This window comes from Malania oleifera, chromosome 11 (assembly GCF_029873635.1).
Source record: "Malania oleifera isolate guangnan ecotype guangnan chromosome 11, ASM2987363v1, whole genome shotgun sequence".
In the NCBI taxonomy this organism is placed as follows: domain Eukaryota; kingdom Viridiplantae; phylum Streptophyta; class Magnoliopsida; order Santalales; family Ximeniaceae; genus Malania; species Malania oleifera.
In genome coordinates this window covers 52774570-52834683 of record NC_080427.1, presented here as the reverse complement: position 1 = coordinate 52834683, position 60114 = coordinate 52774570, and the positions used below count along the sequence as shown (strand labels likewise).

The 60114-nt window shown below is 36.2% G+C and overlaps 3 protein-coding genes across 3 annotated transcripts; 2 read left to right on the top strand and 1 right to left on the bottom strand.

Moving 5' to 3' along the window:
- Positions 1 to 11512: 11512 nt before the first annotated feature.
- Positions 11513 to 12007, bottom strand: LOC131167533 (uncharacterized). Its single transcript, XM_058126335.1, has one exon. The coding sequence runs from the start codon at positions 12005 to 12007 to the stop codon at positions 11513 to 11515; it is 495 nt and encodes a 164-aa protein (XP_057982318.1).
- Positions 12008 to 18582: 6575 nt separating this feature from the next.
- On the top strand, positions 18583 to 26448 carry LOC131143517 (probable inactive purple acid phosphatase 29). Its single transcript, XM_058091876.1, has 4 exons — positions 18583 to 19185; positions 19646 to 20040; positions 20300 to 20747; positions 25785 to 26448. Exons 1-4 carry the CDS (start codon positions 18870 to 18872, stop codon positions 25817 to 25819), a joined length of 1194 nt encoding a protein of 397 aa, XP_057947859.1. The 5' UTR covers positions 18583 to 18869; the 3' UTR covers positions 25820 to 26448.
- Positions 26449 to 28584: 2136 nt separating this feature from the next.
- Positions 28585 to 43962, top strand: LOC131143516 (protein ANTHESIS POMOTING FACTOR 1). Its single transcript, XM_058091875.1, has 10 exons — positions 28585 to 28845; positions 30046 to 30146; positions 37409 to 37518; positions 37618 to 37684; positions 38288 to 38387; positions 38666 to 38782; positions 38854 to 38991; positions 39162 to 39243; positions 42163 to 42212; positions 43613 to 43962. The coding sequence occupies exons 1-10, from the start codon at positions 28768 to 28770 to the stop codon at positions 43787 to 43789; spliced, it is 1020 nt and encodes a 339-aa protein (XP_057947858.1). The 5' UTR covers positions 28585 to 28767; the 3' UTR covers positions 43790 to 43962.
- Positions 43963 to 60114: the final 16152 nt, after the last annotated feature.

Genomic DNA, 60114 nt, shown 5'->3' with positions numbered 1-60114 from the left:
TCCTCAAGCTGTTGTTTCATGTATAAGGCTTGAGCACAGCAACTACCGGCTGCAATGTATTTAGCCTTGGTGGTTGAGAGAGCTACGGAGGTTTGCTTTTTGTAAAACTATGACACAAGTGAGTGTCCTAGGAAGTGGCATGTTCTACTAGTGCTTTTTCTATCAGTTTTGCAACCTCTATAGTCGGCGTCTGAGTAGTAGGTGAGATCAAAGGGAGCATTCTCAGGGTAAAAAAGTCTTAAGTCATATGTTTCTGCTAAGTACCTAAAAATTCTTTTGACGGCATGAAGATGAGATTTTTGGGACATGATTGAAATCTAACACATAAACAAACACTGAACATGATGTCAGGTATGCTAAAAGTGAGATATAAAAAACTACCAATGTAATGACCCTAAATTCCTTTAACATAAAATGTAACATAGTAAATGGAAAAGTCAACCCAAACCCGTGGATAACAGGGACACCTGTCAATCACAGCAGAGCCTAAACAGCAGTAGACATAAAACTAAATCATCCATCCATAAAAAGTAATACCAGAGTTTACTACAATATCATATAACTGTATTTATATACATCCCCATAAACATCAAAATAACTCTAGGATCACACACAAAATACTCCTGATCCTAGAACAAAATCTTATCCTCCCAACAGGGTAATATTGCTGACTTAACGGCGGCCACAACCCATTGGTCACTCAGGGTCTCCTAAAAAATTAATTAATGTTGGGGGTGAGACACATCTCAGTAAGGGAAAATAAACTAAATACAATTGTGTGGCTACATGAACATTTAATGAAATTATATATATACAGTACATTTCATATTTTCGTAAATGTTCGTCATATCATACTGAATAATCACATGCTTTCATATTTTCTAATAAGTCATATCATACATAAAACATATGTTATAACTGATAATACTGAAAACATACCCAAGATGAATAGCTAGCTAGTGTCATGTATTACCCCCCATGACGGGTTGTGCAGCCCGAAGGCGAGACCTGATAATGGCTGGCCGACCACTGTCAAATCAAATATGTCTGTAAGTACGATGAGCCCGCCACACCCTGGTCCGGACTACCAGGTGGACGTCCACACTCTACTGAAAGTCACATCGACTATCCATCTTCCACCCCCTCGTGGGGTGGTTAGCACTAATCTGAACATAGATATCTAATCTATACATAGTTAGGGTACCGAGCTCACGAACTAAACTAAACTAATATCCGGGTTCTGATAACATATAGTACATGATAATATAACATCTTTCATAATTACGGCTTCATGCCGAACATTTCAGAATTACGGCCTCGTGCCAAACATTTCATAATTATGGCCTCGTGCCGAACATATCATAATTACAACCTCGTACCGAACATTTCATACATATATATACAACCTCGCGCTGAAATCATACATACATACATCATTATGAAAATAATCATTTTATCATACAGTTATCAAAATCATAATGTACTGTGTACTTTCATAACTTCTCAAATCATACTGCATTTACATCATTATCATATCATAATATTTTTCCATGTAAAATAATATTCATGCCACATATTTGCTGTATAAAACTAGACATTGTATTCTGAAAAACATGATTTCTGGCGTCTCATACATATATACGTGTTTCAACATAATAATAGTATTTTTCTCAAACATGCATTAATTCCATAATATTCAAACATCATACATATTTTCAGGAAATCAGTTTTCTCATAAATAATAGTAATTTGCATGAAAAATAACTGCTTTAGTTTATTACCTTACTTGATTACTGAGAAAGCCCCTAAAATATCCTAGTCTAACCCCCATAAGATTTCCTGATCAATACCCTGAAATTGAAAACTTCCAGTATTAAACTTCAGTATTTCTACGTGTATATCATTTCCTATAACTGTCGTAAGACCAAATTTGACTTAAAAAGCCTTACCTCAACTCAGAGATGATTTCCAACTTACTTTCACCAACGATCCACTCTGGCAGATTTGGAGAAAACTTCCCCAGGAGCATCGTGGTGACTTCGGATTGTCGATCCGGCGTAAATCTGGCCCAAAAATGATGAGAGAGAGAGAGGAGAGGGTTTTCTTAAGGGTGAAGTTAAAAATTCATATTTTTGTTATTTATAGAACTGAATTCGTCGACGAATCCTTCAATAATTTCGTCGACGAATCCCCTGTTACTATTTCCATTTTTATTCGGGTTGTCACAACCAATCATTCCACGTAAAGCTTTTTGTCTACTTTTGTAACAACCTACTTAACTTCCACGTTTTTTTTTTATACTATGATATTCTATATGCTCTGATACCATATTGGGGGGTAAACCCAATCATTAGCCTAAGCAGCGAGAAACAAAAATCAAATAGACATAACCATATGTAAATATATATACAATACCAAAGTACTTACATGTTTCCCAAAATATACACATATATCTGTTTCCCAAAATACCCTCAACTACGCTGGGATATACAAAAATTCTCCACAAACATACTCACTATCCACATTCGTAGCAGCCTCTGCATCACCTGGCATCAGAGTGTATACTCATGCTGGGGCCACATTCCTCTGCTGGCCACCACGAAGCGCCTGATATCCTCCCTGAGCTGCCTGATGTCCTCCCTGATAGGGCTTGGGAGCTGGGACCTGATCCTGCTGGCCTAGGCATTCACATACCACGTGACCGGGTCTCCCAAAACCATAACATACACCTCTATCTACCCAGCACTCCCCCAAATGATGTCTCCCGCACGTCTGACACACTGGGTATGTGATGTCCTGCTTAATTTCCACATTTTTTTTATATATAATAAAATCAATAGCATAAATCCCAGCAGATCATAATCCACCAGAACCCGTAGGTACCAGGGATATATCAAAACATATAGCAAAAGCCTAAGCAGCAGGAAATATACAATCCTATACATCTCGTTATACCATACATCACAATATACCAGAGTTACTACAATCACTGTATTCATATATACACATCACTCAACCCAAAAAGAATATGTCTTAGCGCCATTTCCATAAAATACCTCTGACCCTATAAAAATACTCACCATTCTGGAAGGGCAGATCTATCGTACTAAATCAGCGGGGCTTTACCCGCTCTCCTATCCTATCAGGGGCTCCTCAAAAGTTTATAAAATTTAGGGGTGAGACACCTCTCAGTAAGGGAAATAAACTAATACCAGTGTGTGGCAACATGAGTATTTCGTGTTCTACATATACCATGCATAATATATTCATTAACTGTTTCATCAAATTTGGGAAAACATATATATATATATCAAATCATGGTAGAACATACTGCATTTTCATAAACAAATCTCATCTCATATAATAATAATAATATAAAACATTTCTGGTAGGTTAGCTGGTTGTTGTCATGTATTACCCTCATATGATTGGGTTGTGTGGCCCGAATGCGGGACCTAACAGTGGTTGGCCGACCATTACCAAGTCAGAAGTACAGTCTGTAAGTCCGATGGGTCTGCCTGACCTGGTCCGTACACCAGGGGCGCTCACATACTTCTTAAAAACCACATCGACCATCCAATCTCACACCACTCCGTACAGCAGCGTTAACACAAATATCATGATCACGAAGACCACAGACACATAGCAACAGTACTGTGAAAGTGCTAGCCTAGACCAAGCCAACCAGGTTCTGATACCATATAATATATACTGAAACTGTGATACATGGATATTTCATATCATTAATTACCAAATCAATCATTTCATTTAGCATATATATATATATACGTATGTCATGAAAATCATCGGCCCGTACACAACCTATACACTGGCAAATCATTTCCATAGCTCGGCCCATACGCTGGCAAAAAAATCCATAGCTCAACCCGTACGCTGGCAAAACATACACATAGCTCGGCCCGTATGCCGACAAATCATAGCACAGCCCGTACGCTGGCAGATCATACACATAGCACGGCCTGTACGCCGGCAAATATATAAAAATCTTGGCCCGTACGTTGGTTTTCCATTATAAAAATCTGTATCATAACCACATTTCCAGAAAACGGTATTTCATAACATTTATACTCATGCCACACTAACAGGTTTTTCACATATTCAACGTATCATCATTTTAAAAGTGTTTTCCCAAATATAAATCATATATATAAATATGTTTACTTTCCAGAAATCAAATGCTATATATATACATACATTTCCTCAAAAGAACTAGCTTAGTTTATCCCCTTACCTGATTCTTGAAACGCTCATAAGAATATCTATCCCGCACTCGTAGGGTTCCTAACTCAACACCCTAGAAACAACATTTCCCATAACTAAAGTTCAGTTTCAACACGTATAACACTTTCCTCAACTGCCAAAAACCCAAATATTAAGTAGAAAGTCTTACCCTGGATTTGGGATGAAATCTAACTTCGTTTCCCCGACGATCCGCTCTAGAAGACTTGTAAAGAACTTCGCTAGGAGCGTCATGGTAGCCTCAAATCTTTGATTCGGCGAGAAACAAACTCGAAAACGAAGAGAGAAGTGAGAGAGAGACGTAGAGAGAGAGAGAGAGGAGCGTTAAAATGTGTTAAAAATTGGATTTTTAGCTATTTATAGGACCAGATTCGTCGACGAGATACGTCACCTCGTTGACAAATCCTTCATTAAATTCGTCGACGAAACCTTGTATTCGTCGATGAAATTCAGAGCAACCAAAAACCTCGCTCGGTATTTTCTCTTCGATGAATCCTTGTATTCGTTGATGAATTTTCTGATGCACTCGTCGACGAATTCACTTTTGTCGACGAAATCGACAGCCTCCTTCTGTTCCTGTTTCCATTTTCTCTCCCTCTTATTGTTATAATACTATTATTTTTCGGGTCACTATAGGGTAAGTTGGTGTACCCTGGTTCCCACGAGGTCCTACCATCTGCCTCTGGTCCCCCCTATCGCGACCTCCTCTCCATGGACCCCTACGGGTGCCAGCCTGAAAACCCTGAGACGCAGGCCTCTCTGACTTTGAGCTGCTACACCCCTCTGAATGCCACTCTCGATAATTGCAGCTCTATCTACAACCTCTGTGAATGTCTAAGCCCTGAAACCAATCATCTGCTCAAACAAGTTCTGCCTTAATCCCTCTTCAAACTTTCTTCCCTTTTTCTCTTCATCAAATGCTAGATATGGAGCAAAACGCGACAACTCAATAAACCAAGTCGTGTACTGGGATACAGTCATCTGCCCCTATACCAAATGCCAAAACTCTACTGCCTTTGTGCTTCGAACGATAGCAGGGAAATACTGCTCGAAGAATAGTTCCTTGAATCAATCCCAAGTCACTAAAACTGAAACCAGCCTCAGCTCCTCTATCAGACGCGCTGATCTCCACCAACGCTTCGCCTCCCCTGTCAACTTAAATGCTGCAAATACTACTTTCTACTCATCCGCACAAGGAAGCATAGCCAGTGTCTCTTCGATGTCTTGGACCCAATTCTTAGCTACAATCAGGTCATCACCTCCAGCAAAAGATGGGAGCTTCACCCACATAAACTGCTCGATCGAACAGCCACGCTCCCTAGAGCTCCTGGCCATCTCAGCCATCACCTGCTGAGTGACACTGCGCGGTACAATATCTGTATCTCCTCCACCTATGCTGGAAGGTCCTGACCTATCATCCCCAACATTCGTGCCACTACTTCTTGGGTCCATCTTAAAAAAAAAAAAACACACTTAAGTACCTCATCTCCTACACTAACCTATCCTGTACCAACCTAAAATTAATTACCTTCCTTGACCTTAACTCAATATCCAGTTCCGTCACCTAGACACACGACCCGACAATAGTTTACTATGGTTTTTCTGAAATCGTTACCCCAGGAAAAACACAGAAACCACCATGGAAATCTTGCATCTAGATAACTAAACAAACCCCAAATCCTTTTTCCTATACTCTGGTATTGCTTCTGCTGCACTCTAAAGTCTACATAACCTAGCAACCTAGGCTCTGATACCAAACTGTAACGACCTACTTAATTTTCATGTTTTTTTATTTTTATTTTTATTTTTTTATACTATGATATTCTACATGCTTTGATACCATAATTTGGGGGGGGGGGTAAACCCAATCATTAGCCTAAGCAACGAGAAACAAAAATCAAATAGACATAACCATATGTAAATATATATACAATACTAGAGTACTAACATGTTTCCCAAAATATACACATATATTTGTTTCCCAAAATACCCTCAACTATACTGGGATATACAAAAAATTCTCCACAAACATACTCACTATCTACTGACAGGGCAGTACTATGGCCCCTTTATCTGCGAGCCTGTTCTGCTCGCCTACCTGGATCAGCTGAAAAATGAATCAACACTGGGATGAGCCAACACTCAGTAAGACGAAATATGCTATTACTAGTGTGTGGCAAATGAGCTAGAATATTATAAAAATCTATTTTCATATAATCATGTATAACTGAATATGTAAATATAGTACAAGTAATAAAATCCACCACCCTTTCCATGTTGCTTAACATAACAATATTGTAGGTTACTATTCAAAATACTTCTAGTGTACATAAGTATGTTCACTGTTTCTGTAAATCTGTATATACATAATAGTAACTGAAAACTTTCCCTATGGATAACTATGTGTCACGATTTAACCCCTTATGATAGGGTTGTGCGGCCCGTAGGCGGGATCTACACTAGTTGGCTAATCAGGGTAAATCACTATACTCCATCGGTCTGATCTGCCCACCTCAACCCATATCTGATGGGGAGCCCATCCACGTCAAGGGCCTAGGTGATCGACCTACTACCACGTATTATTTAAATAGGTGGTTGCACTCATAACATAAATCTCTGTAGCAACGGTACCGTGCTCTGTAACTGTATGGTCCAACAGGGTCTGATACTATATAATACATATATATATATATAACTATCTGATTTACCATGATTATGAAATAACTGTATAATAACCATGATACTGAATAAACTGTAACTGTAATCCATACATCATAGTACTGAGAACTGTATAATCATATCACTGAAAATTGCATAATCATAGTACTGAAATTCGTATAATCATGGCACTGAAATTCGTAAAATATATATTCATATTCTCAAGCCACACCATACTTTAATACATAATATTCATAATTTAATAAATTGTATAATATTTTAAAATTTCTTAGCATAATATATCTCTCTTACCTAACTACTGGAAAACCCCTATGGTATACTGGCCTAACACTCGTAGGGCCACCTACACAACACCCTAAAAACAACATTTTTCAGAAGAAAATATCAGTATTTCTTTACCTATATCATTTTCTATAACTGTCAAAAGGCCAAAAATTGACTAAAAAACCTTACCCTGAATTTGGGATGAAATCCAACTTCGTTTCACCAACGATCCGCTCTAGCAGACTTGCAGAGAACTTTGTTAGGAGTGTCATGGTGGCTTCGGATCGTTGATTCAGTGACTGGCGGGGCCGAAATAGAAGAGAGAAGGGAGAGAGACCGTAGGAGAGAGAGAGGAGAGAGAAAGAAGTGCTGCAATTGAATAAAAATCCGATTTTTCCCTATTTATAGAGTCAGATTCGTCGACGAAACTTACCCTTCATCGACGAAATTCAGAGTAGCCCAATCTTACACTTGGTATTTTCTCGTTGACGAAATGAAACCTCATCGATGAGATCCTGAAGACCTTCATCGACGAATCCCTGTATTCGTCGACGAAGCTTGGCGATTTCCTGAAATTATTATTATTATCTCTAAAGTGCGATGTCGTCGACGAACGTGGAGCGTTCATCGACGAAGTCTACAGCTTCCTTCTATTCATGTTTTCATTTTCCTTTCCCTCTTTATTATTAAAATACTATTTTTCTTCGGGTCACTACAACATTCTTCCCTTTTTCATCAGTGTCAAGTTTTGTTGTAATGCTCATAAGGGTTACTTTAGATTTTCCCATTTCAAGACCAAACTTCTTAAGCATGTCCTTACATATTTGGCTTGATTTATAAAGATTTCGTGTTTCATTTGTTTTATTTGTAACCCTAGGACGAAGTTTAATTCACCCATCATACTCATCTCAAAAGTTTTCTGCATGGTTTGGGCAAATTCTTGACACAAAGTCTCATTTGTAGCGCCAAAGATGATATCATCTACATAAATTTGTATAACTAGCATATCTTTTTCTTTATGTTTTAAGAATAATGTAGTGTCAAACTTACCTCTTGTGAACCCATCATCTAGGAGAATTTTGCTTAAACGTTCATGCCATGCTCTTAGTGCTTGCTTAAGTTTGTAAAGAGCTTTTGAGAGTTTGTATACATATTCGGAATATGTGTGGCTCTCGAATCCTAGAGGTTGCTTGACATAGACTTATTCATTTATGTATCCATTTAAAAATGCACTTTTACATCCATTTGAAATAATATAAAGTTTTTGTAGCAAGCAAAAGCAAGTAGCATCCTAATAGCTTCTAGTCTTGCTACATGGGCATAAGTTTCATCATAGTCAATACCCTCTTGTTGGTCATACCCTTGAGCCACTAATCTAACTTTGTTTCTAACAATATTGTCATCTTCATCTTCTTAGTCCTAAACACCCATTTTGTGCCTATTATTGTAGTATTTTTGGGTTTAGGAACTAAGTCTCATACTTTGTTTCTTTCAAATTGGTCTAGTTCTTCTTGCATGTCATTTATCCAGTTTTCATCATTTTCAACTTCCTCAAAGTTCTTTAGTTCTAGATGGGATATGAAATCTATATGATTACATCCACTTCTTAGATGAGATCTAGTGCTAACTCCTTGGGATGGACTACCTATGATAAGATCAATTGAGTGATTGTTGACAAATTTCCAACCTCTAGGTAGTCCATAATTTTCTTCTTTTGGTTTACTAGACTTTTGAGGAGATGATTCTTGATGATCAATTGTTGTGTCTTGACAGTTTCTACCTTGATCATTATTTATCTTAAGTTGCTCAAGTTCTCTTTCAATTCTAAAGGTAGTGACTTGATTATCTTCTTCCATGTCAACAGTTGTTTTGGATGTGTGAGGATCAGTTTCATCAAACACTACATGGGTTGATTCTTGAACAGTTTGAGTTCTTTTGTTGAACACCCTATACACTTTGCTATTTATGGCATATCCTATAAAGATTCCCTCATTAGATTTTGAATCAATTTTTTCCAAATGATCTCTATCATTTAATATGAAACATTTGCATCCAAAAACCTTAAAATGTGAAATGTTAGGTTTCCTACCCTTCCATATCTTGTATGGGGTTTTTCCTAACTTGGATCTAATTATGACACGATTACTAACATAGCAAGTTGTGCTAACGGCTTCGGCCCATAAATATTTTGGCAAATTATGTTCGTTGAGCATTGTCCTAGCCATTTCTTGGAGTGTTCGATTTTTTATTTCAACTACTCCGCTTTGTTGTGGAGTTTTTGGTGCGGAGAAGTTGTGTGAATAGCCATTTTTGTTACAAAAGTCTTTTAGTTTTTTGTTTCTAAATTCTCTTACTCTATCACTCCTAATGTGAACAATTGACATTCCCTTTTCATTTTGAATTTTTCCACAAAAATGGATGAAGGCATTACAAGTGTCACTTTTGTTTGCAAGAAAAATTACCCATGAGAAACTAGAGAAGTCATCAACTATAACAAAGGCATATAGTTTTTCACTAATACTAGCGATATCATTAGGACCAAACAAATCAAGATGGATTAACTCTAAGGGTCTTGAGGTGGATATCATTTTCTTGGTTTTGAAAGAAGATTTAACTTGTTTTCCATATTGACATGCATCACAAACTTTGTCTTTTACATAATTATCCTTTGGTAGGCCATTTACTAGTTCTTTAAATGATAGCCTATGTAGTAAATCCATGCTAGCATGACCTAATCTTCTATGCCATAACCAACAATTTTCATTAGTAGCTACTAAACATCTAATGTCACAAGTTTTAATGTCATCAAACTCAATTGTGTAGATGTTGAATTCACGTTTTCCTACAAGTATTTTTCCATTTAAATCATTTATCAAACATTGGGTGGATTGGAATGTAATGTTTAACCCTTTATCATATAACTGACTGACACTTAACAGGTTATGTTTAAGAGTATCTACAAGAGCAACATTTTCAATAGCCAAAGATGAATTACCTATTTTACATTTACCAATGATTCTTCCATTGGCATTGTCTCCAAAAGTCTCAAATCCTTCTTTTTTGTAGGTGAAAGAGAGGAATTTGCTTGCATCTCCCGTCATGTGTCTTGAGCATCCACTATCAAGAAACCATTTATTTCTTGTGGAGTTGGTCTTTAAGCATGCTTGCACACAACATTAAGTGATTTGTTTTGGTACCCACATTGTCTTGGGTCCTATGGGGTTAGTGTTCTTAATCACCCATTTGTATTTCATGTTTTTTTCTCTATTTCCCCTGAAGGGGCAAGTAAAGCGTATGTGACCTTTTCTTTCACAATATAAGCAAATTTTATTGAAATGTGAGGGATTTGGTTTAGGTGCAGGGATTTTCTTTGACACAGAGCTTCTTTTAGCACAAAGATTTGCAAAGCCTATTGATTCGGTTGACGATAAGTCGTATCCTAATCCTTCTTTGAAAATTCCAAATCTTTGGACTCCAAGTAGCCTATCAAAATTTTCAGTACCATTTGTAAATTTGTAAATTGTATTATTTTGATCTTCCACTTTCCTTTTGAAAAGACTCCATGTAATTTTTACATTCCTTAGTAAGCTTTTCATTTTCTAAACTAAGAGATGCATTTTTTTTCTTTTAAAGTATCATATGAGCAGATTTGTTTTTGCTTGCATATTGCATGAGTTTCTTCTAAAAGTTTGTTTTTCTTTTTAGCAGCTATCAATTCAATGTAGAGTTTCCTACAGTTTCCTTCTAATTCTTCATAAGATGGAAGATATTCATCATCAGAATTTACCTCACTTTGTTCATCCGCCATAAGACATAAGTTGGAAACTTCTTCTTTGGTTTTTTCGTCAGTTAAGGTTCCATCTAGTTCATCCCATTTGGTTGTGTTCATGGTTTTGAATTTCTTTTTATCTCCTTATTGATTGTTGCCTTTGTTTTTGAAGAGAGGACAGTCGGCCATGGGGTGCCCGATCTTTTTGCATTTGTAGCACCTTATGCTTGATTCTCCTTTCTCCTTTTGTTTGCCACATCGTTTGTTCATCAAAAATTTCTAATCTTCTAGTGAGGAGAGCGACTTCATCATCGTCGTCATTTTCTTCCTCTTCTACGACCTCTTCTTGCTTTCTAGCTTTTAGAGCAATTCCAGTAGCCTTCTTAGGTGCTTCAGCTTTTGCGGTAGCATTTTTTTTTTTATTTCATAGGTCATGAGAGACCCAAACAGCTCATCAAGAGTCACCTTTGACAGGTCCTTTGCTTCCTCAATCGTTGTGGACTTGGCGTGCCAGGATGCAAATAGAGAGCGAAGGACTTTCTACACATTATCTTCCATAGAGTATTCTCTACCAAAAGCTTTTAGTCCATTTGTGATATGTGTAAAATGAGTAAACAAAGCAGTAATTGTTTCACTCTCTTCCATTTTAAACATTTCATATTCTTGAACCAACATATAAATTTTCGATTTCTTTACCTGGGTCGTTCCTTCATACGTTACCTGAAGCTTTTCCCATATCTCCTTAGCCATGTTGCATCCACAGATTCGGTTGCACTCTTCATTGTTCATAGCACAATAAAGGAAGTTCTTAGTCTTAAAATTCAGTTGTGCCAGCTTTGCATCAACCTTGGGAAGTTTCCCAATTGGTATGTCATCGCCTTCCTCATTCTTTAAGGTGTAGTCTCCTTCGGTGATGACATTCCACGTTCGGTAGTCATAGGCATGGATGAGGATTGACATCCAATCTTTCCATGCCGGGTAGTTAGTTCCGCATAATTTGGGAGGATGGTCCATGGATTGACCTTGGGCAAACATGTCCGCTATATTGATCTTTGCGCCTAGGAGTTACTCCTAATATCTAGCGACTGGCACTCTGATACCACTTATTGGCCTGGATAAGCGTCTAAGGGGGGTGAATAGACGTTTTTCGCGGATATGCAAATTTTATACAAACACAAAAAATCTTGCCAAGAACAAGAGTATTATATCAAAATATAAAAATAAAACAAATGGCAATGGATGAGCAACACAAGAAAGAAGAGAGAAGAGAAGCTTAACACAGTGATGTTAATGTGGTTTGGCACCCCGCCTACGTCCACGCCTTGAGACCAACTCAAGGATTCCCCAAATCCACTATACGATCCTTCTTCCGGTGGAGAAGCCTATACAAACAGCTGCTTACAAAGAGCTTTTACAATGGTACTCACCTAGAGGCACCTTACAATAGCTCACAAAGAGCCTTACAATACAAGTAGTTGAAGAGCGGTAGATACAATCTTAAATGCTTCTCTTGAGTTGAATATCACAATGTAATCCTCACACTATATCCTTTTTTTCAATGGAGTGTAAACAAAAGCAAGAGCAAGAGGGCAAGTGGTTGCACAATGAAACCCTAGAGTAAATGCACAATGAATGATTTCAACCACTAATGAGCTTCACTACTTTGAAGTTAATGCAAGAGACCTATTTTAAACACCAAAGGGGCGAGCTGGGCGCTGGAGAGCCGTTGGGCATTTATTGATATGAGACAAAGTGAGAACTAATCGTTCTGGAGCATTAAATAAGGTATGCAGCCCGACATTCATCGACGAGGTCTCACCTTCATCGATGAGCTCTTCAGTTAATTCGTCGACGAAACCTTGTGTTCATCGACGAGTTATTGGTTCTGAATTTAGGTAGGTCTTGGTTTCTTTTCGTCGACGAGTACCCTGTGTATGTCAACAAAATGTGCACAGACTTCTTCACCGAATCCCCTGTATTCATCAACAAAGGTGCTCTGAACTTTTTAGGCACTCTCGGTATATTCTCATCGACGAGTACCCTGTGTACGTCAACGAGGATCTGTGTTGTTCTCGTCGATGAAGCCCTGGGTTCGTCGACGAGCCCCCTTCCACTATTTTAGAAAATATACTTTAACTAGGTTTATGTTTGAAGTAAAAAGGTCCTTATTTTTCAGAAGTGATCTCTGATCTACTTTAAGATGTCTTAGGTTTAACAAAACATGTTTGAGGGTTTTTAAACATCTTATGCAGTTTTTTTTGACTAGTTGTATGTGTGTGGGACTGTGCCTGTGTTCTAGTGATATGCATGTGATATGCCCATTTCTTGCTTGTTCTTTTGAGTCATATCATACACAAAGGATTATAGAAACATTTTCTCTAACTCTCACACTCAACTTAGAACATGTGCTTTCTATGTAGAGCCCATGAGTGCTTTGGTTTGAGTGGCCGAGTTCTGGTCATGTCACATGTTGCTTTTGGCGAGTTTGAAACTTGCTTGCTTTAGAGCCATTCTGTGCAACTGAGCTGGACTAGAGAAAAAGGTTAGTAACCTTAAAGAACTATGTTGACCTTATGGGTCACGCCCGGTTTTGATTATGACAAATACTCATTGTATCTAACGAGTGTTTGAGGTTTTGTGTAGGGACTAAAGGTGATAAGATAAAGATGTGCACAAAGCAAGAAAAGCTTGAAGACCAATTTATAATTCAGCATTGTAATATATATTTGTATTGGTCTGTAATAGTAAGTAGGTATTTGGTTTGTAATAAGCTCACACACATCACATGTATGATTTATTACGTAAGCTCAAACAAATTGTAAATGAGAAGGGACCTTAGAAAGACCTTAGGGTTTTCCTTTCGGTCGACGGAAGGTCGACTGAAACCGGACTTTTTTGGCTCTTCAAATTGGACCCCAAGTGCCCTTAGGACACTCACACTTTCACTTATGTTTGTTAGGCACTTGAATAGGGCTTGTTTGCTTCAATACGGGACCGAAATGCACACATGATGCACTTTCGGTCGATCAGCCAAGCCAGTTCATTTTGGCCTGGTCGACCGAGACACCCTGGGTCAAAGTTTGACCACCCGGTTGACCAGCAAAGGTAGTTCAAAAGGGCCTGGTCGACCGAAACTCCCTAGGGTCAAAAGTTTGACCAACTGGTCGACCGAAACTTATAGTTCAAAAGGCCCTGGTCGATCAAAACCGGTCTGGGTCAACTGTTGACTAAGGCCCTGGTTGACCGAGCCCTTACAATTCATTTGACCCCAGTCGACCGAACCACCTAGGAGTCAACATTTTGACCTCCCCGTCAACCGACCACTTTTGTACTCCAACTACCTGGTCAACCGAAGGGTCCTCAGGAGAATTCCCAGCGGTCTGGTCTACCGAACCAGGCAGTTCAAAATGCCCTGGTCGACCAAAACTCAGAAAATTGGGAAATCGCCCTCTCCTGGTCGACCAAGACCTCAGTTCAATATTCCCCTGGTCAATCGGACCATTTGAAACTTGGTCGACCAAAACATTTTTAGTCGACCGGACCTCTCGGGTTGCCCTGATTTTTACCGCAGTTAATAATTTTTAAACAGGGTTAAAATGCTCTAAACTTCATTAAACTTTTGTAATAATACCTAATAGGTCCCCAACGGTCATATTTTCTCCCATGTCTATATATATGAGTTAATTTGAGAAAATTAGGGCGATTAGCCACCTTGATTAGGGAAGAATTCTCTAAAAAATAGAAACCCTATACTACTCATTTTTCTTACTCAAATCACTCATACTTGCCTTCTATCATTGCCTACATCATTTGTAAGTGGATTGAGTGTGTTTAAATAGGTTTACTCTCCTTGTTCTATTTGCTTGGCACGATTTTATTAGAGAGCAAAACCTATGGATTCTTAGGGGACTTTGTTGATAAGTCTATCCTAAGAAGACCTTATTAGATCTTCTAAGCTTGTACCTTCATTGCAATATCTTGAGAAGATCGTATAGTATTTTGTTTGCAAAAACTTTTCAAAATCATCTTCAAATATCTAGTGTACTTTATATTGATAAATACATTTGAAGAGATATTTGTTTATGAGATAGTGGTTTTTGTTGCAATATTCTTTCACTCATATATTATTTGCTGAATACAAAGATTACGCATTTTTGCAAACTGAGCTTATACTTCATTTAATATTTACATGCTTGAGATATCTTGCTGATTGAAATACTGGAGACATGACATCTTTGTGTGAACTTATTTGTTGAATATCGTGCGAAACAAAGATTGCTTGTTTGCCACTCTCACGTACTCATTACACATATAGAAAATACCTTTGAGAGTTGAACCATTTAGACCACATTGAGCTTACATATTATTTCATATTGTGGTGTATGTCATTGCTCGCATTTGGGTACATATCTGCTTTACACGAAAGCTTATTCATTGTACCATTTGATTGTATTTTAAATACTGTTGTATTTCTAGGCACGGGCCTGAAGAGGGAGACTAGCCCTGGAATAGTCCCGGATTGGCTTAGACCTGGTTAGGAAAACTAGGTGCGTCGTCCTATTAAGGCGTGTAGGTTAAGGTCAGCCCCGCTAATTGACCTGATGTAGGTTGAGGTCAGCGCTGTGTTAATTTGACCTGGTTGTAAACGGTGTCACTCCACCCTTAAGTGAGCTTTTAGTGGAATCCTTTAGCTTGCGAGCTAAAGGCGGGGACATAGGCACAGTTGGCCGAACCCCGATAACATATCGTGTGTTCATTTATATTTTCGCACTTTATATTTACCGCACATGTATGTTATGGGTGAATGATGCGTATGACTTAATTTCCACATTATATTTATCTACGCATTTGGAAATTGAATAGACTGACCCTAGGTTGTGTATATACTGTTGTTGGATAGATTAACCTAGGAGAAAAAGTTTTAAATTCCAATTCACCTCCCTCTTGGGAATACACCAATTCTAACAAACTGCTAATGGGTTGTTGTCATCAAAATTCAGTTGGAATGAAAGACCCTTAACCACTTGGTCTAACAGGTACCGAAGATACTCATGTGCTGGATAGTGAAATGGAAAGTGAAAGAATGACAAAGATGAGTTGAAATGAGAAATGGAAGAACTAATGGAAAATGAGAAATAAAACATGAAGTTGAGAAATGAATTTGTGTGAGTTAATAATATAAATAATTGAGTCGAAGGTTGAGAAATGAATTTGTGTAAGTTAATAATATAAATAATTGAGTCGAAGTAAAACTCTTCGCTTGAGGGCTTATTAAGTAAGATGAGTGCTCTGATAAGTATCAGTTGTAGCCGAACCTAAGTTAATCGGGCAAGATTACAAACGATATCAGAACAGAGTATAAGTGTGTAATATTCCTTATTCTCAAGAACTTTGCTTGTAAACATGGGTTGCATGTGAATGGTTTTGAAAATGGAATTAAAAGCTTGTGAAAACTTGTGTTTTATATTTACATGATTATGAGCATATATCAATTTATTTTCTCAAATGATATGATGATTTATAAAAGTATAATATGATAAAATAAAACTCATACTGCCACACACTGTAAATAATTTATTCCGTCTTATTGAAATGTATTTCATCCAAATATCTAAATATTTCAGGAAACCAAGATAGACTAGGTGATAGAGTTTCGAGATAGTGGGGAGTTGGTACCCTGATATATAGGGTGAGTGTATGAACTAGGTAGGTGTAATTCCCCTAGTGTATTTTGTTTATTTTTTGGGATGTATTGAGATATGTATGTTAATTTGGTTGGGATAGCACTCTGGTATGTGTATTTGTTGTGATATGTAAATATTATGACTTCCGCTGTTAGGGTTGCATGTATGACTGTTTATTTGGTACACTCTTCGTGTTAGGTTATATGGAAATGGTAATAGAGTTATTGATGTGGTCGATGTGTGATGATTTATTTATTATTGATTAAAAAAATGGTATGAAAAATCGGGGTGTCATATGATCACCCAGGCTTAGTACAGCTTTCGGACCGAACAACCCGTACCATGAGGGAAGTAAATGGTGTTAGTCACAGGGAATGTCTTTTATGCATATCTGTAGATTTATGTAAACGATGTTACTATTTAATGAACCGTTTACACTATGGAAATGAAACTAGTATTTTCAATTGTATAAAGTGAGTACAAGGTAAAATAGCTAGTTTTTGTTAAATAAAGGATGGTTGTTTTCAGTAAACACTAAATTCATGTTGGTCACACATTGACTTTAACTTAGTATTCCTTATGGAGAAGTGTCTCACCCCAATATACAAATTATTTTTTCAGGAAACACCAGGGATCGTGTTTAGCAGGGCTAGAGGGGCCAAACTAGTTGTAAAGTCTATGTATGTAGTGTGTATGGACTGAGTTTTATTTTTGTACAGTATTATGAGTTGTAATATGGATATTTGGAGACATTTATATATAATAGTAATTAGAATTCTAGTAATATGTTTGGAGAATGTATCACTTATTTCTACTGCATTTATATTGAATATGGTATCAGGAATACATACGCCACTTAAGTAGGCACCTCGGGCCCCATGTGGCGGGTCAGGGCGTTACATCTTTATTTATTTTCTCGCATCTTTTATAACACAATCCTCCATTATTTCAAATTTCGTCATTATCTTCCTTAAATTTAGAGTTGCAAAATACACACACAATATTTGCCTATTATTAGTTCATATTTTATATAATAGAAATATTCTTAGAGTAATAAAACTTGATTTTAAAATATAATTGCTAGTTAATATATACTATTAATTAAGACACTATTTGATATCACGGTAAAAAATTTTAGAAACAAAAATAAAAAATCAAAACAAAAACAAAAAACTACAAATCAACTATTTGTTTGGTTAATATTTATAAAATTAAAATAAATTAAAAATGCTTGCTTTTGTCTTAAAATAATATTTCAAAAAAAAAAAATATTAAAAAAATATAATAAAAATAAAAATTATTATAATTATTTTACTTAAGTGTTGTACTTTTGAAATTTACTTTACAACTAATATTTTATTGGTCATGATAATTGAAAGATAGTACAAATTATTATTATCATTTTTTTGAAACTCATGTGTATTTTTATTTTAACTATATTTAAACTAATTTAATCATTTCATTTTAGTTTTAATTTAAAAGTGTACAAAAGTGAATGATTTAATCTAAAAGAATTATTTATATATATTAAAATTTCTATCAATAAGTTGTCAAAATAATTAAAAATCATAAAATTTAATTTTTAATTTTTTCACAAAAAATAGAAAATCAAATAAAAATAGAAAATCGAGAACATAAATAAATGAGTTTTTAAAATATATATTTTTTACCATATAGAAACAGAAAATAGAAAACATCTTAAACAAACACTTTTTCAAAATATATTTTTCTCTTTATATAGAAACAAAAAATAAAAAAATAACAACGGGTTTAAGAAAAAGATAGAGTTTTTAACACACATTTTTTCCTTAATGTTCCTAAAATACCCTTTTCTAATAAGTTTAAAACAAAAGTAGTTCCAAACAGGGCTTAATGGCTAGTAGTGATACAATTAAAATTGTTTTGTAAATAGAAAATAGTCAGAAGATAAATCTGAGGTAAGCTCAACGGACCCTCTTTGTTGCATTTCCTTCCCTTCCAAACTGTCAACGAAGGCTGACAGGAACACCATCACGATCCTAACAGTCAAACCCAGCTGCTTCCATCTCTAATCTCAATTATTTTACGTACCTATTCATGTCCGATGGTTGATTGATCTTTGGTGCATTTGTATTTTTCCCCAGTCGATGTGACAATCAACTCATCCACAGCTTAGCGAATTTTCAGAGCCGAGAAATCGCAGACAAAGAAGGAGAAGAAGAAGAACGACGACAATGGCGTTGTCGCCGAAGAATGGACCCCCATCTTCTTCTTTCTCTTCTTCAAACTTGGTGCTGGCATTGGCGGTGTTCCTTTCGCTCTGCCATGTTCCGACGTGCGCCGTCGCGGCGGAGCGGGAGTCGCTGCAGTTTGGGCGAGACGGGAAATTCAAAATATTGCAAGTGGCGGATATGCACTTTGCGGACGGAAAGACCACGCCTTGCTTGGATGTTCTTAAAACCCAATTCCCTTCCTGCTCCGACCTCAACACCTCCGCCTTCCTCGACCGTATGATTCTCGCCGAGAAACCCAATCTCATCGTTTTTACTGGTATATGTTCTCCTCTTTCCCTAGTTTAAGTTCGGTCTTTTAATTAATTAATTGTTTCCTCAGCTTTAGGCAGTTGACCATCTTAGATATGCAGATAGCATGTACTATTTTTCGTTTGCATTTTCAATTTGTTGGCAAATATGAAGAGGATGCCATTTAGATTAATCCATTTAAACATTGAGTTGTCTTTTGGAACATGGATTTGGGGCTTTTGAATTTGGAATTAAAATCCAGTGCAAGATCTTGTTGAATTTTGTCTCATTCCAAAATTCCCAATACAAGGCCGCAATTCCATATTAAGAAAAGGAAGAAGCTATTCTCATATGGATTCTGTTCCACTTTATTACTTCTCTGTGAAACTGAATTGCGGAAACTTATTCCCAGTGAGTATGCCTTTGAAAAATGAAAATAGTTTACACATTCCAGCTTACTTGTGCAAGAATTTACTGGTTGAACACAGGGGACAATATCTTTGGTTTTGATGCAACTGATGCGGTAAAATCTATGAATGCTGCATTTGCTCCGGCAATATCATCAAACATCCCATGGGCAGCTATCCTGGGAAACCATGACCAAGAATCCACACTATCGCGGGAAGATGTAATGAAACATATTACCAAGATGAAGAACACATTGTCCAAATTGAATCCTCCTGAGGTGCACATCATCGATGGTTTTGGGAACTATAACTTGGAGGTGGGTGGAGCTGAGGGCTCAGTGTTGCGAAATAAATCAGTTCTAAATCTCTACTTCCTTGATAGTGGAGATTACTCCACTGTTCCCTCCATTTCTGGTTATGGCTGGATCAAACCATCTCAGCAGCTTTGGTTTGAGCGCACTTCTATGAGGCTTCGGGTACTTGCTCTCAGTATATATATATATATGCTCTCAGTATTATTGCTCTTATTGCATTTCAATTCTATAGGATTTCAACAAAACTCACTATACAAGATGATAATTTAGTTAGGCCCTCTCTCTTTAATTGATTGTAGCTTATATTGTTTTTGCAATTCATTATAATGCAACCAGTTTCCACAGATTATGGAAATACTCAGCCAAAACTTTTTATTTGTGCCTCATTTGTTGATTTGGACCACTGCCCTTTTTATTGCAGAGAGAATATAAGAGGAAGCCAGAACCTCAAAAAGTTCCTGCACCTGGGCTTGTTTACTTTCACATCCCATTGCCTGAATATGCAAATTTTGATGCAACAAATTTCACGGGTGTTAAACAGGAAGGCATTAGCTCTCCTTCTGTAAACTCTGGTTTCTTCACAACCATGGTCTCAACAGGTGATGTGAAGGCTGTATTCACTGGCCATGATCACATAAATGATTTCTGTGGTGAGCTGACTGGAATAAAGCTTTGTTATGCTGGGGGTTTTGGATACCATGCTTATGGCAAGGCTGGATGGGCAAGGAGAGCAAGGGTGGTGGTAGCAAGCTTGGAGAAAACAGAGAATGGATGGGGAACGGTTAAGTCTATCAAGACCTGGAAACGTCTTGATGATGCAGACCTCACCACAATTGAAAGTCAAGTTCTCTGGAGCAAGAGAGTCTCCGGTAAGCTTCTATTGAATTTCCTTGGCTTGTCTTTGACATTCTCTTTAGGCTGTGCTAACAATGTTTTAAAAAGTGAAAGCATAATATGAGGCGTTTTAAGTTTTAACCCTCAAATGGTGAGGCATAAGCCCCAACCTCAGTATGAAGGCGATATTTGAAAAAAAAAAAAATCTTAAATTTGGAAAAAAAATTTATAACATGCGAACTACGTTTTGTTCTTTCTAAGCATATGAACTTACAATCATTCAAGCGAAAAATCATGCTAAGAGATAATCATAACATGGCAAAATTAAAAATGTGTTCATGATCCAAGATGCAATTTTCAATTCTTTTGAAAAGTTTAGGTTCAAGAGTTTTAGAGATTTACTCGGGTAGAGCATTCCTTCATCTGTTCTTACACATATTTGATTAAATTTTGCTAGCCTAGTTTAAAATCAAATTTGACTTTATATGCACAATCTCAAAATGCATAAGCCTCAACCAAAAAATAGCAAAGACGTACCTTCTTCACAAATGCATTGGCTTGCTATATTATGCACTTCCCTTTTGAGACTTTAGTATTATACCTCAGGGCATTCTAGGCACCCCTCATCTGGAAGTGACCCTTGATTGTGCCTTTTAAAAAATTAATCTTAATAAATTAGAACTACAAGCTTTTTATGCACAGTTGGATTGCTCAGGTTCATTTTTATTTTTATCCGTGGTGCATTAGATGTCCAGGTTGGAATATACACATTCTTGCTTCTTCTTTACCTAGGATGATATCTGGTGGATTACTTATGCTGGATCAGTATAACCTAGAACCCGGAATGTTCCAAGTTTATGGAACAGGAACAGGATTGCTGTACTAGCTGCATGAAACATGTTTTAAAATGTGGAATGCTAGGTGTATTCTTGTATAGATATAATGATATATTGATGAAAAATATTTAATGACACTAGTTTACTTTGGAGTGGATGTTGAGGTGTTTCTAAATTTATACAACATTTTCTCTTATAGAGTAGATTTTTTAATGACTGAAACCAGAATTATAATGCGACAATTCTTCACTTCTAATAAGAAAATATGTTACGAGAGAAATATTGAATTAAAACTTTGGGCTGTTAGATTTAGCATTCTAGAATGAAAATGTACCGTGTTACGGAACAATTGTACCAATTTGTGGTTGGATAGGGTGTTATTATGGTCTGGTAATCATGTGGTGGGTTATTGCTTGGCTGCACCCACTATAATCCCATAGCACAATATTTTGGTAATTGCACGCTCAGTCAATACTTACTAGCAGTAACTTGTGCCATGCATGGTTACACACACGCACACGCACGCACGCACGCACACGCACACACTATATGTATATATTAGATACTTGTTGTACACGCACACACTATGTACAACAAGAAATATAAATCAGATTATCTCTTTATTTACTAAAGACAACTTATTGTTTCCAAAAGTGAAAAATTTATGAATTACAATAAAAACAAAAATTTTATGGAAATCTCTGGGATTTCCTTTTTTTTTTTTCACTGAAAAAAATTATAATAAATATATGTTTATTTTATTCTTTAAAAATCTTATAAAAATAAAATAATAATGGATGATTGGTGGAAAGATGTGGAGGCTATTGAAAAAACCCTTTTAAAACAAAGTGTGTTATGTGATTGGTTCATGTTAGTTTCTTTAATTTTTCAATTCAAAATTACCAACATTAGGATTGAAATTTTGGAAACTAAAAAAGGCTTCATGTTATATATATATATATGTGTGTGTGTGTGTGTGTGTGTGTGTGTGTGTGTGTGTGTATATGTATGTATGTATATGTATACATATATAATTTGCAGTATGCACCACCATGTACCTAATATTAATGGAATTGATTGCATTTTTTGTATAATATCTATGTTAGCCACCTTGCAAATAACTAAATGACACATAATCTTTATTCTCATCAAGTTGGAACATGGCAAACATTATAGATGTTAATTCAACTCATATGTTAAACTTGTCTTCTTTTACAAATTTTAATTTTATTTATTTATTTATTTTATGATGCCTTTTTTAATGTTAAGCTAGACTACATTTTTGAGGTGTAACAAGAAGAAAAGAAAAAGAAAAAAAGGAAATGAAATCAGAGAGTTTTTTTATTTATTTTTTATTTTTTTATTTAAGTAAAAGAGGGCGGCACCTCCTTTCATAATTTTATTAATAACCCTCACTTATGGCGGAGGAATATTATGAAAACAAAAGGACACTTGGGGCTTACATAATAACCAAATATAAAACACTCATGCATCAAACCAAACGAAAAAAGAAAACAAACCTATACCAATACTAAAAGGAAACCAACTAAACATACCTCATATAAACCGTGCCTATCTTATCCAATCTATATAGACCTTTGATAACTCTAAGAAGTTGACTACTATTTGTAAACAAACTATTCCTCCCCATGGCACTGTGTCGAGCCAGCGCATCTACCACTTTATTCCCTTCTCTATAGAAATGATTTATAGAAAAATTTACTCCCTCCAATACACTAATAAGTTGCTCCCAAAAATCCCACAAATACCATACAGAACATTTACAGGATCTTATATAATTTACTATAATATTCGAATCACATTCAATGTCAATACTGGTATGGCCCAATTGTTTGCAAAATTTTATTCCTTCCATCACTGCTCTTAATTCAGCTTCATTATTAGAATAAGAACCAAAATATTTTGAAAAATAAAAAATAAAAGAAGCTGTACAGTCTCTAAGGATGCCATCACCACTCGCCGGCCCTGGGTTCCCCAAGCTGCTCCCATCCAAATTTAGTTTCAACCTCCCTTGTCTCGGTTTTAGCCATTTCACAACTTACATAGCTTTATTCTTTTTATTCACAATCTGCACCTTCAAATTCTGCAAGATCCGAACATTAGCATCATTTAAATGAGCCATAACTGTCATGTTCTCACTCAAAACCCCCACTCATTCTTAATGGACAGCCACATATCTGTACCACTCTCCAATTTTCCCTCCATTCTAGCCACACATCTCCTTCTCCACAACTTCCAAACTTCTAAATAAGAAATCAAACCCATTAATGTTTCCAATTGAGAGTATTTGGAAGCCCTATTAAACCACATTTGGACTCTTTCTTTCCAGCTTTGGTGTCTAAGGAACAGTATACCTACCTCCACCTAAACCTTCCTCCATACATAAGCAGCAAGATCTCCCTTATTTAAAACATGCTCCACATCTTCTGATTGCCTCATCTCACAATAATCACATGTCGAAGCAAGTGATACCCCCACCCTTCTTACCTTTTCATCAATGCTTAAGCACTCAAAAGCAACCTTCCACATACAGATAGTAATTTTCTTCGGTAACCATTTGTTCTAAACTCACTTTGCCCAATCAAACTTTGGAGCTCCAACTCTGATAGCATCTCATGCTGACTTTGTATTAAAGTAACCATTCTTTTCTGGGAGCCATAGCAGGATGTCCAAAGAGTTTCTAAATTTCCCAACTCTTTTCATCACTTCTTCCGCTTTATTAAAATCCAGAATCCTTTGCAAATTTTTCACATCCCACACATTATTAATAACCAAATCTTTTAATCTGATATGTGAATGTGCACCATCTAGAAATTCTAAAAGCAAAGGTCCCAAATCCAGAAACTTATCATACCACAATTTTACATCTCCTTCTCTAACATTCCACTTAGATTTACTTAACAATTTAGGCATACATTGCAGAATTTTCCTCCAAGAAGAAGAATCCAATTCATGTGGCCTGTAAAGAGCAATATGTCCTCCTTTAACATATTTAACTTTAAAAAATCTAGCTAATAAAGAATTTTGTGTTAATAATTGTCAACCAAACTTTATAAACAACGACCGTTGCACTTCCGAAATGTCCCTTGCTCCTATGCCCCTCTCCTTCATAGGAACACACAATTTCTTCAAAACCCTCCATTTCATTTTTTCTTTCCCATCCTTAAATCCTCAAAAAAAAGAGGCAAACATACCTTGTATCTTTTTTATCACCAGCTTCAGGGCATTTAGAACAGCTAACAGATGCAGTGATATGCTAAATCTGAGAGTTGAATCCTTGTTTCACATTTTTCTTGGAGATGGCCTAACTTTGCTGTATTGTGGTGTATTGGATTGAAATGGAACTCTAGGATGTTCAATGCGAGGTTGACATCTTCCAAATTGGTTTAGTGTAGGATTCTTTTCTTTTATGTTTTTTTGCATCTCTTCAGTGTGCTGCTTTTGAACTGTTTTGAAGAGTGAAGCTTGTTGACATGTAATAAGATTGGAAAGCTTAGCTACATTAGTTTTTTTTTTCCTTTGGTCATAGTCTTTTCTTTTGTTTTCTGCAGGAAGATTCCTTGTCCTCCAAGTAGTATTCTTCTCTTAGTCATTATATAATTTCTTCTATTCTCTAAAACATACAACATTGCATTTGGTTTGTACTTTGACTATGGTTTTCCGGAATCTATTTTCCTGGAACCTGTCTTCTTGCCCAAAATATAAAATAAAAAATGCAGTGGATTTCTTCACATTTAGGTTGTATTCAATTGTTAATGATCTTGCTCTTTTTTATTTTAATAACGCAGAAAAAGCTTTCCAGCATTTTTTAAAAGCTATCTTTCTTGGTGAGATTTTTCAAAGCAGGTCTTAGAAATGTCATGCCAACCATGTCTCGTGCTCATTTTTGATTTTCCCCATATCTGGGAGCAGTTCTCACTTGAAATGAACCCTGATTCTTTTCTAATCATTTCCATTTCTAGTCTTCACTTAATAGGCAAAAACTTCCGTCATGTAATAAGAAGTTTACCAGTTCATCCTAAGTCATTTTGTGTTGGGATAACACCTTGATTACCATAACATAGATGTAGTTTTCCTTCCACTGACGTCCTCCCAAACCCAAAAAAATAAAAAATAAAAAAATAAAATAAAGGTCTCTGTATGGTTAACCTTGCATCAGTGTTCTTGTTACATCTAAATTATGCTTTTACATTTCCATGTCATTGCATTGTACAGGTAGCCGCAGAAAGAAACATATCCATGGCGTTTGAATGCTGGGAAGAAGAAATATTTACCTGTGAATTGGCAACCAACCTTACTTTGACAACCTTTTCAGCAACTAGTTATGCCATTGTGCTGCTCCTGAGGACTCTGGTGCAAGTGTTGTAACTTCTTATATCTAATGTTGTATGGTACAAAAGGAAAATAAGGTAATTTAGAGTTATATGCAATATATGGTATGCTCAACGTGAAGCGCATGCTGCAAATTTCTTGAAGTTTCTGAGTTGGTAAAGCAATCCATGAGAAAGGAGCCAAGAGGCAGTGTATTTCTGTGTGTACCCTGCCTAAAGTCCAACCTTGCATGCCACACTGGAGAGGAGGGTGGCATACCAAATGGTTAGGTTAATGGATTTTTGTATGAGATGCTTTAGGTTCTAAATTTAGAAATGGGTGGAAGTACTTGTGATGAGGGATGGCTATGCGCATTTCTAGCTATCGCAAAGTGCTTACACGACATGTTTAGTTTGCAGAATGAAATGAGATAGAAAAAGAATGGAATGAAAATTTGAATGAGGTACGTGATGAAATCAAGTGAAAAATTTAATCACAATCCTTCTAATTCCATTCCATTCTAAAATAAAAAATGTATAATAAAATAATATGTGCATATTGCGTAGTCCCTTTGATGTACTTTTTTATTCGTTGAGAAATATTTTTTGGCAAAATATGTTTTCTAGATTGATCTAGTTGAGAAAAAATATATATTTTTAGAATGATCTATGTTATGAACTGGAGTTCAATAACCAGTATCGAGTTCTTCAAACTCAATTGGCAAAAAATTGACGGTGAAAATTGAGTTTCTTAAATTCGAATTTTTCCGAAGTTTAGTATTGGAAACTCTTTTTTTATTAGAGTGTTTAATTTCTTTTTTTGTGTTTGGCATAAAATTCATCATTAGATCAATTTTGAAGTTGATTTTGGGCTTGATTTAAGGTCGCTCGGCGGGTTGAGAGGTGTGTTTAATTTCGATAGGATATTAGTAAAATCTTTCCGCATGTCACGATGGGATAATGTAATAAAAAAGAAAAGTCAAATATATATGAGGTAAACTAAAAAAAAAAAAAAAAAAGTTTGAATTATATGGAGGTGACATTAGAATGATTGAATGTGCTTTTAGGAAAATAAATATTGTTCAAGATAAAAAACAAATTTGAGTTTTGAATTTTGATAATGAATGCTATTATGAGAGAATTTAAATATTAAGGATCAATCATAACAATACAAAATTGCACTAATATATTATTTTAACATGAAACTTGAATATAAATATAACCTTATTATTAGTTAAAGTGCATTGGAAAAAATATTTAGAATTTACTATTTCATTAAATATTATCTTTAAAATACATAATACAAACAATATTTTAGTGTAACTTTTTTGTGTATTTTTATTAAGAATAATTGTCATATATATGTAGTTTGACAGTAATATCATAGTTTAACGCATTATTTTATATTATTTATTTAACATAATCGATAACTATAAATAAATTTACATGAATAATATAATATTTATAAAAATTGCATGTTGTATGTAAAACTTTAAGAATATTATGAATGCGTACATATGATATTAATTTATTTGTGGTGAAAAATAGTAACTTATTTATAATATATGTAAATAGAAATGTAATATGGTGTATATATATATATTTCTATAATTTTGAATTTAAAACTATATTGTATTATATAAATTATATTGAATTTTAAAAATAATTTCAATCATTTATACTAATTTTAATTTATGTAATGTGTGTAAACAAAAATGTAATACAGTATATATAGTTCTACATTTTTGAATAATATAAATTGAAATTAATTTACATTTTTAGTAGATGTAAATATAAATCAATGATAAAGAAAGTAAGAACTAATAATTTAAATTAATTTTATAAAGTAGAAGTATTGAAAAAAAAAAGTAATGGAAAGTTGTTGAGTTGAAATTATTTTTCAAAAAACTATTTAGTGGGATTTATTCATGTCGGCTTTTTTTTTTTTTTATAAAAAAATTGTCTACTAAGAAAAAAATAAAATTAATGGGATCAATGTAGAGAGAGAGAGAGGAAAATTTAATAAATAAATTTAAAAAAATTAGAAGGGCCTATATGAAACAAAAGAGAGAGAAATTTTAAAAAAATGTAAATGATTTAAAAAAAATTAATGGGGAAAAAAAAGAAAGTAAGAGAAAATAAAAGCTTGAGAAAAAAGGAAAAAACCTTTGATGTAAAAGAAAAGAAAAGCAAAAATATTATACGGATATATATATATATATACACTAAATTGAGATAACATTGCAAAATGCTTCCTATAATTATTATATGGATTATTAGAATACTTTAATTTCTATAATTAACTTTTATAGATTAAAGTATTTATTTTATATATAATTTTCAATTAAAATTAATATAAATAAAATAAAATATCAATTTTTAAAGTTTTTTTAAAAAATAAGTAATTTATTATTATTTTTAATTAATGTATATAACAAGATTGTTCTTGCAGCAAAATGACTTTGGAGATTTAATAGTTAAGTAAAGTAATAATAATTTCTAATTTTATTATAAATATTTTAAATTTCCATTATTTTATGTTTATTATTTTAAAAATTAACATCTTTTTAGTTAAGTTTTTTTTTTTTTGCTTATTATAAGTTTAGAAATATTATCAAACAAATTGCAGATTTTCGACTTTTAATTTTTTAATTTTAATTTCTAATTTTCGTTTACATATTTTTTAACGGTAATAATACAAAGCCGTCCCAGAAAGTTACAACGGTGCGTTTTAAGAGTTTGTATAGAGCAGGTGGATTCCCTCAATCTCCTCATCGCCGCAACGCACGCGGCTACTTCCAAGGCACTGCTCTCTTCCCCATAACAAGAAAACACTGCGCGAGTCAGTCTGCTCTCTCTGACTCTCTCTCTCTCTCTCTCTCGGGTCAATGAGGAAGATGTCCCTCACAGAGCTCGACGACGAGATCGTGCGCAGCATGTCGATAGGCGCCGTTTTCTCGGATTTTGTGAGTTTCGCCCTTCTTAACTTAATTCTTCAAATTTATGCTGTGAAGTTCGTACATTGGCAACTTCAAACTGTAAACTATGGTGGTATGCTTCAAGATTTTACCTTTCTACTAGCGATAATGTATTCTTCTTGGCGATTCTCTGTGAGCCCGATCTTTGGCTTTGCAGAGAATCGATCAACCGGGCAATTCGATTTCTTTTTGGTTGTAGAAGTTAAACACGATAAGCAAATGGGAAGTTGTGTTATGTTTGTTGACAAAGGCTATCTATTTTGTATGTGTATGAATTCTCTTTACTATGCAGAATTTCCTATAAAGTCTGCGCCTTTCTATGGAAACTTCTGAACTTGTATCAAAGGATAATTTTGAAGGCAGTATGATTACTATTGACTGATGAGTTCGGCCAAGTTCACTGCAAGTCATTCTCAACAAAATTGATGCCATCATAAAAAAAATTGTAGTTAATTGAATGAGGTCAAACTCCAAGCTTTAATTGAATATTCATCACTCAAATGAAATATCAATTAAATCCAATTAGCATTTAAAAAAATAAATAAAAATAAAGACACTTCTCATGCTTTTGATAGCTATATAATGGAAAGAACTTAATTATTGCTGCATTTGATTATTGTAGCGGAGTTTTGTTATTACTTTTATTACTGCTACTATCTATTTATTTTGTTGGGGATGAGGATCGGTTGTGGTTTGAATCAAAAGAAAATACGAATGTGGGGTCTTCATACTTCTCAAAAGCAATTTAGTTCTGTTCAAATATTTGTGCTGTCTACCTTCTACGAGAGCCTTGCTATAACACATCACTCAAAATGTACGTACTCAGGCTGTTCAAAGGATTCTACTGCCTCTTTTATTTTTATTTATTTTTGCATGACCATTGTAGGCTGCTCCTTTTCCCTGCTATATTCCTCTAGTACTAGACAAATTTTTCTTGTGTCTCAGTATGTGTGTGCGCATGCTAAGATTTGAACTGTAGACTTCCCTTACCCTACCCTACTAGTCAGGTCCTTTTTAGACTTTCACAAAATCTTTAGTACCTTTGAATCGACTTGCATCATCAGCCTTCACCATTGGAGTTTATGTTTGCTGCAGTGTGTATACTGGGGGTCTAAATTCTTTGTTAAACTTTTATGTAAAATCCTATATATGAACTTTGAAGTTGGAATTATGGTTTATCTTTTGCAGGTTGGAAAGATAAATTCACTTGATTTTCATCGCACTGATGATCTGTTGGTGACGACCAGTGAAGATGATTCAGTTAGACTTTATGACATCGCCAATGCTAAGTGAGTGCACTATTTTGGGATGAAAGCAGTTTTTTTTTAGTATTTATCATTTCTTTATGACAAAATAAGGTGGACTCATCAGAATAGAAAGAATATACAAAGAGGAGAATAAGAAATCCTTCTAAAAAAGAAACAATAGAATAAACCACAAAGAGGAAAAGCAACCATCGGACTAATAAAGCTAGCCAATTCTGTTGAATATTAGAAAACCTCACTCTTTTAAAACAACTAGCAACGACACACCAAAGCGAGGCTCGTCACAAGTTGAGCTTGTTTAGGGCATTATGTTTGCCTGTGACCACTTGTCTTGTGCGTTTGAGATGAGTTTCCATCATGTTAGTGTAGGCTTATTTTTTAGTAGTAGTTTCTCCTTATGCCAAATAAGACAGTATGACTTCTCAGTCACTTTAATGTTTCCTACTGTCAAAGTGAGAATTGCGTAGAAACCTCTTTAGGGGAGGGCGAGTGTTCATCAACTTGTAAAACTCACTAGATATTGTCAACGTATTTAGCCTATTGACCTTACTCGCTAGACACACAATGTTAACAGAGGTGCTAATGAATTGCGCTGCTTCAGTGTTTACTGCTTATTTGCCATTATTTTAACAATTGCTTTCTGCTTCCGCTTACGTTTAATTGAATGATAATGAAAGTGTTTCGTGGATGAATTGTGGTAAACGATAGACTGACTAGTTAAACAAGAGGGCTTTAGATAGCGCTGCTCAGTCCTTTCACAAAGGTGTGAAATAGCTGGTCCATGACATCTGGTACTAGAGCTCGGTTTGTTACTACGTGAATTCAGTTGCCTTCGTTGTGGGATTGGGAAAGCTTTAGCAAATGACCATGGCACCAACCAATGCTGAGAGAATCAGTGTGCTAGAAGCACAGGCTAAGACGACAACCAACAATGTGGTTACAAAGATGGCCCAACTGAGGGGACTTGTTGATAAAGTGATGGAATCAAAAAAGAATCAAGCAAGTTTGATAGGTGAAATGTTGGAGGACTTTCACCATACTGTGGAAACTTTGCAATCTCGAATAGCTGATTTGGATGCAAAGATGAATTTGATGGTTTTTTCTATGGGAAACTCTAACACTTTGGGGTATAGCAATACCAAGGTACTAGAACTCGGGACGTATAAGGGTGCCCGTGATGCCAAGGAGTTGGAGAACTTCTTGTTTGATATGGAGCGGTATTTTCGTGCTATGAGGCGGACTCAGAATAGGTGAAAGTGGTTTCTGCGACCATGTACTTGGTTGGTGATGCCAAACTGTGGTGGCGTATTAAGTACAATAAAATTGAAAGTGGACGTTGTGTAGTGAATTGTTGGGAAGACTTGAAGAGAGAGTTCAAGCCCCAATTCTTTCCTGAGAATGTTGAGTATAATACTAGGAAAAAGTTGAGAGACCTCAAGCATACTGGGTCAATAAGGGAATACGTGAAACAATTTTCTGCTTTAATGTTGGATATTAGGGACATGTCGGAAAAAGATAAGCTATTCTATTTTCTTGAGGGGTTGAAACTGTGGGCAAGAACGTAACTTCATAGGTAAAGAGTTCAAGACTTGTCTGTCGCACAAATTGCCGTGGAACGATTGGCAGACTACGCTGGTGATGCTATTGCTTCGTCCAAAGAGTTTGGCGTAAGGGGAAATAGTAGAAAGTCTTTCAAGAAGGGTAAACCCAAAAATGGGGAAAGCCGACTTTAAAGCATCAACTTCAAAAGAAGCTTCATTGTCTCGAGGGTTCAACACACCCTTGCATGGCGCAAGCCATTGTGACGAAAGGAGACGATGGGAAGTTCCTTTCAGCCATGCAACTCAAGAAGTGGTTGAGAAAAGGTGAGCAGACATATCTAGTCACGGTGGTGGTAGATGAAGAAGTAGGCCAAGAATTGGTGCCTATGATCATCCAAGCTATGTTGGATGAGTATAAGGAGGTGATGCCGAATAAGTTGCTTCATAACTTGCCTCCACAATGGGGTGTGGAGCATGAGATCGAGTTATTGCCCGGAGTGAAACCACCTGCTAAGAGGCCATATCAGATGGCACCTCCAGAGCTAGTATAGCTGAGGAAACAACTTGATGAGTTGTTGGAAGCGGGATATGTTTGCCCTTCCAAAGCACCGTTCGGAGCACCGGTGTTGATTTAGAGGAAACATGATGGGAGCATGCGGATGTTTGTAGACTACCGCGCGCTCAACAAGGTAACAGTGTGCAACAAGTATTTTATTTCGTTGATTGCCGATTTGTTGGATCAGCCGAGTCATGCTAACTACTTCACTAAACTTGACTTGAGGTCAGATTACTATCAAGTAAGGATTGCTGATGGAGATGAGCTAAAGACTACTTGAGTGATGCGGTATGGGGCGTATGAATTCTTGATAATGCCATTTGGGTTGATGGATGTGCCTACAACATTCTGTACCTTGATGAATCAGGTATTTCGTGAGTACCTCGACAAGTTTGTTGTGGTGTGTCTGGATGATATTGTTGTTTATAGTTCCACTCTAAAGGAACATTAAGAACATCTACGGAAGGTGTTCAATAGGTTAAGGGGGAACGGTCTATATATGAAGAAAGAGAAGTGCTCTTTCGCTCAGCGGAGCATCAAATGCTTTGGTCATGTGATTGAGTAATGTCATATTCGGATGGATATGGAGAAGGTAAGGGCGATTCAAGAATGGAAGATCCCAACGATAGTGAAGGAGTTGCGTTCCTTTCTTGGCCATGCCAACTATTACAAGAAGTTTGTAGAGGGGTATTCGCGGAGAGCGACTCCTATGACAAAACTACTGAAGAAGGGTTAGGGGTGGGACCGAAAAGTGCCAGGGAGCCTTTGATGACTTGAAGGATGCCAGGATGAGAGATTCAATTTTTGCTCTTCTGGATGTCATGAAATCCTTTGAGGTGCAAACAGATGCATCAGACTTTGCCTTTGGAGGAGTTTTGTTACAGGAGGGACATCTTGTTGCGTACGAGAGTAGTAAGCTTTGTGAAGCAGAGCTTAAGTACACAACTCAAGAGAAGGAAATGGTAGCGGTGATACGTTGTCTCCGTGTGTGGAGGCATTACTTACTTGGGTGAAGATTTGTGGTGAAAATAGATAACTCGGGTGTTAGTCATTTCTTCACGTAGCCGAAGTTGACACCCAAGTAGGGCTAATGGTAGGAATTCTTGGTAGGATTTGTTTTCTCTTTTGAGCACAAGGTGGGGCGACTGAACCAAGTTGCTGATGCAATGAGTAGGAAGACCGAGTTGGTGGCCTTGCAGATGGTAGCACACTTGACTGTGAGTACTATTACCACAACGATGCAGGGGCGCATCAAAGAGAACTGAGCCAAAGATCCAGTTGCGCATAACCAAATGAAGCTGACCGAAGAGGGGAAAGCACGTCAATCTGGATGGAAGACGGATTGCTAATGACCCATGGTAGCCGACTCTTTGTGCCACAAGCTCGCAATCTGAGGAAGACACTATTGAGAGAGTGTCATGATACCATGTGTGTTGGACATCCAGGATGGTAACACACTTTGGCCTTATTGAAGCAGAGGTATTATTGGCCACACATGCATGATGATGTGGTTGATTATACCCGAACTTGTCTCACTTGCCAACAAGATAAGGTGGAGCGGAGGAAGATTGCAGGGTTGCTAGAGCCCTTAGCAGTACCATCCAAACTTTAGGAAAGTGTCTCTGTGGATTTCATCACCAACCTGCCTAGAGTGGGAGATGCTAGGTCTATACTTGTGTTATAGATAGGTTTTTGAAGTATGGTATGTTTATACCCGCACCAAAGTACTGTTCGGCAGGGGAGATGACACAGTTATTCTTTAAGAATATTGTGAAATATTGGGGTGTTTCCCAAGACATTGTTAGTGACCGAGACTCATGATTCATCGGCAACTTCTGGACAAAATTTTTCAGAATCTTTAGTTCACAACTTGAAATCTTTTCAAGTTACCATCTATAGACAGATGGACAAACGGAGAGATTTAATGGGCTACTAGAAGAGTACTTGCGCCATTTCATCAACGCCAACCAAAAGAATTGGGTGCAACTATTTGATGTGGCGTAGTTATGTTTCAATGCCCAAAAGAGCTCAACAACCGACAAGAGCCCTTTTGAGCTTGTTACAGGCCAACAGTGGACGAGCTGTACAGGGGAAAGAGTCCCAATGCGTACATCTTTACTAGAGAATGGAGACAGAATGCAAAGATTGCCCGAGCCTACCTGGAGGAAGCTTCTATGTGGATGAATAAGTGGGCAGATCAGGGGAGAAGCCCGCTGCACTTCAACGTAGGTGACTTGGTGCTTGTTAAGCTCAATCCTGAATAGATTGGGTCACTATAAGGACGAGATAGGAGACTACTTTGCAAATATGAAGTATCAGTCCCCATCTTGGCCAAAGTTGGGAAGGCCTCTTACAGAATCGGCCCTCTCACTTAGATGAAAGTGCATCCCGTGTTTCACGTCAGTTGCCTTAAGACGTTCAACGTTGACACTGAAGATCTGATCCGAGCATAAGTCGGCCAACCAGAGCAGAATTGAAGACAATGCAACCTGACAGACATGAAGTTGAAGATATCCTTGCAGACAGAGAGTTCATATCCTCAAGGAAGAAGCGGCAGGAGTTCTTAGTGAAGTGGAAATGCCTTGGTGATGAAGAAATCAGCTGGATTTCTGCGGAAGATATGCAACCGTTGGTGGACAAAGTAAAAGTGTACCTATCATCAAAGTCTACGAGCACGTCAACCGCATAAGTTGAGGAGTGTCACGAGCCGAGCTTGTACACGACATTATGCTTTCCAGTGACCGTTTGTCTTGTGTGTTTGGGATGAGTTTCTATCATGTAAATACTAATGTAGGTTTATTTTCTAGTAGTAGTTTCTCTCCATGCCAAATAAGGCAATATGACTCCTCAGTCACTTAGATATTTCGTAGTGTTAGAGTGATAATTGCATAGAAAGCTCTTTAGCGGAGGGTGAATGTTCATCAACTTGTAAAACTCACTAGATATTGTCAATGTGTTTAGCCTACTAGCCTCTCTCATTAGACACACAATGTTAACTGAGGTATTGTTAATGAATTGCGTTGCTTCAATGTTTACTGCTTACTTGCCACTGCTTTCATAATTGCCTACTGCTTCCGCTTACGTTTCATTGAATAATAATGAAAGTGTTTCGTGGATGAATTGTGGTAAATGATAGGCTGGCTAGTTAAACAAAAGGGCTTTCACTAGCGCCGCACGGTCTTTTCACAAAGGTGTGAAATAGTCGGCCCGTGACACCAAGCAATGAATCTTCTCCAATAACAAAGAGGAACTCATCTTTTTCCTCATAAAAATTAGAGCATTACTCTAACCACAAACCCCACAAATCTGTGAAAAATCCACACATCACAAAACAGATGCTGCCTTCCTTCTGCCAAAACTAGGACAAAAAGATTACTAGCAATTTCTCCACCAACTCTGGACAGACTCAACTTTCTCCCAGGAGAACATAAGGCAAAAAGCTTATTGCAAGTATTCCAAGAAAAAGTACAATGCAGAAACAGATCAGAAGCTGTTTCTGAACTATCAGGACATAAAGAATACGCATCAGGAGAAAGTGTCTTTGGCATGTTGATCTGCAATGCATTATGATGGAAACAGATTGTTTTGCAAGAAAGTTGATCTGCAGTGAATGGTTGGTATAGATGTTGATATATTGTTTATACTGTAGTGCTCTGGAAAAAGAAGGAAAAAGTAAAATAATTTCATCACATGATGCTTCCTACACACTACTAGTCAGTAGTATCCTATGCATTTCTGCTTTGAAGGATGTATAGGCCAGTTATCTCATATGTGAGAGTTGGAAAAATATTCGATCTTTCAAACTGGTTGTCATGGTGACTGGTGTAATTTCATTCAACAGGTGGATACTTGAATATTGCACTTCAAAGAACCTTGTCTTTTGAGGCGGACAAGCAGTAGTTCCTATGTACTTAACAGAAAAAGGTGCTGTTACAAATTTCTCCATATTGGTGATTGGGTTCAAGTATGCGGAAAAGCATAGGGAGGTTGGTTGAGTTTGGCTACTTTTGGTAGTGTTAAGAAGGTTTAGCATCCTTGGACAATTTAAAAAGTTAAAGAATGGAAAAACCAGAAGTCAACAGAAGTAAATAATATATGGTGACTGTAATATTTTTAAAGCTAACTTTGTCATCTAAATTTGTTTAAGGTTTCTCATTGATCAAAACTTAAAAATTGTGGTTTTAGTATCCATTTGGCATTGATTTGGTATGGATTATTGAAAATTTGAGTACCCATAATTTTTTATAATTTTATATATTTTTTTGTAGGACTCTGCTTGACTGAATAGTATTCAACTGGATTCAATTGGATAATTATCCCATCTCGTTTTTGATAATTATCCATTCAATAGGATAATTCTCAATTTGAACAGAAAGCAAGTTTGAGGGTTGATGTATCATCAGAGAAGTGCTAAAAAGCAAGGTCAATGACTGTTGGTTGTGGTTGAAATAGGATTAAGATAAGTTGTCATGTTAATGTTTGGTTGGTTCTTTTTTGTGAGGTAGGTTTTAGTTGGGGAATGCATCATGCATCATTAGTATGGATTATGGCCTAGATCAAAAGAAATTTGTGAAGACAAAGTTTAAGTAAAAAAATGGGGTGAAGCAGCAGGAATAGCTGAGTGTAGTTGAGATGCACTGCAGATTCATAGCCTAGTTAAGTTGCACCATGCATTGAAGTCATGAACTAGTGATAGAGAAGATTCTTATCTTTCTTAGATCGCTCATGACTTGACTGATGGAAGGAAGGAGGGGGTTATGGTCTGATAGTTTGTAATAACATTGCAGTTTAGATGTCAATATATAAATTACGCATCTAATGAGTCTGGTTTCTTAGGAGGCTATTCTATTTTGTTAGTAAGTTTTGCAAAACATTAATTCTTTTCGTCAAAAAAAGAAAATTAAAGCAACATCGCCCTTTTGTAGAGCTTAAAGATAAAACATCCTTAAGTCACATAATCATTAGTTTCCTTTCTTTGGTGCCTGCTTTCATTTTATGCTTAAATGAATTAGCAAGTTTAGATAATTGAAAAGAGAATGCACTAATATGACAATGGGAAATTTCTGATGTGTGTGTATTTATTATTGTTATTATTATTAATTTTTTTAAACCTCAGAAAGCTGGCAACTTGATCCCTGGCTAAGACATAATAAATTTTTCGTCTCTCGCTATTTTATTATGAACTTTAGGTTACTGAAGACAACATATCATAAGAAGCACGGTGCTGATCGTATATGTTTTACTCATCACCCAAGCTCAGTTATATGCTCTTCTAGATACAATTTGGATACTACTGGAGGTGATTTTTAAGTGTAAATTTGATGGTTTGAGAATTTATTTTATGATTACATATATTTGAGTAAATGATGGCGACTGTTTGTTGTTGTTTCTCTTCTAGAATCTCTGCGCTACTTATCTATGTATGATAATCGATGCCTTCGGTATTTCAAAGGGCACAAAGAAAGGTACGATTTATTAATAAATTTTGATTTTATTTTTGTTTGGTATATAATGGGCAGTAGAATTTGTACATTTGATGTCTAGATAATGATGGGAATAGAGAAGAATGTGTAAATGATATTTTTGAGATCTCTTCAGTTTCTAGGTTTTACATTTGAAATACCTAAACACTCCTTGATATTTTTACACCAGATTACCACAGACAATATGCTAAACTTGTTCTCAGTAATTTTCCATGATTAACATATGTAAATACACACATTTGCTGTCTTTGTTCTATTCTTGCTCAGGCAATTTTATTTAGTGTATAAACAATAAAGTAGTGGATCATAATATTATGTCTGGAGTTTGATGGTGGTGTGGAGACCTGGTCTGCTCTGTTTTTTATTGCATTGCAAAAAAAAAAAAAAAAAAAAAAAAAAGGTAAAGGTAAGGAATAAGACACTGCTCAAACAAAAACAGCTGTTAATGCCAGAAAATTTTTCAGATTGTGGTAGTAGTCATAGTAGTAATGGTAGTATTGTAGTAGTAGAAGTAGTTGTTGTTGTTTGGTGCTAGGTACTGATGCCGGTTGTTTTCTAATATTTCCCTCTCTGATTGGCTTGTAGAGTCGTTTCCCTCTGTATGTCTCCAATCAATGACAGCTTCATGTCGGGTTCTCTAGATCACAGTGTGAGAATATGGGATCTTCGTGTAAATGCTTGCCAGGTTAGTTTTAGTTTTTATATGGGTGAAATCTACTTAAGAAATGATGAAGTACGTCACTTGATGGAAAGGTGCTATTTAGCTTGCTAGTAAAGTTTCTGCAGGTTGGTATCAGAGCCTTGCACTCAAGCCCTGCCTTCATGTGGGGGTTTTGGGGGAGGGGGGTATGAGTACAAGGGAAGGTTAGTAAAGAGAGAAAAATAAAAAGGGCAGTTTGTTGATGTGTGCTTCAATTTGTCAATTATGTGATTGTGATTTGTGCTTCTTGTTTAGATTTTCAGGGACTTTTACGCCTACGTGGTAGACCTACAGTTGCATATGACCAACAAGGGCTTGTCTTTGCGGTAGCAATGGAAGGGGGTGCTATTAAATTGTTTGATTCACGTTCTTTTGACAAGGTTTCCAATCAGTCTTTGCTTTTGTTTCACTTTACCTTTGTAGCAATTTTAACAGTGTTTTTCAATGGCAGGGTCCCTTTGATACCTTTTTAGTTGGTGGAGATACAGCGGAGGTTTGCGATATTAAATTCAGCAATGATGGCAAGTCGATGCTTTTGACAACCACGAATAACAACATATATGTTCTCGATGCGTATGGAGGAGAGAAGGTTACCTAACCTATTTCTTTTATGCTCTCCTACTTTTAAGAGAGTAAGCACTTATTGTTTTAGGGTTAAAATTTCCAGTCAAAGTCTGTCAGGTTTGTTGCTTGGTGATCTTGAATGCATTAATAATGTTGGAGATGTTGCTTATTGATAACAATGTTTTTATTGTGCAGCGTTGTGGATTCAGTGTGGAACCATCACCAAGTACAACCATGGAGGCAACTTTTACCCCAGATGGCCAGTATGTAGTCTCAGGTATCCATTTTTCACTTTTGAGAATAAATGCTACAGTATGCCCAACAATGTGGGATTTATTTTTTCCTTTTTCCAATTACATTTCTTGTAAATTAACCTATTTGCAGATTGCATTGAATTTCCTCTTTTCCTTTTGACTGAAGTTATTGTGCATTTTAAAGAAATTACCATATGTCCAGAAATATTTCATATTCTGATTGTGAAAATATTTACCCAGTATGTATTTATGTATGCTGTAGAGTGTAGGCTGAATTATTTAGGTAATTGTTCTATTACAAGTTTACCTTAGAGCTTAAGCTTTTAGATTGTGGGCTAACAATGTATATTAAGCTTTAACACTGCCCTGCACATGCAGCCCGATAGCACGTGGAGAGATAAACAGACGACAAATAACACCCATTACAGGAAATACAATAATTTTTAAACACCGCACAATAAGTGCAACCTGCTGGCAGCAAGACTAGAACCCAAGACCTCCTTGTAACCAGCTCTTAATGTTATATTAAATTACCTCTTTACCTAAAAGCTTAAGCTTTTAGGTTGCGGGCCAACAGTTTATATCAAGCTTTAACAGTGATTAACAACATACTTGTGCAAGCATGTCAGCATTAGTCGTCTGGCCTCTGAAATTGTGGAATTTTTGGTTTTGTAATGTTGTGTATAACATCATGTAACATATACTTTAGATGGCTTGTTCTGAAATGAAACCTTAATGTGTGAAGAACAAATAATCTTCATTGTCTACTATAAATTGGATACCTGCTTGCCATCACTCTATTAAGTTTCCATCACCATCCCATTTAGTCTTGTATTAGTTACTCTCATTTTCTCTCTCTCATATATATATATGTGTGTGTGTGTGTGTATAGAAAATTATTAAAACAAGAATCTATGAACTTAGATTTATGATTAATCAAGCTGGCTAATCTGTTGTGTTTTTCTTGAACTGCACCTATGGCCATCTTGTTTTGTGCTTAACCTTTTCATAAGGACTTCAACCGTGCAGTGATTCTTTCTCTTATACCCAACGTTCCATACTATGATAAGCTGTGGTTACATGACTGGGTTATGTTATGATGCAATCTGTGCCATTGAAAAATCTTTTGCTAATTTTTGAGCTGATCTCTAACTGACGTCAAATTAGAAAATAGTTAGGTAAGGATGCATGTTGCCTTTATCACCTCCATTTTATGAATTTGGGTCTGTAAGATCTTTCAGTTGATTACAACTCAGTCCAAGAATTTTCAGCAAAGAAATCAAAATAGATTTGTGTTGGTAATTAGCTTCAAGAAAGAGATTGAGGTATAATGAGGAGCACGGTGTGATTTTAGTGGTCCTCATTCGATTGCCCTACTCTAGAGTCTTAATTTCTTTAGAACGACTGACCTAGGATTAAAACTGGCACAATATGGTCTACTATGTTATTAAGACATGCTAGGTCCTTACATCAATAAAATTGTAAGTGAACCACCGAAGGGCATCACCTTTGTTTCCAGGGGCAGTAGAGGAGAAAACAATAGAATTATGAGGTCAACTATAGTTTAGAGACATGGCCTTAGAGGACGTGGGAGGCAAATCTAATCACTAAAGCACTTTTCTAATGTTGAAGCACTGTCATGCACCTTTCTTAACAAGGAAACCAGCTTCTGAATCAAGCTTATATGGAGACCTAAGCAAATATAGCACTCCACAGTTCCTCAACAGAATTCTATGATAACTCAATGAGATGTGGTGCTTCTAGGAACCCCCCTTAACCTGGTAACATCAGCAAAGTCCTTAATAAGAGTGATTCAATCTATTACTTATTGATTTGCCCCAAAATTGGTGTTCTAGGGGCCAGTAAAAAGTCTTGCAACTGTGATTTCTAAGTTTCTTTTTACATGGTTATACCCAACTGATCTTAGGTTATGTTTGGTTCTCGAAATGTCTGTTCTAGGAATAGAATGGTTGTAATAGAAGAATTGGATAGTTTAGACAAAACAATGCATATTAGTATCATGAAGCAAATGTTTGGTTCTCGAAATGTCTGTTCTAGGAATAGAATGGTTGTAATAGAAGAATTGGATAGTTTAGACAAAACAATGCATATTAGTATCATGAAGCAAATGACGATGCAAAAATTTTATGAATCCATAACAAAGAATAGACAAGGAACTGCAATTCCCAAGTTTTATCCTTGGAATGTCTATTCTGTTCCTATTCTATTCCATGTCGGATGGAATAACACAGAATTTTGCATGAGTAACTTCTTTCTAAGTTATTACAGCCCTGTACAATCTTCACTACATTCTCATTGTATTCCATCCTGTTTTTAGGAATATGCATTCTGCGAACCAAATGTAAACTTAGTTTGCTTGGGAATGCCTTGAACAATTTGGTTTGGCACCTACTATTCTGAATCATTCTTAAAATGTTGACGTATTTGTAAATAGTGTTGACAGTATATCACATGTTCACATGGTGTCTGTTCTTGAGTGATGACAAGGAGATTGCTTTGGGGTTAAATGCTAAGTATGCATAATTTATTTAATGGGATTAGCATCTGTGACCATAACCATTTGCTGGGAATGCATATCCAGGAGCAGCCATATAGCAGCAGCAATTACAAACGACCCCGTATCTTTGTGGTACATTGTAGTGCATAAATTTTTCAGCTGATGTCCCAGCAACATATTTACAAAAAACTGAAATTTGCAGTCAAGACTGCTCTAAATTGACTCTTGCTAACGCCATCTATTATCTGCAGTTTTTATCTCTAATATTTTCCCATTTGTTTGCACTTTTAAGAGTGATTTAAGTTTCGAGTAAATTCAGCAACAAATTTTGTTAGGGACATGTGTTGCCCACTAGATTGTTCCCTTCTCGGGCTCTATCTATTTGAAACATTGAAACTGAAGTCAGTCTTTGTCTCTGTTGAAGGCTCAGGAGATGGAACCTTGCATGCCTGGAGCATCAACAGGAGAAATGAGGTACCTTTGATTAATCTTCTGCCTGAGTAAATTTTTTTATATAAGTTGTAAAATTGAACAAATGGAGTTACTTATGCTTAGCATATGCTCTTTTTCTGGCAAATTAAATGGACTTATATCTGAATATGGGTCAGTGTTTTTGTTACTAGCACTGAATCAGAATGGCGCTAAACAACAAGATTTATGCCTGAATGTGACACATTGTGTTTTGCATATTTACTGGATTGACAAGGTGCTAAACAAACAAAACGTGCTTAAACTACTCTTTTTCCCAATTTTTCTTCATTGATGGGCCTTTTGGGTGGGGCGGGGGATGCGCATCCCTGTACAACCTCCATATCATCTGGTGAGTTTTGAACCTAGATCCTTAAATTTTGTTTCTTTGTTGTTTCACTGATTGACGATTTGACAATCATTTGATTGGGAGGATGGAAAAGTTTTGGAGGGAGATCTAATTTGATGTTGCCTCACACTCAGACTTGAAAACACCACAAAAGGCAAAAAAGATGACTGGAGTTGCCTCCTGGAGCATCCTCCAATGCCCAAGTTGGTGCACAACGGGATAAAAAAAAAAAAAACTAGGGTTTTTATGCTTGAATGTGTGCATACATTTTTTTCTTCTGTCAGACTGTTTTGTATGGACATTCTTGGGGTTCTCTAGATTTTGAATTGGGATTCCCTTCCTACCCTAGCTTGAATTGGTTTTGTTTCTTAGTGGATGTGCCTGAGGCTGGGATCCTTTTTTTCCATTTTCAGGATATGTTATTCATTTATGCTTTTCAGCTCCGCAAATGGCCTGTTCTGGCTTGCCCAGCCAAATTTTTACCCACATCAGAAGGTTTATAACTGTCTCTTAGGTTATGTTTGGTTTGTAGAATGCCTATTCCCAAGAATAGATTAGTTTTAGTAGGTTAGTTATAACTAGTTATACAAGAAATTATGTTGCTACTATAAAGCAAATAACAATGTGAAACTTTTATGAGTTTATAATAAAGGAATAGATAAGGAATAATCATTTTCAAATTTCTCCATAGGAATGTCTATCCTTTCTTATTACATGTTGAATGAAATAATTAGGATTATACAAGGAATAACTATTCTCTTGATTTCCAAAATTTAAACTATATTCCATCGTATTCCAAGGAATAGCTGTTCTACTGAACCAAAAGATCCTGTTAATTCTGAGGAAAAAGTTGTCCTATCCATCTAATTTTACTTCAAGAAACAATACGACAGAAAGCAAGTTACCATTTCCCAAACACATTGGTTTTCATTGGATTCTAAAGAATCAAGATTTTTGTGCAATTTTGGTTATGGGATTGTCATCTCTTCTCTTTTTGCTGATGAGATAATGAGAAGACACTCTTTTTAACATTTTCACCAACTGCTTCCCTCCGCAGGTGGCTTGCTGGAACACCCACATAGGAGTTGCAGCTTGCTTGAAATGGGCTCCCCGCAGGGCCATGTTTGTTGCTGCATCTACTGTTCTCACATTTTGGATTCCCAATGATTCAAAGCCAGAGCCTCCAACCACGGAACCTGAAGCTGGAGCTCAACCTGAGCATATTTCTCAGTGAATCCTTTCGCTTCATGTTAATTCCCCTACAATGTTGATCGCCCGCCTTACCTCAATCTATAACTTGGTATCAGGCCTCTGAAAATTATAAATCAGGCCCTCGAAAATTTTGATCGAAGCTGATGCTTTGGCACGAATTGAACAACTTTGAATGACGACTGATCCTTTTTCATCTACCTTCTTTTAAAGTTAAAAGTTTCTGTTTGGGTTGAAAAATTCTCTATAGATTGGGGAGAGGGTAAAGACATTTGTTGCAGCTTATTGTGCACGCATATAATACTTTTCATTTTCTAGGCTGGAAGACCTCTCCGCTGGCCGTCGATGACTGGAATGTTTTGATTAAACAAATGAAATTACCTGTGAGTTTCATTGTCCGCTGGTTTTCATGGAGACCCGAATTTACTTAGTCATCCAACAGGAAAACAGTTTTGACGGGAACAAAACCAGAAAAAAAAATGTCGCATCTTCCCTGTGGGCAGTCTCTTTTTTGAGTTTGAAGTCAAATATTTTTCATAGGTTTTTTCATCACGTTTTTTTATGAAATTTTACAAAGATACCCCGACATGGCAAGGCGCCCTTTCCTTTTTAGAAGTGGAAAGGATATGTACAACAATAAAAAAATTAAGCTTTAATCTCACTAAATAGGGTCGGCTATGTAAATCATTTTTTTGCCAATTTATGTTGGAAAGGATATGTAGGTTCATAAAATATTTATTCTTATGAGTAAATGGTCGGTTTGGATTTTATAACTCATAAAAGAATTTATGTTATCATCCTCATAAAGAATTTGTGATGGTCTGAGGGCAGGCCTTGGTCACGGTAATTTTATTTCTTTATGATTGGTTGGTCATAGATTTGAAACAAGTTCTGCATAAAAAGTAGATAATCATTTTCTTATCCTCGTAAAGTGGGAGTGTAGCGTCTTGTTAGGAGAGAGATCAATAAACAACCACAGCGGAATAATTTTTTTCCCTATATGCAAGTAAATATAGTGCATCTCTATTTTTATATGTGCTGGAAATAATAAGAGAAATAATCAATCACACCAAGCCACAAGAACACAAGTAGTTTTTTTACGTGGAAAACTTCCTTGGTGTGAGGAAGAAAAACCACGGGACCTAATCCAGTTAAAATCTTCTACTATCAATCAAATAATGGGTACACAAAGTCTTCTCTAATCGTAATTAGAGGATACAAAAATCTCTCATCAAGATATCTACAATCTTGGCAAATACAAAGAAAATTGGAGAGAATATACCAAATTCGCGGTTACTGTTCACGGAAAAAAACCCCAACTCCCGAGCTCCAAATCCGATCTCCATCATTCAGATTGTAGCTCCTTGAGTCGTGAACCTCTCCTCCAAATTTCAGCTCGATCGGACCACAGACGAAACGGAATCAAAGTTTTAATGAAATCTGGGCAGCATGAGAAAAAAAATCACGTTTTTCTCTCTTTCTTTTGAGAAGTGACGGCTCCTCTCTTCTCCCCTCTCTTTTTACAACTTCCTTTAGGTTTTCCACACTAAAAGGGCTGGGCTTTGGTCTTTTAATAAGGCCCACTTGGGCTTTCCTTCACATGGAAGGAAATAACCTAACAAATCTCCCCTTTTCCGACTATGTGGAGGGAATCGCCATCCCGACGATCGAACAACAAATTTCAAACTTCTCCCTTGGTAGTGTCTTTGTCAACATATCAGAACCATTATCATCAGTGTGAACCTTCTTAAGTTTCAATAACTTATCGTTCAACGCATCTCTGATCCAATGGTATCGTACATCAATGTGCTTCAATCTTACATGGAAACTGGAACTTTTAGCAAGATGAATAGCACTCTAGCTATCACAAAACAGCACATACCTCTGCTGCTCGAAACCAAGTTCTCTCAAGAACTTCTTTGCCCATAATAACTCTTTAGTCGCTTCCGTTGCTGCAATGAACTCTGCCTCTGTCGTAGAAAGAGCAATGCACTTTTGAAGTCTCGATTGCCAAGCTATAGCCCCACTTGCAAAAGTTATCAAATAGCCCGAACTAGACTTACGAGTGTCCACATCCCCAGCCATATCTGCATCTATGTAGCCAACTAACAATGGTTGTCTATTTCCCAAACCAAGTCTCAAACTAGAAGTGCCTCGAAGATACCTCATGATCCACTTCACTGCATTCCAGTGCTCTCTTCCTGGATTTGACAAGAATCGGCTAACTACACCGACTGCATAGGCTATATCTAGTCTTGTGCAAACCATTGCATACATCAAACTTCCTACTGTTGAGGCGTAAGGAACTCTTTCCATGTCTTCCTTTTCCTTATCTTTAGAAGGACATTCCTTTGTACTTAGTTTGAAGTGGGTAGCAAGAGGAGAGCTAACCATTTTAGTTTTGTCCATATTGAACCTCTAAAGCACTTTCTCAATGTACTCCTCCTGTGACAAATACAATTTCTTGGCACTACTGTCACGACTGATTCTTATGCCAAGAATTTTCTTTGCTGGCCCCAAGTCCTTCATAGCAAATGACTTACTGAATTGCTTCTTCAACTGGTCAATCCTTGAAGCATTCCTGTCAACAATTAGCATTTCATCCACATAAAGCAGTAAGAAAATAAAATCATCATCAGAGAATTTCTGAACAAATACACAGTGATCTGAAGTTGTCTTCTTGTAGCCTTGCTCCCCCATAACAGACTTAAACTTCTTATACCACTGTCTCAGTGCTTGTTTCAAACCATATAGGCTTTTCTTCAGTTTGCACACATAATCCTCTTTCCATTTCACTCTGAAACCCTCTGGCTGCTTCATATAAATCTCTTCCTCCAAATCACCATGAAGGAAGGCAGTTTTCACATCCATCTGCTCAACTTCCAAGTCAAGACTAGCTGCTAAACCGAGTACTGTACGGATCGATGACATCTTTACAATTGGAGAGATGATCTCATCAAAATCAATACCTTTTCTCTGACCAAACCCTTTGACAACCAATCTAGCTTTGTACCGTAGTTGTGAAGAGAACTCATTTGACTTCTTCTTGTAAATCCACTTGTTCTCCAAAGCTTTTTTTTCCTTTAGGTAGCTTTACTAACTCAAAGGTTTGGTTATCATACAATGACTGCATCTCATCTTGCATGGCCTCAACCCACTCAGTCTTGTGTTCATCTTCCATGGCTTCGGCAAAACACTAGGGCTCTCCCTCGTCAGTCAATAACACATATTGTTCTGCTGAATACCGAGTGGAAGGATGTCGGTCTCTGGTTGACCTCTTGGATGGAATCTCTGGTGGAGTCTCTGGCACTATCAATTACTTATCAGTCTCAACATCTCCCTGAACCTGTAAGGGAACATCCACATCACCTCTACCCTGGTGGTCATCTTGAACATCATCCTCAACTTGAGAAGAAGAATTCTTCAAAGGAACTGGATCCACATCAGTTAAATTGTCACCCTGCTGAGCCATAGGTTTCTTTGCCTTCTCAATATCCTGAATCGTCTTATCTTCTACAAACACGACATCTTTGCTTCTTACAATTTTCTTCTCAACTGGATCATAAACTTTGTATCCAAATTCATCTTGACCTTAGCCAAGGAATATACACTGTTGCATTTTCTCATCAAGTTTGGACCTTTCATCTTTTGGAATATGTACAAATGCTTTGCACCCAAAAACACGTAAATGATTATAGGAAACATCCTTACTTGTCCAAACTCGGTCTGACACATCAAACTGTAGAGGAACACAGGGTGTAAGATTCAACACATGAAGTACAGTGCTCAATGCCTCGCCCCAAAAGGATTTTGGCAACCGGGCTTGTGAAAGCAAACATCTCACTCTCTCAAGTAGTGTTCTGTTCGTCCTTTCTGCTATGTCATTCAATTGAGGAGTTTTTGGAGGAGTCTTTTGATGCCGAATACCTTGCTGTCTGCAATACTCATCAAATGGACTAGAATACTCTCCACCGTTGTCAGTCTGGATGCACCTCAGTTTCTTCCTAGTCTGTCTCTCAACTAGGGCTTGAAATTTCTTGAACTCAGCCAACACTTGGTCTTTTGACTTCAAGATATATACCCACAACTTTCTTGAATGATCATCTATGAAGGTCACAAAGTATCTAGAGCCACCAAGTGTTCTCGTCTTCATAGGGCCACACACATCCGAATGTACTAAATCCAATATCTCTGACTTTCTCGAATGAGGGGAATTCTTGAAGGAAACTCTGCTCTGCTTCCCTGACAAACAATGAGTACACCTTTTCAGAAGTGTACTTTTCAGTCCACATAGTAGACTTTTCTTCCCCAGTAGAGCTAATCCTTTCTCACTCATATGAGCCAGTCTATTGTGCCACAACTCTGCTATACCATTATCCTCCATCGCATTAATAATGTCGTTGGAGATCTTTGCTTGCAGAATGTACAATGCAGAGTGTTTCATGCCTCGAGCCACAACCATAGCACCCCTGGTGAGCTTCCACTGGCCATCACTGAAAGTGCTGCAGTACCCTTCGTCATCAAGTTTACCTGCAGAAATCAAATTCAAACGAATGTCAGGAATATGCTTCACATCTCTAAGAACTAAACTCCTGCCATTATTTGTCTTCAGATACACATCTCCAATTCCAATGACTTTAACCAAGCCATCGTTTCCCATATTTACTGTTCCAAAGTTTCCAGATCTATAGGATGTAAAGAAATCCTTCCGAGATGTAGCATGAATGGAGGCACCACTATCAATCACCCAACTGGTCTCATGATATGCAACATTTATCATCTCATCATCATAAACAATGAGGAATTCTGCAGGAGTGGTAGTAGCAACTCTATTATAACCATCTTTGTCATCTCCATTCTTCATTCCCTTCCCTTTCTCATTCTCATTTTCTCTCTTCAATTGCCTGCAATATTTCTTGATGTGTCCCTTTTTCCCGCAATGATGACACTCAACATTTGCAAACTTGTTGGACTTGCTTCTACTGTTATCTCTATTCTTCAGACCTCTGCTTTTACTTCTCCCCCTCTTTTCTGTAACCAAGATCTCTGACTGTGAAGAGGACCCCTGTGTTTTTCTTCTCATCTCTTCATTTAGCAAACAGCTCTTGGCCATATCCATTGTGATTATACCTTCCGGAGCGGAGTTAGACAATGAAGTTTTGAGCGTCTCCCATGAGTCCGGTAATGAACCAAGCAACCATAACCTTTGTATCTCATCATCAAACTTAATACCCATTCCAGCCAACTGATTAATAATTCCTTGGAATGTATTCAGGTGATCTGATAAAGGAGTCCCATCTTGGTACCTCAAAGCCATCATTTGTTTAATTAGAAACAACTTATTATTTCCAATCTTTCTAGCATATAACTGTTCAAGCTTATGCCATATAGAACGTGCATTTGTTCCTCCACTACTATGGTTCAAAACATTATCATCTATCCATTGCTTGATATACCCACACACCTATCGATGACACAAAGTCCATTCCACATCAGACTTTTTTTTTGGTTTTTCAGCACTAAATACCGGTAGGTAATAATCTTTCACATAAAAAAGATCCTCCATTTTTTCCTTTCCATATGTGATAATTTAAACCATTGAGATTAATCATTCTACTAGTATTTGCTTCCATAACTCAAATTGCCAACCTGACAATCTGGAAATCGGGCTCTGATACCACTTTGTTGGGAGAGATATCAATAAACAACCACAGCGGAATAATTTTTCTCCCAATATGCAAGCAAATATAGTGCATCTCTACTTTTATACGTGCTGGAAATAATAAGAGAAATAATCAATTACACCAAGCCAAAAGAACACAAGTAGTTTTTTTACGTGGAAAACTTCCTCGTTGTGAGGAAGAAAAACCACGGGACCTAGTCCAGTTAAAATCTTCCACTATCAATCAAATAATGGGTACACAAAGTCTTCTCTAATCGTAATTAGAGGATACAAAAATCTCTCATCAAGATATCTACTATCTTGGCAAATACAAATAAAATTGGAGAGAATATACCAAATTCGTGGTTACTGTTCACGGGAAAAAACCCTAACTCTCGAGCTCCAAATCCGATCTCCACCGTTCAGATTGTAGCTCCTTGAGTCATGAACCTCTCCTCCAAATTTTAGCTCGATCGGACCACAGACGAAGCGGGATCGGAGTCTTGATGAAATCTGGGCAGCATGATAAAAAAAACCATGTTTTTCTCTCTTTCTTTTGAGAAGTGACGGTTCCTCTCTTCTCCCCTGTCTTTTTACAACTTCCTTTAGGTTTTCCACACTAAAAGGGCTGGGCTTTGGTCTTTTAATAAGGCCCACTTGCGCTTTCCTCCACATGGAAGGAAATAACCCAACACGTCTTTGGGCACACTTTGTCCTAATAAAAAAATTGTGTTATCTTAAAGTAAATGATCTTGTGAAATATATATATATATTGTAAAGTTGCGATATAGGATATATGAAGAATAATTATTTTTTAAATTTCATTATGAAAATATATATTTTTAATAATTCAAAATTTAATTTCCATATGACAGAATATTCAGAAAAATGTGTTTATAATTCTTGTAATCTCATATTATAATTTAATTGATTAATTTATAAAAAATTATGATATAATTTATTTCTCTTACCTCATCTTAGGAGTAGTGCTTACGACAAATCCACTCTGATTAAAATGTTGGTGGTCGAATTTGTAATCTAAAAGTATTTTCCGTTCTTCGATCGGAGTACGTTTGTCTGAGAAAATCAAGGAAAGAGAAAGAGGTTGAAGAGAGAGAGAGAGAGAGAGAGAGAGGGGCAACAGAGAGGGGGTGAGCGGGGAGTTGATTGAAATTGATTTCAATTACAATCTAGGGAAAGTAATTTTATATGTATAAAAATATCATTACTTTATTATATAATATTATATTATTTAATTAATAATAATAATAATAATTAATTTTAAGTTAATTTAATTTAATTTAATTTTTAATTTTTAATTTTTTTACCCTTTCATACATATTATTTTGGGATCGTTACAATGAATCACTTTCATTGTCATCTTATTTACTCTAAACATAAGGTTATATAATTTATATTAACTTCCTATCTTAGTTCACTCTATTTTTGAGTAGACATTTTAATTAAAGATTACCTTAATTTTTTTTTTGTTGAAAAATTTTAAAAGTTATGAATATAAAATTTTAAAAAGTTAAAAGTTGATTTTTGTTAATAAGTTGTTTTATTTTATCTTAAATTTTTTTTAAAAAAAAAATATTACAAAATTATTCACACATTATAATTGTCTCCTACAATGTCAACTTATTTTGGTCATTTCTGAACATATCATTTTTAGCTTATAATTTTTTTTTTTTTGTAAAAGATCAAAATTTTCTTTAAAACATTTCTTTTTCGTACGTGGATAAATAATTTTTCCCCTCAACTTGAATCAATTATTTAAATTTGCCAGGACAGACTGGACAGTGAAATTCATAATATTTTGCACAATTTGATTATATACATATTCGCCATTAATAAACTATTTCGAATCCCCAGCATAGAAAAATCTACAGACGATAGACTTGAATTGTTAAATTGTGCAGACAACAACTACTCTATATTATACAACACGCAAACAGAACATCCCTTTGAGATTTCAACGGTTCGATCATATAAACTAATGTGAACCCAACATTGACTCCCATCCAAACACACCTTAATCCCCAACATCCAAGACCATAACCCCTGTTCTTCATCAACTCCCCTTCGTTTAATTTCCACTTTCCTCCTCACAAAATGGCATTCTTTCTTCTACAACTCCTTTTCACGATCGTGACCACAACCTCAAATCTGGGTTTCCGCGTACTCTTCAACCTCCTCGCCTACCTCCTCGTCCTCATGATCCATGCATTTAAAGTCCCAGGCGAAGCCTTGCATGGTGCGCTGGAGGGTTTGGCTGATGGGCTAAGGGCATGTTTCGAGCTCCTTTTGGAGCTTATAATGGAAGTGGTCAGTAATCTTGTGTCTGCCGGCTTCGATTTTCTAATGGGAGCGGCGGCGGAGTTGGTGGCGATGGTCGGCGAGGTGGTGGGAACGACGAAGACTTCGCTGGATGAGGTGTTGAAAGAGTTGCCGGAGGTGGTGGAGGGCTTGGCGGAGATGGTGGTCACGGTGGTGGCGGATTTGTGGAACAACTACAAGGAAGCTGTTGGATACGTCACAGAAAATGCATAGATATATATATATATATATATATATGTGAAAATTTTGACTTGTAGATTTGAAGCTGTGCAAATATATATGAGCGAAAGATTTAAAATCACAGCACGATTGGGTTCCCCTTGTGTACAGCATACTTTGCATTTGCATAAGATGAGTTTTTTCGATCAACCGGAGGGATATCTTGTTCATAAATTTTTAGCATGAGGGCGTCTGTAAAGGTATTAGGTACAATTACCAACTGCCCCTTTGTGTCAAAGGGCGATTTTGTTATGTAATAAGTGTTTCAGCTGCATATATTGAAACCCAAACCAATTTCAAAGTTTAAAATTTTTTTAGTAGAGATTCGATATGGGATTATGAAATTCTATTCAGTCTAATTTCTGTCGATCTAGTCAGGGTGTTCTTACTTGGTCTCACATGATAGTACTTTTAGGATGACTTCGATAGCAAATATAGTTGTCTCGGACTAAATTTGGGTGAGATATTAATTGCTTTGACCTACTGGTCTTATTCTATAGAAGACGTCTAACATAGTTAGAACCCATATCAACTTTATAAGTTCAAAATTTCCTTAGTATAAATTTGATGTGAGAATGTGACAAGGTGTTATTTGATACACTGAGTATATATATCAGATTTAATATGATTTTGTCATGTGTATGTATTAACCCCTATATTATTCTATCTAACTTCTGTCGATCTAGTCAGGGTGTTTTTACTTGGTCTCACATGATAGTACTTTTAGGGTGACTTCGATAACAAATATAGGGGCCTTGGACCAAATTTGGGTGAGATATTATTCGCTTTGACCTACTGTTCTTGTTCTATAGAAGACGTCTGACGTAGTTAGAGCCCAAACTAACTTTATAAGTACACGATTTCCTTAATACACATTTGATGTGAGAATGTGACGACGTCTTATTAGATACACTGAGAAAATGAATGTATTTTACTAAATAAGTTAGTTTTTTATACACATGGCGAAATTATGTTAAATTCGGCGTATACATCTGGTATACCTAACGGAATTATATGGTTAACTAATTTATTTAATACAATTGTAAAAACTAAGAAAATGCCAGATGAATGCAGGAAAAATACTTTAATACCTATATACAAAAATAAAGGAGATATTCAAAATTGTAATAACTATCGTGGAATTAAACTTATGAGTCATATGATGAAACTATGGGAAAGAGTAGTTGAACAAAGATTAAGGTTAGAAACGAAGATCTCAGAAAATCAATTTGGTTTTATGCCTGACAGATCTACCACAGAAGCTATTTATCTTTTAAGAAGATTAATGGAAAAGTTTAGGGAAAAGAAGAGAGACTTGCATATGATATTTATTGACCTTGAGAAAGCATATGATAGGATACCTAGGGAAGTTCTATGGTGGGTTTTAGAAAAAAAGGGTGTATGTTGTAGGTATACCGATGTCATTAAGGATATGTACGATGAAGTAATGACTAGTGTAAAGACTATAGATGGAGAAACTAGAGAATTTCCAATTACCATAGGTGTACATCAAGGATCTGCTTTGAGTCCTTATTTTTTTGTTTTAGTGATGGACCAATTGACTAAGAGTATTTTAAAGGAGGTTCCATGGTGTATGTTGTTTGCAGATGTTATTGTATTAATTGACGAAACTAGGGATGGAGTAGAGGCTGAGTTAGAATTATGGAGAGAAACTTTGGAATCTAGTGGCTTTAAGATAAGTAGAAATAAAACAGAATATATGAAATGTAATTTTAGTAATGATAGGAGGAATATTGGAGACAAAGTTAAACTTGATGATGAAGAAATAAATCGCACTTGTAGATTTCGAAACCTTGAATCTATTATGCAAGCTGAAGGAGAAATTGAAGACGATGTAATGCAAAGAGTTAAAGCAGGTTGGGTAAAATGGAGAAGTTTTTCAAGTGTTCTATGTGATCGTAGAATACCCTTAAAATTGAAAGGGAAGTTTTATAGGACAGCTATAAGACCAGCTATGCTATATGGATCAGAATGTTGGGCAACGAAGAAACATAATATCCAAAAAGTAAAAGTTGCCGAGATGAGGATGCTTAGATGGATGAGTGGTATAACATTGAAAGATAAATTAAGGAATGAACATATTCGTGGTAAGTTAGGTGTAGCTCCTATAGAAGATAAGATAAGGGAAGGACGACTCAAATGGTATGGACACTTGCAACGTAGGCCTTATAGTGCACCTGTGAGGAAGAGTGACTTAGTTACTGTGGGGGGAAGTAGAAGGGGTAGGGGTAGACCTAAAATAACTTAGGAGGAGATAGTGGGTAAGGATTTAATATCTTTGAATCTATCAAAAGAAATGGTCCATGATCGCATAAATTGGCGGAAAGGATTCATATAGCCGACCCCACTTAGTGGGACTAAGGCTTGGTTTTGTTGTTGTTGTTGTTGTTACACTTTTTTTTTTTTAATGTTGGCGTGATTAAAATTCGAACCTTAAATTTAAATTTGTGTAGATTTTTGAAGGGAATTTAGTATAATTTTGATAGAATGCAATATAAAACTATACCGAATTTATTTAAATTTGTACAATTTTAAATTTAAGGTTTGAACTCTATCCTCACAAACATAACCCTTATGTTTAGATGTAAATAATTAGGGGTCTGAAGTGATCTAGTTTGCAATAAATATTCAAAAATGTATTTGATGGATAAAAAAATTGGAAAGACCGAACTGAATTTTGATTGGCTTATTAAAATTCCTTAATTATTTATGAAATTGAAGAGTAGCAAATAACATATTTTCAAAAAAATATGGTTGTTTAATTGGAAATTAATAGTTAACTTACGTCAATTTTGTTATATTATTTTAGATTTAATGATTGTTTTTCTTGTAAAAAAAATTTAAATTTCAAATTTTAGATATTAGTTGTAAAATTTGTGCGTGAGTGTGCATTAAAGGGCGAATGGGCATTTTTTTCAATTGACTAAAAACCCTTCTCATTATGTATATTAGTGCACGAAGAGTAGCAGGGTCAATATTGCACAACTACTTAGTCTCTTAAGAGACATTCTAGTAGTGAAAGTTTGAGATATCTTTATTGAAGGTCTTAGATTCAAAGTGTTAGGATGGATGGAACGCAATATGAGATGAGAGGTCGGCCACCTCCCATTATGTAGCTCAAGAGCTCAGTATGGACTTTGAATTGACTAAAAAAAGGTATCAAATAAACAAAATTTGAAATAGATTATTTCAAATGGAGAGAGAGAGAGAGAGAGAGAGAGAGAGAGGGAAAAGAGAGAGAGAAGGAAATCCCAATTGTGGAGGTAAAACCAAAAAAGGAAATCCTTTTTTAATTTGATGGAGAAAGGATACTAAAGATACTAAATAGTTGAATACAATGAAAGTGAAATCCTAGAAAGATAGTATTCAATTTGAAATTTAAGAATGATACAAAAGGTTTGAAGCAAACTATCAACTTTGTGGCACAAAGAACTTTTGAAGAATAAAAAAAAAATATTAAGTAAGATATTAGACATTAATCTCTCCTATGTATAACCCTTTAGGGTGTGTTTGATTTGGTGGTTAGAGTTGATAGGATTGGACTAAACTAACTAGATAGAGCTCTTTATAAAAGCTATTTTATTATATGTTTGGTTTACCATTTACAAAAGGGATGATAACAATTTTCTAGTCCCTTTGAAAGACAAAATATCTCTAACAAAAAGTTAGGTTAGCATTTAATTTAATGAAGGAGCTTCCAAAGCAATCTCTCTCTCTCTCTCTCTCTCTCTCTCTCTCTCTCCTATGAACTCCTTGAAATTGTCAAGAATAAACTTTTAATTTTATTTTTACTTCGGGTCAATTCTCAGCAAGTCTCTCATCTATCCAAGAACATATCGATTGGTCCATGCCTATTGAATATGTATTTGTACTTCAAATTAATTAAAAGTTTTAATACTACGTTGGTTGTCAAAGAAATTTCTCTCCTATAGTCATGATTCTTATTTTTCTACACAATTTATTTTTCTTAAAATTAGTTTATTTTTAAGCTAATATGAAAGGACCTTTACACTAAACATCAGTGTTTACTTTGTGACTTGAAAAAAATAGATTTGGTGTATAAATTATAAAGTTATTGATTTAGTTTTTTCAACAATAACTTTTCAATTTTATAGTCTTAAAGTTCTAGTCTTAACTATATTTTCGAACTTAAAATTTGAGAGCTGTCTATTGATTTTTACAACATCGAGTAATTAGTTTTTGGTCTTCAATTGCAGTAATGACAAGCAAATTCTGATTTTGTAATTATTTTCAAAGGATAGTTAGTTATTACTGATTACAATTTGTAGCAATAGCCGATTTTTTTTACTAAATTATTTACAAGGTTTAATTTTCAATTTTTTAGTATTTAAGACAGTGAATTCAATTCACCTCTAACACGAAAAATTATACAGGGAACCACCCCCTCCACGTGTTTGTGTGTGTGTTTCCTTAATGTTAGACATGTGTCAAATTGGTCGTACATTCATTAATATCAAAGAAGGACCCATTTTCAGTAAGTGTATAATTAAGTAAATAGACATACGAACACATGGGGAGGGAGGTCGATCCCTGTATAATTTCTCCTCTAACACCTTTCTGCAGTGCTTATAAAAAGGTGTGGTTCATAACTTTTGAGAGACACTTGACTCTACAACACTTTTCTTAACATTGTTGTTGTCTTTCCTCCCTCTTTCGTTTTTCTTTAGATAAAATATTAACTTATGTTTAAATTGGTTTTGTTTATGAGCTTTTGGTTTATAGTGCAACTCGACAGTAGCATAGGTTGTCGAATCTTGTAAACCGAATGTCAAGTTTCTACTACACTGTTAAAATCAACGAATTCAATTTTAGGACTACAAAATTTCTTTACTCCAACCTACAATACAATCCCTTAATTGTAATTTGTTCTTTGTAAAATTTCCTCTTTCTAAGCCTTTTTTTTTTTATATATTAAATCCTCGAGGTTTCATTGTACTTGAATGTAATTAAATTTAAATTATTAACACATACCTTCTGTTGAATAAATTAATAATAGCAAATGTGTTTTATTTTCTGCCTAGTTTGTAGGAGTTAGTGGTAGCATGATGTTAGTGGTGCCTATTTTTGTGCTTATAACCGTTTGTTTTTAGCCTATATAATGGCCATTTCCTTATCAATGAAGTAGTAGAGTTTTCAATCCAACTTTGTTTTCCCTTGTTTTTAAATTTATCGTTTTCTTCTTCCATTTTACATCAGTGATATCAAAGCCAAGTTAGAGTTCCAAAATGGCTTTCGAAACTTTTGTGCACCTAGCCATTCCACGCTTTGATGGTCACTATGATCATTGGAGCATGCTCATGGAAAATTTTTTGAGGATCAAAGAATATTGGACAGTTGTTGTTTCTGGAGTAGCAAAACCAGCAACAGGTGTTGAGTTGACAAATGCACAGAAGGTGGAGCTTGCAGGGTAGAAGTTGAAGGATCTCAAAGCAAATAATTATCTCTTCCAAGAAATTGATTGTTCCATCCTAGAAACCATTCTTTGTAAAGAAACTTCCAAGCAGATCTAGGGCTCTATGAAGAAGAAGTTTGAGGGGACAACAAAGGTAAAGAGGGCACAATTGCAAGCATTCTGAGGCAATTTCGAAACTTTACACATGAAGTATGGAGAAGCGGTGACATATTACTTCTCCAAGATGATGGCAATCGCAAATAAGATGAGAATCCATGACGACCAAATGATAGATGTCACTATCATTGAGAAGATTCTTCATTCGATGACAACAAAATTCAACTATGTTGTTTGTTCGATTGAGGAATCTAAAGACACTGACAACATGTCCATTGATGAATTGTAGAGTTCTTTGTTGGTTCATGAGTAGAAAATGAATCGGTAAGACAAGGAGGAGCAAGCGTTACAAGTCTCGACATCAAAAGGAGGAGGTTATGGATGAGGAAGAGGCAGAGGCAGAGGCAGAGGTGGCAATGCTGGTAGAAACTCAAATTAGAAATCTGAAGATTCTGATTCTCAAGGGAGAGGAAAAGGTCATGGCAATAACAACAATCATTCAACGCCTTCCAAGTCAAAGTCAGCAGAAAAATCAAGAGTTGAATGCTACAGGTGTCACAAGTTTGACCACTACAAGTCAGCGTGCCGTACTAATCTAAGAAGAGATGGTGGAAAGCAGTCCAATTTTGCTCAAAAGGAAGAAGAAGTGTCTTTGTTGATGGTTTGTCACATGAAGGAGGAAACCCACAAGAATTTCTTGTGGTACTTAGACACTGGCTGCAACAATCATATAAGTGGAGAGAAGTATGTATTCTCTGAATTGGATGAAGCTTTTCGTGATGTTGTGAAGTTCTGTGATGGCTCTACAGTCTCTGTTATGGGAAAGGGAAAGGTAGCAATTCAAACCAACAAAAATTCTATTCAAACTATTTCTAACGTTCTCTTTGTTCTAGATTTGAGAACAAACTTACTTAGTGTTGGTCAGCTACAAGAAAAGGGATATGGAATCTCTATAAAAAAAGGAGTCTGTAGAATTGAAGATGAGAAGTTGGGCTTGATAGCTCAAGTCAACATGACAGTCAATGGAATGTTTCCATTGTATCTCCATGACACCACTCACTCATGTCTTTTTGCAAGATTGGGAGAGAAGGAATGGCTATGGCATTTTTGCTATGGGCATCTTAGCTTTGGTGGGTTGAAGAATTTACAACAGAAGAATATGGTGATAGGTCTTCCTCAAATTACAACTCCTTTTGAAGTTTGTGAAGAATGCATTGTTAGCAAACAACACCGTAACCAATTCCCACAAGGGAAATCATGGAGGGTGAAGGCTGCACTGGAGCTTGTTCATTCCGACATTTGTGGGCCAATAACTCCATGCTTTAATGGAGGTAAAAGATATATACTTACTTTCATTGATGATTTTAGTCGTAAAAGCTGGGTTTATTTTTTGCAAGAGAAGTCTGAAGCCTTTCTAGCCTTTAAAAGCTATGAAGTACTGGTTGAGAAAGAAGTTGGTAGTCCCTTAAAAATTCTTCGCATAGATCGTGGTGGAGAATATAACTCATATGAATTTGCAAGTTTCTATGAGACTCATGGAATCAAGAGGCAGCTTATAGCAGCTTATACGCCCCAACGGAATGGCTTTTGTGACAGGGAGAATCGTACTATTCTAAATATGGTGCGAAGTCTTTTAATAAGGAGTTGTATTTCGAAGAGCTTCTGGCCTGAAGCAATTAACTGGAGCATTCATATATTGAATAGAAGTCTCACACTTGTTGTTTAAAATAAGACACTAGAGGAACATGGAGCAGATGTAAACCAACTATTGATCACTTTAGAATTTTTGGGTGTGTTGCATATGCCCATATTCTAGATCAGAAGAGGAAGAAGCTGGATGATAAGGGAGAAAAATGTATTTTTCTTGGTGTTAGTGATTAGTCAAAAGCTTATAAGCTTTAAAATCCTAACACTAAGAAAATACTTATCAATTAAGATGTTGTTTTCGATGAAGATCAAATCTGGGAATGGAGCAAAAATGTAGTTGGAGAGCCAATTCCAACTAGTTTTGATGGAGAAGATGGTGATGAAGCAAACCAGCTGCAGCAACACCTTGCTCCAGCAATTGATGCATTTGAGAATCCTTAAAATGAAACTCCTATGGCCTCTAAGTCACTCCAACAGCACCAGAAACAGCAGCTGAATCACGTTCTCATCGTGTTCAAAGGAGGCCAGCATGGATGTCAGATTATAAGGTAACCAGAATTGATCAATCTAAAGGCCAAATCACTCATTTTGCTCTATTTTCAGATTGTGATCCTATAGTGTTTGAAAGTGTTGTCAAAGAATCAAAATAGCGGAAGGCTATGTATGCTGAAATTGTAGCCATCGAAAAGAATGACACTTGACAGTTATTTGATCTTCTAGAAGGGCACAAAACAATTGGCGCAAAGTGGGTTTACAAGACAAAGTAGAAGGAGAATGGTGAAATAGACAAGTACAAGGCAGGCTTGGTGGCCAAGGGCTATAAGCAAGAGTGCAGTGTTGATTATAAAGAAGTCTTTGCTCCAGTTGCAAGGCATGACACAATCAGATTGGTGATTGCATTAGCAGCTCGGAACTCATGGCCTATCTTTCA

What these genes read in the sequence shown, in the direction of transcription:
- LOC131167533 (XM_058126335.1), bottom strand. Translation starts at nt 12,007, where the DNA reads ATGTTTGCCCAAGGTCAATCCATGGACCATCCTCCCAAATTATGCGGA.
- LOC131143517 (XM_058091876.1), top strand. Translation starts at nt 18,870, where the DNA reads ATGGCGTTGTCGCCGAAGAATGGACCCCCATCTTCTTCTTTCTCTTCT. An exon ending in CAATCTCATCGTTTTTACTG is followed by an intron (nt 19,186 to 19,645) that starts GTATATGTTCTC and finishes GGTTGAACACAG; the next exon opens with GGGACAATATCTTTGGTTTT. An exon ending in CTGGAGCAAGAGAGTCTCCG is followed by an intron (nt 20,748 to 25,784) that starts GTAAGCTTCTAT and finishes TGCATTGTACAG; the next exon opens with GTAGCCGCAGAAAGAAACAT.
- LOC131143516 (XM_058091875.1), top strand. Translation starts at nt 28,768, where the DNA reads ATGAGGAAGATGTCCCTCACAGAGCTCGACGACGAGATCGTGCGCAGC. An exon ending in TATGACATCGCCAATGCTAA is followed by an intron (nt 30,147 to 37,408) that starts GTGAGTGCACTA and finishes TATGAACTTTAG; the next exon opens with GTTACTGAAGACAACATATC. An exon ending in CAATTTGGATACTACTGGAG is followed by an intron (nt 37,519 to 37,617) that starts GTGATTTTTAAG and finishes TTTCTCTTCTAG; the next exon opens with AATCTCTGCGCTACTTATCT.